A 72,089-nucleotide genomic window follows, 5' to 3' on the forward strand; every position below is an offset into this window, starting at 1 on the left:
CATTGCAAGCATCTATCACAAGTTTTTACACACATATACATATACATGTATATGCGCGTGGATATATGAAGTGCTAGACAGTGACATAAACCCAGCAATTTCAAAAGGTCTGAAATACTTTGGTGCAATCACACAAAATTAGTATACCCCAGGATGACAGAAAAATTCCTGACAGCAGACTGTGTCTCACTATTCAAATGTTAAGTCAAGTCACACAAGGCATACACAGGACTGTAACACCTCCTGGTTAATGTGTCAAGACTTGTGTCAACACATGCCATGATATTTCCAAAAGCAATGAATTTATTGAAGATAAAAAAGATACCACTATGCTGTGACAGGCTTGATCCTTTGCTAGTGCTCTTCCAGTGATCTCTGAATTACTGCAGCACTGAATTGTACTCATCATTGGAAATATCCCTTGTTCAGCTCTACTCAACAGCATTCTAAACATCAAAACACTTTTATTTTGAGGCACCAGATATCTCTGCAGCTGGTTGAAACGGGAAGTGGAGATTTTGGCATGAAGGAAGTTCTGAGAAATAATTTGTGATTTTGAAGTACAGATGGCAATTGGGATGTTTAGCAATGGTGACAGATGCAAACTCTAACACTACTGACATTGGCAAAGCTGAAAAAGAAACTTAAATATTTGAGACAAGCTAGAATTCTTCCTTTTAAGTCAAGTGTTACAAAATGCTGCTGTGCTGTCCACCCCTACCTTAAAAATGAGCAGCTGGATAGTTCTGCAAAATGGACCATAAGTAATTAGTGATGATCTTAATTTTTATAGCATGCAAATTCTGATTCTGTGTAACAGTCTGGCGCAACAGCCTCATGACTTTCTAAGTTTGTTCACATCTTTGCATTTAGTAACCAACCATAGCAACATTTTAACAAAAGAAAATGGAAGAGTATGCTGGCACTCTAATTAGACTTTGGAAATCCTTAAATCATTAGAAATATTCACTCCACAAAGCATGATTTTCTGTACTGCCTCTGAAAAATGATAGGGATAACAGTTTGTCAGTTTGTCCCATTTCTTTCTCTGCATTCATCTACATGGCTTTCCTAGCGTTAATCTGCTAAGAAAGCACAGGTTTATCCTTCTTTGCTCCAAGACAGTGTTTATCCTGTCATATATGCATACAGACAGCTTCAGGTGTTTTTTTCTTTAACATTGGACAGTGCCATATTCTAGTTGTCTTCATCTGCCTAAACGACTGATGCCTGTTGGTCTTGGAACAACCTATCCTCAAACCAATTTCATTCTCCTTCAGCTTGCCTTTAGGATCTATCATTTAACATGAAGCATCTTCTACACGTTATACCTCCAAGAATTCATGCTGCTTCCGCCAATACTGGTCTAAGACACATATCCATAACACAGATCATTTATTTTTCAGGCACAAACATATACAGGTTTTTCCCCTGCTACTCCTTAAAAGCCATTAATTATCCAAGCTGCCTGAACATTGGCTATGGTCTTTTCTGTTAATCACCTCGTTTCTCTCTGTAGGCCACAGTGAGGATTAGACTTTTCTTGAAGCCAATTAATCCAAACTGTCTTGAACACTTGTTTTAGACAAGGACAACTCTCCTCTTTGCCTCTTCATTGATTATATAGGTACTTAGTTGACTGGTTTAAACCAGGTTATACCTTTCAATTATCTTGAGTTCAGTGACAGGGATCTTGCCTTAATTAAGAAGAAAACCAGCGTAAGCTGTTAGAGAAGTTATCCTGGTATAGTCTGCCACATCAGTATATTCCCTGTCAGCAATTTTCTTAACAAAACAATTTATAGATTCCTTTTAAATTCTGATTCTTGGAAATAATCAGTCTTCTAAAACTATGAAGAATGTGTATATCTGTGATGCCACAGTTTTGTTTTCTTTTCTTTTCTTTTCTTTTCTTTTCTTTTCTTTTCTTTTCTTTTCTTTTCTTTTCTTTTCTTTTCTTTTCTTTTCTTTTCTTTTCTTTTCTTTTCTTTTCTTTTCTTTTCTTTTCTTTTCTTTTCTTTTCTTTTCTTTTCTTTTCTTTTTCTTCTCACAATGTATACTTAACAAATGGCCGCGTTACTGGTCACAGAAAGATACTTTACATAATCATATTTTTGTCACAGTAATCAGTCAACATATTGAAAAACATCTTGTCAGAATGTTTAAATTAACTGATTATTTAATGTGGGAGTGCTCTGAGTGGGAAAGTGCTTTGTGACTGCTCAGTCTCCCTTGTTTAGTCTTTAGCTGTAAGTGATCTCAGTGAAGTACCTTCCTGCAATTTAATGAGACAAAGGTAATCACATAAAGGGGGCTATTTTTGTTATTTTCTATTTACTTTCCTCAGTGAAAATGTCACCTTGTTTTTAATTACGTTTTCATTCCTTCCCAAGTTTTCTTCTTAAAAATTCATGATGGAAGAAATTAGATGCTCTCTTCAGTCCTGGAGATGACAAATTTTGCTTTTTTTAATTTTATTTTTTTGTTATTATTTATTTCCAAAGGGTTTTTTAAAGGTAAGATTAACACGTGCCCTTTCCCCATAGAAGCTGACTGTTGACATCTCCTGATGTTATGCCTGTGCCAGGCTCAAGGGGAATGGTGGGAGCAATGCTTGCACTAGTAGCTGAAAGAGTGGCAGAAGTGTTTGGCAGAAATTATACATAATAAAATACAGTATGATTTCTAGCATTTTCCCTCTTCTCATTTTTAATTAACCAAACAACAAAACCATCCTCATGATTAGATTGTCTTTTGCTCTGTTTCAATCTATTGTTCCTCATACAGACTCATGGCACACTCTGCTCCCAAGAAGCCATCTCCTGAAGGGGAGAGAGGAAGCAGCAAATGAGCCAGTAACAACAGCAGCTGGCTGGGTGATGATTGGGAGTTTCCTGCCTTTTATCAAAGGCATCGGCAGGCATTCATTCTGATACAGATTTCAAAAATGCTGTGAATAACACTCAGTAGCTTCCTACAGATGTCTGGAAACAACCTTTCACACATACACACGTGCGCGTGTACGCACATACACACACAGACACACAGAGTGTGTAATAACTACTTGGCCAATGATTCACTGTAACTGAGTTTGCATGGTTCTCTGTTTTCATGGAACACAAAATATAATTTACTAATTTCAGTGTAACAGGGATGTTTTGAGGAGCTCTCCTAACTCAAGGACAATCAGTCCCAGCTGTTTAAAGCCAGTATTCACCGCTGAAGGGTGACTGTTGCTTGTGTGGTAGCAGATAATTCCTCTCTTACTTATGAGAGTGCAAGGGTGAGCAGACCTCATGCTGCCCCACACGCTGACAGACATAGCTCGTCAAAGAAGCTCATGATTCACTGGTATTACTGAACAAAATAGCAAGAAGATGTGTTAAGTGGTACAATGGGAGAGGAATCACTTGGCATGGATTAAAACCCACATGGTTAGAGCTACTTTTGTTATTGGCTTCAAGTTGTTTTCCCTTTGCCAGAGATCATGGAGGAGATAAGCCAGATGATTTGGGAGATGCAGTTGAATTCTGATAGAAAAACAAAACTGCTTTTACAGCTAAATTGCAAGTGCAGCATTATCATCAAGAGAAGAGGAAAGGAGACTCATGCTTCCGCCACATGTTTTCCTCCCAGCAATATAAGGGCTTTAAAATATTGGCACTAACCATGAATTGTGAAGAGTGGCTTAAATTTTTTTTTGTCTAATTCTGGAATGTGTTTTTCACATTTAGTTGATGCATGTTATAATGACTCTAAATTCAAAAAGATCTTGTGATAAGGCTTCATGCTTTTCTATCCTATGAAATTAAACCATGAAGCCAGAGTTCCTAAATTATATCTATCTGTATTTGCAAATTTTCTTGCAAAAACCTGGGAAAAGATTATATTCCATTCATCTCTTGATAAGAAATCCATCCTCAGTTAACAAATTGGTTCATCCAAAACTCAGAGACCTGTGAATGAAGAATATTATATAAATCTCATGCGTTACTCTCATTATAGTTTTAGGTGCATGATTTAAATGGATGCAATGGCAATTTGTCTTAAAAAGAGACAGCCTCCACAAACTCACTGACTGGCTAGGATTCATTCATGAAACTTGTCAGTCTCACCATAACTCCTTGTGTTAGTGCATGTTTTTATAAATGAACAAAAGCTCAGTGTAAGTTCATGTTAAGTGTCATAAATAAGATTAATGGTAGTGCTAGTCAGCGTATTTATTACATTTCACTTGTATATGTTTTTACATCACCTATCTTTTAAAACAAATTTATTTAAAGGTTCCAAAATTAGCAGAGCATTACTACCTTTCCTCCATATGTGTGTAAAGTCTTTTCCTGCTATAGTTCTAGACTTTTCATTCTAAGGTGCACTTTGCTTTAATGTTAGGGCAATAAGTGTTTTAGATCTGCTTAGAGAGATTAGATTATTTAAGCAAGAGCTGAAAACATCTTTGATTCTCTTTCTCACCTTTATTCTTCACCAGCCTTTACTGCCTTTGAAAAACAAGTACCTGGGTGTCGTTTTAAAGTGGTTTTATTCCCTTCTCTTACAGATTTAATTGTTAAAGTAGGGAAAAAGAATACATTTTTTTTTTCTGCACAATTGAATGAAACCATGTAATATAAACAACCATGGTTCTCTGTTTTTTTTTTTTCATTGGTTAATTAGAAGATGTAAATGTATTCCTTCAGTGTTTCATTTTTTTTTGTAATGCTTCTATTCTTTGTGGCGCATGGCATACCTAGTCATCTACTACTCTCTTTCTTCAGAATTCCTTCAACTGGGTGATAAAAATCTGTTGCAAATGGAAAAAGACAGTCTATGAGTTTGCATATAGTGATAATCCATTCTCGCAGTTTTTTTTTTCAGTACATAGTTGTCATGGTTTAAGCTGGGATGGAGTTAACTTTCTTGTTAGTTAACTTTCTTGTTTTGGATTTGGGATGAGAAACAGTGATGACAGCACACTAATGTTTTTGGTTGTTGCTAGGCAGTCAAGGCCTTTTCTGCTCCTCATACCACCCCACCAGTAAGTAGGCTGGAAGGGCAGAAGAAGCTGGGAGATGATACAGCCAGGACAGCTGACCCCAGCTCCCCAAAGGAATATTCCATACCATGTGACATCATGCTCAGTCTATAAAGCTGGGGAAGAACGAAGGGGGGGACATTCGGAGTTATGGTATTTGTCTTCCCAATTAACCACTACACCTGACGGAGCCCTGCTTTCCTGGAGATGGTTGAACACCTGCCTGATGATGGGAAGCAGTTGCTTGTTTTGATTTGCTTGCGTGCACAGCTTTTTCTTTACCTATTAAACTGCCTTTATCTCAACCCACGAGTTTTCTCACTTTTACCCAATCCCAACCAGGGCAAGTGAGCGAACAGCTGTGTGGTCCTAGTTGCCAGCTGGGGCTAAACCACAACAATAATTAAATTAATTTGGACACATACCCATGCCTTAAATAAATGTGGTATACTGACTGCTTAATAAAACTCTTGCTATTTCATATTTATAAACAAGATAACTTCTAGACCAGAGCTTTGCTACTGGTTTCATTGTAATGAATGTTAAACTTTTGTTCCACACAAATTTTATGAATGTTGGTAAGTGGGCAACATCTGACCTACACATGATAGAAGTTTGGGGGTTTTTTTGCCAAAAGAGGAAAAATGTAATTTATTAACTTGAAAGTTTGCACAACTTACTAAAGTAATGCATTTCTGAGCATCGAAGGTACTTGTTTGGGAACTTTTCTAAAAGAGAATGGGAAATGAAAGGTATTTTTATTAAGAGACTGAGCTGACAACCAGACACACATGGAATAATCTTTTTCTTCTACTTAGCAGAGGTGAAAAGTTAATTCAGGACAGCTACATTTGCATGACTTTGCATTCATCCATAGTTTTGAATATTTTTTGGATGCTTTCCTTAGTATTTTTCTACATTTCCATTATATATATGAGAACAGATTATGATTGTAACTGTATTCATTAAAAGATTTCAGAATTGTGCTGTGGAGTGCATGAGTCATATGCTCACTTTATAGTTTGTGCATTGATTTGCAAAAGAAAGGAAAAGTTCTTAAAAAAAAATTAAAAAGAGACTTAGAGAGCAAGCTCTTTATCCTAGGGAGCAAGGATTCTGTCAAAGTTTTTGCTCTATGTTCAGATGGTTGATTCTGACCTTTGTGGCAGTGAAAACATGACTTCATACCAGGGATTCTTTTGAACTACACAGAAATGACTTCATAATAAGGCATGAGGACTTGCAGCCTCTGTCTACAGGTGTACTAGACAAGAAAGAACATAATTGTCAACCAAGCTAGCTGTTCATTTTCTTCCTAAACTGTATGAGCACTCCTTTATCCACTTCAGTCTAAACAGGCAACTACAAGAGATCTTCTGTTTAAGCTAAGCTAGTACAGACAAGCAACTGAGGATGCCTGGAGTTAATAATTTCTGCAATCACAATGTATATGTGCACATATGGACACACACACTTACGGAATAGACCATCTTTCTGAAACACTCATGAGCAAACCTCACTGGTGTTTACCAAAATTGATGTCCTAATTTTTTTCTTACTTTCCGTTCCAGCTAAAACATAGTTGTGTGTTCCCAAAGACTGGTTTTTTTGGGGGTTGGTTGGGTTTTTTTTGGAAAGGGAAAGGACTGCCTGTGAAATGGGTTAGAGAGAAAAAATACTTTTCTAAAAACAGGATAAGGAGTCTTTTCTGTTTATTTTAGAAAAGAATCTCCAGCGTGCCGATTCTGGCTGTACTTCCTGTCATTGGCAACTGCTGGAAGTGTCACATTGAAAGTGAGTTTTCCAAGTTTCAGGAGCGAATATAGTGGCATGCTAAGGTACTAGAAGATGACGACATAGGTGGTTTAAGATAAATCCAGATAATAAACAGTACTAGAAAGGCTATGGTCGTCTTTTACCCTGTTTGCTTGAGCTTTAAGATCCCGAGGAATCTAGGGTAAAAGTAGATGTGTATCATGGAGGTAGTCAATAGCTTGTTAATTTTTGCCTTGTCAGCTAGCAGTACCATTTCTGCTGTGAAGCGCTTGGGACACTAATGAAGAAAAATCAGAATCCCTACCCATCCAAATCAATGCCCTTCACATTTGTCAAACTGACACAGCTGGCCTAGATTCAAGCATACGTTTGTAAGAGTAACGTCAATAAGGTAATATTGCTTCAGTATGAATTGGCCATACTGAGGCAGCCACACTAATGTCTCAGAGTGGACAGTATGTTATCAAACAGCAGGCACTGCAGTACCTAGAGAAAACAATGTTGAGCTGCTGGGCAGCCAGCAGGTAAAGAAACAAGAGATTTTCATCAATAATACATTAATATGCATGCTGTTTTAAAGGAAACATATTGTAATTTGTTACAAAACTGAACATGGGCAAACCCAGGAATCATATTATGAAGCAGTAGAGTGTTCACTATCCTTTTGTTGCAACACTAAGTAGCAGTGACTTAAAAGGAAAATCTTACTGTAGAATTTATCTTTGACAGGACAGAGATGGCCAAAGGCATTCAGTATCTGTGTGACATGGGCCTCTTAAGAACTGACTTCTGTTTTTACGTGGGGAATTGCAGCAGAACTATATAGCAGAGCAGGATTTGGGCAGTATTGTCCCAGGGTTTCTATTTCCCACAGCAGGGAAGAAAAAAGCTGATTTATAGTCCCCAGATTGTGTATTTTGTAATAAAGCAGTCAGTATAGATGTTCTGTTCCTCATTCAAAAATTAATACTGAACATTGCATATTTATATTCTCAGGCAAAATATCGCACTGTTATTATCTAGCTGAAATGTACTATGTCCTCTTGGTTTCTAAATTTGTAAAAATGACGATTAAGACTATCACATTTTATAAATACTTCTTTATTTCCCTAGATATAACTATTTAATTTTGAGAACCTTCAATTTGAGATAAATGCACTGATTACAATTTAAATGTCAATTGTAAGGAGTCTTGGAGACATCATAAACCAGACATTTACACTATGTTTGACACAAGCATTAACAGCAGAATTGAACACTATCACAAATCAAATCAGTGACCTTCCTCAAATGCATAATAAAGAAATCAAAAGTGCTTTCAGCCTCAAATGGCCGAAAGAAAACCAACAAGCAATTACTGCAATCCCAGTAGTTGCATGACTCAGTCGTTCATTCAGATTCAGGCCAAGGAGACACACAACAAACCCCATCTGCTCCAAAATATCGTGTAGATCAAATTTAAATTACAGTTTTGCTTATATAGGAAGCAGTTTTCTCTGATGCTGTGTAGATGCCAGTATGAAATGATACTGATAGCCAAGAAAAAGAGATTAAGACATGGAACATTTAAGATAAGGAACTGCAACTTTTTAGTTACATAGCTTTGCAAGACCATATTGTAAAATGAGACTCAGTTAAAAAAAGGCAAGATGTGTTGTGAGAGTGGACTGTACCTTATTCAAAAGAGAGAAGCAGCAATACATTTTATTGAGGTAAAAATAATAATTTGACAGAGTTCAATAAATTCAATGGAATATAACAAAGTTTAACAGTAGTTTACCAAGGTTCAGTAAGTTTGATGACAAGGTTCACCTTATTAATTACTGCATGGAAGAAGCATGCAAAGCAAAATTGAGTTAGAATGATTCGCACAGAGACTAGAGATGCAAAAAGGTAAGGAAGAACCTCCCATCAAGTCATAAGGTTCAGAGTGGATCCCTTTGCTTTCTAAGTTCCTGATAGAGTTTAGGTGTGGCTATGTCTAATCTTAGTCTCAGACATGGACAATGGTTTATGTCTAATGAAATTATCTGTATAAATTTTATAATAGTTAATATTTAATAGGTACATGTATTAGTAATGTTTCATTAGTATTAATTCAGCATGCTTTCAGTCACATACCAGAGATCTGCCATTGAGAGGTGTCGCAGCTTAAGGGGAGATCACCACCAAGCAACCAGGATGACTAGCGGGGAGAGCTCAAAAAAGGTTCACTTCGGCTGTCATATTCATGGAATAAAGTGATTGTCTCATAGTTAAATTACATGTGATGGGAAAGGTATGCATGAGGCTCCTTGTACCCACAACTTTCTTTGTTCCTTGATAAAGGAGTCCTGGAAAAGCCACCTTCTGTTCATGCAAGAGCATTGTTCCAAGCTCATATGCATCGATGCGCACTGTGTCACTCTGCTCCTTTGTGGGTTTTCAGTGAACAGATTGAAACTAGAGGAGTTCTTGGTCTGGTTATGGCTCAGTCCCTTACCTCCTTTGAAACCTGCACTGAAATACTCCTACTTTGGTTAAGGGGTTGAGTGCATCTATCATAACATGAAAGGGAAATTGATAATTATTTTTGAAGGTGACAGAAAATGAAATTAAATGACTGCATTGAGGACTGGAGTGGCAAATAGAATTGAGAAAGTTCAATTGTGAGTTGCATCATGTGTGTTCATCCTGTAAGTCTAACATAGTCAGAAATACTAGGAAACAAATAAAAGATGTAATAATATTGTGCTGAGGGCTTGAGAAAAAAAAAATTACATTATTATAAAGATTACATTATTGATTAATTTGAAATGTATCCAGTCCTGCTGTGGTCATTATTTCATTCAATTACTCTAAGACTGACAACATATCAAAATAAATAATATCTAATATAAAAGTAGTGTATTTTGCAGCAGAATAGAACTATACTCATCTCCAAATCACCTTCCTATGGTGTGCAGAGCTTATGTTTTTTCCATGACAAAAGTCTGTCAATGTTCAATTAGAGACTCTTGATACTATTTACTGTAGATTTTTTTGCTGTTGAGAGTCCAGGTAGCAAGCACTGCTTTGCACAACCACATTTCTGGACAATTCTTGTCTCAGTGAATGTAATTTTGAAATTCCTATATTAATTCCTGCATAGTCTGTGATTACATATCCCTCAGGTTTGCTTTCTAAGGTTTAGAAAGTGATGCATCATGAAATTACTGTGTTAAAACCTTCCCTTTTGGGCAAAGTGGACCTGACAACAGCCCCTGAAAGTCACCAGCAGATTGGTAATGCTTGTGATTAGTGTCATAGGGCGTACAACTTGAGCTGCTGCATGCTGATTGTCAACTTGTTGTCTCCCTTAAGGGGAAAAAGTTGAAACTAAGACCCTGTGATCTGAAGTGAAGAAAATATTCAAGGTGATTGCTATAAGTAGTGATGCATCCTGCAGGCTGAAGTGCAGTGCCAGGAGAAAGCAGAGTCTTTTAAAGTGCAATACAACGAACTGAAGTATATTAAGTTCCTCAGCAGCTGCCAAGCAAATTCTTCATGTTTGGAAGAGCTAGACTATTTCTTCCAAGCAGTTCAATCCAGGATCTCTCTCCTCTTAATTCTGGCAGCAGAGAGCTATGGTGTGGCTGCCTGCCTTTATACAGTGTATTTTTGAAGCTGGAATGAAATTACATATACCTGAGATGTTTGAGATACCCTGAAGGGGTATCTGAGAGGGCATACCAGATGGCTTTGTTGTTACTGAATATATGTGTGGTCCTATGTACATACACATTAATATAAACACATTATTTATATGCACTTACAAATAAATTATGCATATGTATATGTATATGTATATGATATGATAAGATATGACATGATATGATATGATACGATACGATACGATATGATATGATATACGTCTATGTATCAGTTAGGAAATCGGAGATTACTGTTATGGAGTGTTTGAAAGATTAATGAATCAGATCACTTTCAACAGATCAGAATTTGATTGACAGTCATTAATGACATACTGCTAATGGTTAGCTCTTAATCACTTTCAATTGTTATCAATACATATTCAAAGCAGTCAGTCCTTAACACTTATAACCTGAATAAGTAGTTCAGGTTATAAATTCAGCCCTTAGTTCAGGGCTACAAAGGTGATTAGGGGACTAGAACATCTCTCTTACAAAGAAACGCTGAGGGACTTGCGTCATTTTAGTCTGGAAAAAAGAAGACTGAGGGGAGATCTTATCAATGCTTATAAATACTGAAAAGGTGGGTGTCAGGGGGATGGGGTCAGGCTTTTTTCAGTGGTGCCCAGTGACAGGACAAGAGGTAATGGGCACAAACTTGAACATAGGAAGTTTCATCTAAACATGAGGAGGAACTTCTTTCCTTTGAGGGTGGCAGAGCACTGGAACAGGCTGCCCAGAGAGGTGGTGGAGTCTCTGTCTCTGGAGATATTCAAAACCCGCCTGGACATGTTCCTGTGCAACCTGCTGTAGGTGACCCTGCTTTGGCAGGGGGGTTGGACTAGACGATCTCTAGAAGTCCCTTCCAACCCCAAGATTCTGTGGTTCTTTGATTCTGTGATTCCGTGAATTGTATATTCACCTAAATCTGTGAATATACAATACCAGGGAGCTGACACTGAGGTTAATGTTGATGGTCATTGTTGCCTTGGCCAAGGCAATCAGGTTTGAGAGCTCCATGTTTAGAGAAGACAGAAATGAAACAGGTTGTCACCCTTCTTCCTCCTCTTTCTTGTCTCATTGCTGGTGCTTTATGCTCCTTGTCCTCTTCCCAGAAGAAAAGGGAAGGATCTCATCTGCCCTTGACATAGTGCATCTTATTTTTGGGACCAGGGCTTGCTCTTGTTTTGCCAGATATCTTTCATGCTTACTCTGCAAGACCATTCTGGTTCCATGAGACATCTCTCCTGATCTTTCTGGAGGATTATTTTGTGTTTCATCACACATATTTCTTGCCTGCTGTAAATCTTTAGCTATTACCTTGCAGGTTTTACTGCAAGCATATTTTCCTGCACCCCAGTTGTGCAATTATACCATAAATCTTTTTTACCTCTTTGTGGCTATGTATTGTTTATAAATTTATGCTGAGCTGTGTTACAAAATTCTTTTAGCACTCTTACAATGTTACAGAATGCTTATACATAGTCACAGATTGCCCTGATTTAGTGTCCTTATGTCTGGGTTCAAGACAAATATGCTTACTATACCTTGTTTGGTTTCAAACTCTATGGGTGCCACAGGGTTCTACTTTGGTTACATTTTCCTATGAGAAATTCTGCTTTATACGAAATGTGGGGTTCTATCTTAGAGATGTAATGAGGCCTGCAGGGTTTGGCTGGACAAGTTTTTTGTTTGTAACTGGTTTTAAATGTCAACGAACCAGGCTTTGTTTGTTTTGTCTTAATTTAACGTTTACTTTGCAGTATTGTACATAATGGTATTGTATTAGCAGACAGGAACCATAAATGAAACCAGTCACACGTGAGTGATATTTACTTCTGTAGCTTCAGGGTGTCTGAATACAGAGCAAGATACAGACAGTGTAAGTTCTGATAAGTAAATTCAGTTCAAGGGCTTGCAAATAAATATGTACAGTAAAATTTACTGCACATGCAAAGAAACAGAAAAAAACTACTTCCTGGCAACTTAATTTAAAAAAAAAATAGTTAAAGAAAATTGTATTTCATTTTGGAAGTGGATACCTGAAGTGTGTGCTGGATTTGGGGAGCACTGAGTTTGATTACTGAATTTGATTCACTGAATTTGAGCTATTAGGTATTACTCCTTGGTGTATGGATTTGTACTTAACACAACGCAATCAAAATTAAGCATATATGCCCCAAAATCAAATTCCCAGGTATAGATTAGGTTCTTCCACTTTATATAGAGTGAGAAAAGAAGGCCACTTGCCCAAGAAAGTGATTGAACTTAACAACGTAGATGGCAAGAGCCAAGAAACTAGCAAGGGAGAGAAAAGTGATGCTGCCTGGCCTTAAGCACCTAATTGGAGACATGGCATGGCTTGTCTGAGAAACTGGTGTTCAGAGCCTGCTTCCCAAGTTGAGGTCCCTAAGGAAAGAGTGGTGTGGCTAGCCCCAGCCTTTTGCCAAGAAGCCTTGACTGGAGAACTCAGCCAAAACCAGAGAGAAAAAAAACAACAGATTCTTGGCTCTGCTTTGCTCCACAGTTCTCTAGGACAATGGTTTAAACAGGATGTAATGACTGAGTTGGTGAAAAGGGGAATAAAATGATGAATGGAAACTCTTCCTATGCTGTGGTCAAAGGTAGCCAGTTATGCTGGGATCCAGACCAAGGAGCTAGATAATGAATGAAGTAAAGAGCTGTTTGTCTCTTCAGTCCAGTACTTAAACTACTTAAGGTTTAGAGGCAAGACCTAGGATCTGTTTTCCTGGGTTGCTAGTTTATAGAATTACTTTTGGTATTTATCTAATGAATGTAATACATATAATACATAAATAATTCAGGGAAACCAGGACTCCTAAAATTCAGTGGAGAGGTGCCCTACTTGGTAGCATAGCAAGACTGAATAACAGTCTAATGATCTGCAATTTCTAAAGCTGAAAAGTTTATGGTAAAAACAAACCAACCAAATAAATAGAAGTAATTCAGCAAGAGTGGTGCTTTTATGTAAGTGCGTTTTAGCCTCAGATGAGATATCACCATATAGCCATTTGAATAGCCCACCTTTGAGTGCTGAAGAGGGCATATAGCATGTTATAGCACTGCTATGATTAACCTAACAGGCTCTGATGTGAGGTGGCATATTTGAAATTGACCACAATTACCCATGAGTGTTGCTTCAGGGTTTCCAGAGTGATGTTGGCTCCCCTTCAATGGTTGAGGAACAGAGATTACAGACATGACAACCTCTGCTGTCTCTTCGACCAACACAAAAACATTATCATACCTGCTTCAGCTTGTTCCCATTCATATGCCAGTATACACTTCTACCATGATAGAAACTCACTTGGGTTTTGTGTGGATGAATTAAAATATTCTTTGTTATCAACTCTTGCTGTGAAACTCTCCAGGTTTCAGTGCTGGGGCAGGTATGAAGAGCAACATAAGCCCTAAGAGCTCTGATTTTCTTCCACAAACTCTGAATGGAATCTGGGGAGGGAATGATTGGAAAGATTAACTGTAGTATCATTAGTAAATCATTAGTAAAAGAAAAACTATGCGGAGACAGCTTTTTGACCTAAAACAAGAATTATGTCACCATACTTAGCCCAGAGTGTTTTCCACAAAAGGAATATAATATTTAAATACCAAAGAAAAATTCATTATCTTTTTCCTGATGTGACTTTGCCTTCATTCAGATTCTGCACTGAGAAAATTTGCTTGTGGTTTTCAGAGCCTCACAGTTTAACTAAAGGCTCAAGAGAGAAAGTTCAGCAACACTGTTCTGCTCAGATAAGCACTGTAGAGCCTAACTTCCTACGTAAACCTGATTATGACGCTTTGGGCATTTGGAAATCCACTCCATGCCTTTGGCACATCATGTTTCTTTGTTCTTCCTGACACCTGAGCAAGCTTCTGGCACAATGCAGCCCTCCCTCTGTCCTTTCCCTTGACCATTCATTGCACACAATCCCGGCAATCTGCAGTTTTTCCCTGCCCATCAGAGACTGTTCTCCAAATAACTTTTATCTGTAGAAAAGTTTTAGGGTGTCATTGTCTATAACAACTTCAGCAGTAGTCTTAGATGTTTACTTTCAGATTTTCTTAATGACTGAAAATTCTTCTAACTTGAGTGCATTAAACTTCAGTGCTTAACCCTGCATGGAAGATTCCCATTCTCAGCCATATGTGATTCCTTTGAGATTACAGTTCATGCACTATCTCTCAAAGTCAGAAAATAGGTTAAAATTAGTCTTTCTATAGTCTGTCACAATGCTAGTGTTTCTTTTGGATATGGTTTGTGGATATTGATTAATTCGTCAGTTAAGAGGTCATATTCGAATGTTTCATAATTTTATCTGTTTAGTGTTTAACATACATCATATGACTAAAAAGTGTTTCCATCTGCCTCCTTATCCCATATTGCAGTTCATTGATTGATTTAGTGAATAAAACTGAGTCCTTCTAGGACCAACTGGACTACTAGCTTCTGTCCACTGTTGGTTGATCTGTTTCTTACCTTATTGAAGACATACATGGATGGGTGACCTGTAAGAATGAGTGATATCAACTTGGTCCTTTAGCAAGCATCTCAACTTTCCAATATCCTTCAATAGAATAACTCACATGCTACAACATGACAGGAGCACTGTGTGTCAGGGTACACAACAGTGTTGCGTACACGCACTATATTGTCTGATGACTGTGAGTTTCATAACACAAAAGCTAGGGTGAAGCACTGCAGCTTTGTTTTTTCATCTAGAGGAGCTTCTTTCAGTGCAGAGCCCTGCTAAGATGATTCCTCCTCACATGTCGCAACACAACATGCTTAGTCTCTCTCTCTCCCCCCTCGCCTCCTTCTCTTTCTCTCTCTCTCAATTTGAGACCTCTTATGCACAATAAAAATTCCAACTGTTTCTGGCATGTGGGGTCATATATCAAGAGAAGCTGTGCTGCCAAAACACAATATACATATACACACACCATGGGGAGAAAGGAGACATAAGATGCATTCAGGAAAATGAATCAGTCTCAGATTTTCTGTGGACATCTTACTGCTACTAACTAATGACCCTTAATTCTAATGTATAAGAAATTGTCTTAATTGCAGCCAGAATAATATGCTTAGGACAAAAACAACAAAAAAGGAAAAATACCTATGAAATTAAGGCCAGTTTTGTATTGGATTTTAAATAAACAAAGACCTAACAGAATCAGAATCTGGGTTGCATATTTGAAGGCAGTAATGAGTGCCAAAATTAGTCCTTTGCAGTGGTTCATGGGCCAAATACAGGGATAAATACTAGACTCTGCTAGTTATGAATTCAAAAACCAGACTCTTGTATATCAAAGAGGTAGCAGTGTACGAAAAATGTACCTGTCAAATCTGTTATTATATGTAGATTTGACATGTCTTGCATAAAAGATTTTTTTGATTGATAGTGCTACTTAGAAATACAGTAAAAAGGAATGCAATGTTCAGTATCTATTAATTGTCATGCACTTGTCAGCCTGTTTATATCTTTTACTTTATATTTCTTTTATTTGTAGATTTCAAAAAATGATAGAACTAGAATGAAGTTATTAAAATGACAATACCTTCAAAGGACTCAATTTTTCTATTTTTATCCATAACAATTAGTAACTTATCCTGTGGTTATTCCATTTACTTTAGATAGTGGTTATCAAGAACTTCAATGTTACACAGGAAGTATAGTCAGGAAAAAGAAGATACAGATTTCAAGGGATCTTTTCAAATGATCAGTCTTATTTCCATAGCTAGCAAAATGCAAATATAAGCATATGTCTATGCAAAACCTTGTCTTTTTTTCCCACTGCATAATCAAAATTTAACACTTCATTGATTGTGATTGCACATTATTTTTTGGCAGTTTTCACAGAATGACTTCTGTTTCTGCTGGAATGGCAATATTCCTTTTGACTACAGCAGGGTTTGGATCAAGTGCCCTTACCCAATTTACACTTAATGATTTTACTTCTGTTGTGTAAATATGACCCTGGTCAAAATTGTTCTGCCATCTTAACATTAAAAGAGAGAAGATGCTGAGAATGGAGATTTCTAGATAAATAGAGATATCAGTAATACTGGTAGTCTTGGGAGTGAGTCTGTTTTTTCAGACTTGTAAAAAAGTAAATAAATGAGTTACAACATAAAAGCACTAGAAGAAAGTGGTTTGGAATGAAAGTTAAGGATTCTCTCAATTTTGAGATAAATTAAGTTTTTCTATGCAAGACGGGTAATCTTATAGAATCATAGAATCGTAGAACAGTTAGGGTTGGAAGGGACCTTAAAGACCATCTAGTTCCAATCCCCCTGCCATGCGCAGGGACACCTCCCACTAGAACAGGTTGCTCAGAGCCCCATCCAGCCTGGCCTTAAAAACGTCCAGGGATGGGGTTTCCACCACCTCTCTGGGCAACCTGTTCCAGTGTCTCACCACCCTCATGGTGAAGAACTTCTTCCTAACGTCCAATCTGAATCGTCCCATCTCTAGTTTTAATCCATTCCCTCTAGTCCTACCATTACCCGACATCCTAAGAAGCCCCTCACCAGCTTTCTTGTAGGCCCCCTTAAGATACTGGTAGGCCACTATAGGATCTCCTCGGAGCCGCCTTTTCTCCAGACTGAACAACCCCAACTCTCTCAGCCTGTCCTCATAGGAGAGGTCCTCCAGCCCTCTGATCATCCTCGTGACCCTTCTCTGCACACGTTCCAGCACGTCCATATCTTTCTTGTAGCAGGGGCTCCAGAGCTGGACGCAGTACTCCAGGTGGGGTCTCACGAGAGTGGAGTAGAGGGGGAGAATCACCTCCCTTGACCTGCTGGCCACACTTCTCCTGATGCAGCCCAGGATACGACTGGCTTTCTGGGCTGCTAGTGCACACTGAAGGCTCATGTTGAGCCTCTCATCCACCAGCATCATCAAGTCCTTTTCTTCGGGGCTGCTCTCAAGCCAGTCACTGCCCAGCCTATATCGGTGCTTGGGATTGCCCCAACCCAGATGGAGAACCTTGTACTTGATCTTGTTGAACTTCATGAGGTTGGCATGGGCCCACCTCTCCAGCCTGTCAAGGTCCCTCTGGATGGCACCCCTTCCCTCCACTGTGTCAGCTGCCCCACAAAGCTTGGTGTCATTGGCAAACTTGCTGAGGGTGCGCTCTATGCCACTGCCCATGTTGCTGACAAAGATGTTAAACAAGACCAGTCCCAGTACTGATCCTTGAAGGACTCCACTTGTCACTGGCCTTCACTTGGACATGGACCCATTGACAGCCACTCTTTGGGTGCGGCCATCAAGCTAGTTCTTTATCCACTGAATTGTCAGTCCATCAAACCCATATTTTATCAGCTTGGAGACCAGGATGTCATGTGGGACAGTGTCAAAGGCTTTGCTCAGGTCCAGGTAAATGACGTCAGTTGCTCTTCCCTTGTCTACTGATGTTGTGACCTTTTCATAGAAGGCCACCAGGTTTGCCCTTGGTGAAGCCATGTTGATTGTACCCAATCACCTCTTTGTTATTCTTCTGCCTCAGCAGTGCCTCCAGGAGGATCTGGATCATAATCTTACCAGGCACGGAAGTGAGACTGACTGGCCTATAGTTCCCGGTATAGTATCTTATAGTTCTTATAGTACCTTACAGTTCCCAGTACAGTATCTTACAATTACTCTGGAGAAATTGAGCTGGTTGCTAACCTTGATTGTAGAAATCTTAAGATGTACAGATACAAAATGTACTTCCTCTTTCTTTTTAAGAGTGTAGTTTTGGTTTTAATAGTGTAATTTTTAACTGAATCTGTGTGATTTTTATTTTGCAGCATGTGTGTGTTACTTGCATGAATGTAAGAGGAATAAATGATGCTGGCTACTGTTTTGTTTTTTTTTTTTCCACAGGAAAAAAAAATTCCTTAAACAAAAAACTCCCACTCACCTTTCTTAAACAGGTAAGGTTCCTTGGGAAAAAAGTGAAAAAAAAAACCTATTAAAATCAAGCAGCTGGTGAGCCACACTATGCAAATACAGAGTTTATTTGATTTTGTGTTCTTTATCACAAAGTTTTCAAAGTATTTAACTGGAGATGTGAACAGGGGCCTAAGGTATTTATAAGACAGATGATTCCTCAAAATATCTTTAATATGGTCTTTGCAATTCTTAATTCTCTCCTGAAAAGCAATGTGAAGTTCCTATGCCCCCCCCCCCCAAAAAAAACCACGTTAATTTCCCTTTTGCACTATATTTATACAATGGTGTATTCTTCTTTTACATCTAACGCTCTGAGAGGGTGAGATAAAGTACAGCTATTTCAATAATTTCAGGTAAAGATATTTTCATATTTTACCTGACTTTAAAGCCTTTAAAATATTATTAAATAACAGCAAATAACTTGGCAGTGATCTGCAACTCTTGCTGCTAGGTTTTGCCTAATACAGACCTTGTTAATGTTACTTTGAAGACATGTATATATCAGTAGTTATGAAACCAATCCTACTTAATCATTTAAACATCATATCTGGCAGAAGCCACACAAGAGACACTGACAAGTAATAGGTTATTTGAATGATTCTTTGCATTTTCTTTGTGACAGATCCTAAAAGCCCATGGTTTTCATCCTGTTAAACTAGGGGATGTTGGGAATTATTTCTTCAAGGGATAAACAATTGAAATATATTTATAAGATGTGTCAGTTGTTTCAGGAAGTCTATGTTGGTTTTGGATAGTGAGGAATAATTACTAAATTGGCCAAAGAATACAAAAGTATAGCATTGTTCACACATTAAGGAAAGTCATAAAATCAAGAGGCTTCTGAGGTAGAATACAGCCGCAGCTGGCACGCGAAGAATGCAACATCTGTGATCCCCTGTACAAGGCGAAACTGCACGAGGGATGGAACGGAACACACTTGTTCCGTGGCCTTCCCTTGTGATGTATAGCAGGTATGGGAACGAGATGGAACTAAGTGGCCTACATGCTACTCGGAGCCAACATTTTGTCAAATTTTGATGAAATGCTGTCCTTTGTGCGAACTTTGCTCATTATAATGTCATTATAATACCAAAACACACCTCCATCCCAAAGGCTACCCGCCTCCAAGGTGCAACCACTCCTCCTTGAGCCTGCAGCCTGAATTTCTTGTAAACTATACCTTTAATTGTGAAGCGAGAAAAATTTACACCAATCATGATAAAAGTATGTATGACTAAAGTCACTCAAACTCCACCTTGAAGATAACAAATAGTATAAAAATAGCCCCAGAGAGGGGGGATACCCAGGGAAGATACCATCGCAAAGAATTACGTCACTGACTTCTGGGATCAGTCGATGGGCTGAGCCTCTCTTCCCCCTCATAGGGACGCCTTTGGGTAAGACTTCGGTATGAGTGCTTTCTCGGGAAACTTAGAAATTTCTCTAGAGACTCTCTTTTCTACATTTATAGCCAGGCTGTATTTTTATAACTTTGTCTCACGTTTTGTATATGTAACAATACTTTCATTTGCACGTGCTTTGCAGACAGTATATTTATCATGGGCAATCCTAAGACAATCACTTCTAGCTTAAGAATACAAAACTGCCATAGATAAGAAACAAATAAAGGGAACTGACTTGCCTGGAGTACTGAAGAAGACGAAAAATGGGCTCCTTTCCCAATGTACTATCTGACAACTGCTTTCCTGATGGGTAAGAATTTCTCCATGGAAAGGCAGTGAAATGACTGCAAGGAAAGGAGGGAAAATTTTTGCTCACTCTGAATACATCATGTAGACATTCAAATTAAAAAGCTAGTTTTCCTACATTTTTTTTCATACACAGTATATTCTGTGTTTCAGGGAACCTAATTTAAAGTGGGAGACTAACCTTTTCATTGTTATCTGATTAATTTGGTCTCTAAAGCTGATGAAAGGGCTCTTGGTACTGGCTTGGAGACAGGGACTTAATCTCCAGCCCGCTGAAATCAATGAGTATGAGATAACATGTACCACGCTTACATTTTGTTCATGAATTCTATAGCCTCTTTTGAGTAAGATGTGTCACTATCATCACCATGGTTGTTACTGAGAGTCAGTTAAAGATCTGTGGAGACCTTCCCACTATTCTGGACAGGAACTCCTCTCACATGATATCAATGGGTTACTACATGGGGGCAGGAATACTGTCCCTTGTTTACTCATTTTTAGCTACTACAGATTTGAAAGATCCCTAGACAATCTAAGAACAAAGACATCTCTTCTGGGGTTTGGACTTCTTGAGCTGAAGCAGTGAGAGGAATCTAAAACACAAACACATTTACACATTTTGTAAGTTTTCAAGCAGAGCAACAAAAATGCATTTCCAGCTAAAATGAACCAGTTGGTCAGGTGGAAAAAGCTTTTGCGTAGAAATTGAAAGAAATGACAGAAACCTGATAGTGTATTTGCCTACTAACTCTTCCCTTATGAGCTGATAACGTACAAATAAAAGAAGAAGTAGTGAAGTCCCAGGGATGGTGATTTTAGTTTTTGTCTGATGGTATGCTGGCTGCTTAGGGGGGAATAATTTTATTTAAAACAGTTCAGATTATTTTCTCCTAAAAAAGGAGAAGAGAGACAATATCGGAGAAATTAGAAAGACAAGCAGAAGCAGGCATCAGATTTCTTCACAAAGTGACATTTAGCACCTCGTTGCTTTGTAGGAACAGTACAACTTTGGACATGCAGGCTCCAGTTGCACTTCAGAGTGGCTGGAATTCACCAAGACCAGCAAAGTGGGGCACCAAGACACTGAGAATCAAAGTCTATTTGCTGCCCCTTAAAGGTATAGTATGCAGTATCCAGAATAGGTGCATAGCTGTCATCAGAATTTAGAACTATATCAGGTTGCAAGCCTACTCAATCAAAAAATAGAGTAGAATACCTCACTATATGACTGTCCTGGTTTGAGGTAAAACAGAACCAATTTTATTTTCAGTAATTTTACCTTTTAGCTAAGCCTCTTCTGACTCTCTGAAATTAACAGCATATTCTTCAGACAGTGTCTGCTTCCAGCAGATCCGGTTTGATATTTATAGTGAATACCAAGAGATGGTATGCACAGAGGCTCTTGCTTACACTTATTGCTGTAACAACCAAGGTCAACTAACTTTGTTGTGTGTCCCGTTGGAGGGTCAGAAACAGAAAAGTGTATTCCCAACAGGGTATTCCATCCCATCTGCATCATGCTCAGTTTAAAAGCTGAGGGATCAAAGGGGTCAGCCCCTTTCTTCAGTGACTGGCATTCAAGGAAGACTCTGTGTGTTCATCTGCCTTTGATCCTGATCCATGCATTCCTGAATCCAGATCTGTAATCCAGTTCCCGTCCATCTCTGAGTCCAGTCTGGGACTTTCCCAGTGCCTGCCAGTGATGTCATCCTGGGAGTTTGATACAGTTATGTATATATTGTACAGATTTCATAATTTTCTTCTTATTATATTTTTTTATTATTTTATTAATAATATTCCATTAAAGCAGATGATTAGTTTCTTTTCAACTCATAAGTCTCTCTCTCTTTTTCTCTCCTCTCTGAGGGGAGAGAGAACAAAGAGAGCATCTGGTGTTCATTCAGTGGCCGGTCCAGCCCAAAACATGACAATGACCTAAGCTGTAACATATGCCATGAAGAGGGCATATGTTTAAAGTCTTACAGACTTGTTTCTGTGAGTCAATTTGTTGCTAGTTCCTCTAATAAGTAAAAACAAACAAACTACAGCTTACCTAATATGCAACTGTAATATTTTGTAACCATGCTTCACCAAAGGCAAATCATGCCTGAAAAGTTTGGTGACCTCCTATGACATTGCCACAGCATTGGTAGGTAAGGGGAGAGCAACTGATGTCATCTACCTGGACTTATGCAAAGTCTTTGGCACTGTCCCGCATGACATCTTGGTCTCTAAATTGGAAAAGCATGGATTTGATGGATGGACCGCTCAGTGGATAAGGAGCGGGCTAGATGGCTGCACTTAAAGGGTTGCAGTCGATGGCTCAATGTCCACATGGAAATCAGTGACGAGTGGCATTCCTCAGGGGTCAGTACTGGGACCGGCGCAGTTTAACATCTTTGTCGGTGACGTGGGCAGTGGGATTGAGTGCACCCTCCACAAGTTTGGTGATGACACCAAGCTGTGTGTCACGGTGGACACACTGGAGGGAAGGGATGCCATCCAGAGGGACCTGGACAGGCTTGAGAGGTGGGCCTGTGCAAAACTGGTGAAGTTCAACCAGGCTGAGTGCAAGGTCCTGCACCTGGGTCACGGCAATCCCAGCCACAAATACAGGTTGAGTGGAGAATGGCTTCAAAGCAGCCCTGAGGAGAAGGACTTGGGGATGCTGGTGGATGAGAAGCTCAACATGAGCCAGCAACGTGCACTCGCAGCCCAGAGAGCCAACTGCATCCTGGGCTGCATCAAAAGAAGTGTGGCCAGCAGGTCGAGGGAGGTGGTTCTGCCTCTCTACTCTGCTCTGGTGAGACCCCACCTGGAGTACTGCATCCAGCTCTGGAGCCCCAAACATAAGAAGGACATGGACCTGGTGGAATGGGTCCAGAGGAGGGCCACGAAGATGATCAGAGGGCTGGAGCTCCTCTGCTATGAGGACAGGCTGAGAGAGTTGGGGTTGTTCATCCTGGAGAAGAGAAGGCTCCAGGGAGATCTTATAGCAGCCTTCCAGTACCTGAAGGGGGCCTACAGGAAGGATGGGGAGGGACTCTTTATCAGGGAGTGTAATGATAGACACAGGGTAATGGTTTTAAACTGAAAGAGGGTAGATTTAGATCAGATATTAGGAAAAATTCTTTACTGTGAGGGTGGTGAGGCACTGGAACAGGCTGCCCAGAGAGGTTGTGGCTGCCCCATCCCTGGAGGTGTTCAAGGCCAGGCTGGATGGGGCTTTGAGCAGCCTGGTCTAGTGGGAGGTGTCCCTGCCTATGGCAGGGGGTTGGAACTAGATGATCTTACAGGTCCCTTCCAACCCGAACCATTCTGTGATCTGTGTGATTCCGAAGATGTCTGTCAGCTCTCAGACTTACTGATCTATTTATCTGTATTCTTTCAAGTAAAATTCTTATTTTGACAAAAAGTAAAAAATATTAATCTCTAAGAACACCTGGTATCACGTAAGATCTAAAATTTAAAGTGCTTTACAATCACAGTTCAAGTCAGGATACAACATAGTAATCACTTTTATACAATAAAATAAAACCTCTGATATTCATGGACACAGACAAATTGTAATCATAATCTGCATACTTTGTCTCAATGGATCTGAAAGTATCACTGCTTTTCCTATGTAAATCAGTAGATGTTTTACAGACCAGTATCTCCACTCATTTTCCTGTAGTGTAACTCAAAGAGATTGATGATGAATATTTTCTCTCACAAACACTAGGGACTTGAAGAGATAAAGAATATGCCTGTTTCTTTTCAATACCTTGTTGAAAAGTATGTTTCTAAATTTCATTCACTGTTTCATCTGCTATTACTGCTAGTAAAGTATGGCATTCTTCAAATGCCAACAGGCATTGAAGAACTGTATGTGAAGTAGTCATCAGCTTCCAAAGAAGATTTTAGTTCTATTCAGGAGCATGCACAGAACCCTAGGATCTCTTTTGACTCCCTTTTCCTCCTTTTTATTAGTAAAAACACTGGTGACTTCTTGAGCCTTTCCTAGGATGTTAATGCTTTCCAGATATGTCTTATTTTGATTACTAAATTATTGGTTATTAAGATAATTCTGAATACAAAGTGGAAGTTCTGCTTTGCACAGAATGAAGTTACATGACGTCCCAAGAGGCTGTAAGCACAGTTGTGAGAAGGTTAAATCATCCATTGACATCCAGCCAGCTGTTGAGATGAATTCAGGGAAGCAAGAACTGATCTGCAACTGCAAAAACCAGTGAGGGACTGATTAATGGCAGCCTTTTTTGTGAGGAGTGGAAAGTTTGAGTGGTATCTTGTACATGTACTTAAAATAGCACAACATGCTGCTCATGTCTGTGCTAAAAAAAGGGGGGAAAAAAGTGTATATGTATTCCTATTAAAAGAAATTCCAGATGGTGTATTCCAAAGATATGGGAAACCCTCTTTGCAGTCCTGATTGAAATTTAGAGGTTCTAGTTCCAATCCAATTTTTAAAATACAGTATTTAAGAGTTGCCTCTTTTAGTATTTCTTCTGCCTTTTACTGGCTATCTATGTAGCATGTTGGAAATGTTGTATGCAATGTCAAGATGAGTGTTTTTTCCACATACTCCATAATGATGGCTAAGTGTGACCAAGAATCTGCGAGGATGTACTTCAAAGTTAGCTGGCTAAAAGTTGTATGCTGCAGTGCTTAGGTATTTTCACAGGTGTACCTTGAGGTTTAAGGCACAGAGTAGCATAAAATTCTGAGATCTATTCTCGACCAAGGTTATAATCCACTGCCTGGGTTGGGAGAGCATGTCATTTTACTTTATAGGTTTTTAGAGATATTTCCTGGATTTGTTTTGTTCAATTTTGGCTTTTACTATTGTTCAGCAGAACTCTGATCTTTATTAGACTATTCTGTTAAATTGTCTTTCTGAATTCCCTAGCTCTTAACAAACAACTGCCCTTCTTAAAATATTTTTCCAGTGTTGTGAATATTGCATCTTCTCCCTGCTGTGTTGTATTGAATTGCTTTTTTGATTTACTAATGGTCTACATTAATTCAAAAACTCCCTTTGGTGTTAGTGACTGGAATGAAGCAGCACACCAGCTGAGATATATCATTGTATGTATACATACATATATATTTGTTTGAAATCCAGACTTTAAATCAATAAGGAGGCAGTAGAACTAAAGATGATGGTTATATAACAGTACTGCACCATGAGAAAAATAATAGTCTTACAAACATTTATTCCAGTGCCAGTCTATGACCCGAAGATGACTGTTTATTACTAACAGTACCTGATTACTCACTGTGAAGAAAGTACCACAACAGACGGAGCTTACTAGTATGAACAAGACAAATTTTCTCAAAATGGGAAGTTCAGCCTGTAATTATCCCTAATTCACTTCTGCAAATAACTCTAGTGTAAATGTCCTAGAAAGTGGAAGAGCTGGAGAACACGACTTCCCCCTTCTCCTCCCTGTTCCAAGTTAAAAACAAAATTCTGTTTGGCCATGCAGACCTGACTCATTTACTGTACAGATTAGTGCCATGGAAATCTCACAGTAGGTTTGCATTTGGGGCTCCTTTTCCAGGTATGTGCATAGGTACAGCATCTTCCTTCATGGAGTGCCTCCCCAGGGCACAGGAATAGTCTGCTCTGATGGGCAGAGGCTGGCCCTGGCATTAGGCTGCATAGGCCTGCATAGGCCTGGCAAAAACCTGCCTCGACTTACCATGAACCTCCTGACTCTGCTCAAACACAAAAAGAAATTATAGAAAAGGTGTAAGGCAGGAGAAGCTATCCAGAAAGAACACAGACATATTGCCTGGGCATGCAGTCGTAGGACTGTGAAAACCACAGTTCAGCTGGGCACAATACTGGTGAAAGAATAGCATGGCAGCAAAAGTTTTCTTGGGTACGTTGGCACCAAACGTGTGGCTGTACTGAAGAATGAGGACAAGTAAAAGCTGAAGGTGTCTACAGTTGAAGAGACTACAAAGGGACCTTGCTGCTGCCTTAGCTACCTAATGGGTTCTGGGTTGTTTTACAGCAACGATGAAGCTGGATACCTCCCAGAGGTTCACAGAGGTACATAAGAGCTGAGAGGCACAAGCTGAACATGGGAAAATTCCAGGTACGAATGAGGAAACATTTTTTCACTGTTAGGAACAGGGTGCACAGAGATGCTGTGAGGTCTCTGTCACTGAATATTCAGAACTCAGCTCAACAAGATGACCTAGAGCAATCTGCTCTTAGTTTGCAGTTGACCCTGCTTTGGGGAGCAAGCAGGAGCAGATGGTGTTCAGAGGTCCTTTCCAACCTAAATTACTTAAAGATTTTAAGCCATCATCTTTTATGCTCACTCCTAGTGAATGATCCTTCTGAAGATGCTTTCTCCTTTTATGAAAATCTGGCAAATACAACATAGAATCGTAGAATGTGTTGGGTTGGAAGGGACCTTTAAAGGTCATCTAGTCCAACCCCCCTGCAGTAAGCAGGGACATCTTTAAGTAGATCAGATTGCGCAGAGCCTCATCAAGCCTGGCCTTGAATGTCTCCAGGGATGGATCTCCACCACCTTTCTGGGCAACCTGTTCCGGTGTCTCACCACCCTCATTGTAAGAACTTCTTCATAATGTCTAATCTAAACCTACCCTGCTCTAGTTTAAAATCATTGCCCCTCGTCCTATTGCTACTTGCCCTTGCAAACAACCCGTCCCCAGGGGAGAGACATAGGAGACATATATAGGAGACATAATTAAATAGGATTTATGGACTGAAGGGTTTCAGGCACAGGATTTTCACTATGTAGGCAAGAATCCTGGTGTCCGGCTGATCTGAAGCAATATTTCATCATTTTTGAAAGCGAGTAAGTTTGCGGGCAAGAATTAAAGCTTTATTGGCCTATAGATGGGATCAAAATCATTTATAAGCAGACATGAGACCCACTTCTTTGTCAAGAGGTGCTTTTGCTTCTTAAATTAGCACTCATTTAATAAAAAACATCTTTAAGCAAAAACTTTTCTGAGACAAGGGCTAGAAAAACTTTCAAGAGTCTAAAGTAATAGCCTTAAGTAGTGCACAAATGTGCTCTTTTGTTGTCTTGTTAGACATATCTCTTTCTTCACTCTTTCCTTTTGTTAGTTCTAGATCTCTACTTGTTCTTCGTTTTGGTTTCTCTCTATTCCATTTCAAAGAGCCCAACTCTACCCAAACCTTACACTGATGGGAATAGCTTAACCCCAAGCTCTGGATCTGCTGCAGGAGCCAGGCTCCTCAAAAATCTAAAATAACCCACAAGTCTACATAATCCTTAGTCTTTTAACATCTTAGAGGTAATTTTTGAATATAACTGTTAAACTTTAATTCAAACTTCAAAGAATGAATGAGTTATATAATTTATTACATTTGAAGTTACTTGTTTGGTTTTTTTTCTCCCAAAGGTGGTTCATCATAGAGGCCCAATCATTACTTTATAAAAATTTTAAAAAATCAGTCAAATTAATATTCTTTTTTTGGTGCAGTTTTAAAGTATTTTTGATGCATTTCTGTTCATTCTACACAACCACAGCTGAGAATGTAAAATATGAGTAAAAAGGTCAACTCATATTTTTAATTATGAAAATAGAGAAATCTGCTCCTCATGCAGGTTAGAAGCTGCTCTATCAACCTATATTTTAGTCAACTATCTGTTGACTGAATAAGATGACTTATTCAAATAAAAATACTCTTTTGCTATGGATGTGATGCACCATGGTCCTGAAAACTATTTCAACATGCTTTAACCTTGAAGATGGTTACCTTTCACAGAGATGTTTTTGCTAGGAAAACACTGAGCAAATTTAACCTTGCTATTGCAACAGAGTATTGGGTGTACACTGTGTGAATTAGCACATTCTGGTATACTGTAAGAAATGGACACAACTTTATAGCAAAATTGTTTTATTAAAAGAACTGATTGCATAATGGTACAGTACATCATAATAGACTTTTTTGCCTTTATGCTTGAATAAATACAAATTAGATGATAACACTTTATTTTAATGATATGCTGATTAAAACTGAATTACAATAAAACCTCTATGAAAGTGCATATGACATTTCCATTAATAGCAATTTAATTTGTTATTATTACTGTTATTATAATGAACAGCAAATCAAATTTCTAGTGATAGAACACTTAAATTATATTGCTGCTGCTTCAGGAAAAATATAATTTTAGCTCTCAACACTTGCCCTATTCCCACCCCAGGAACCATTGTTGTATGAATTATTGTGCATAAATAACCAGAAATATTAAAAACAGAATGTTGTATGACCCTGATATCTTTTAATCCTTAATTTTATGAAGTCACGTAATTTTATCAACACAATTTTATCTTAATAATTGGTGAATGCAGAGAATTATAATAAAGTCTATAAAACATGTTAGTAAAATGTAACTTCTAAGTGGTGAGATGTTTGACAAGTAACAAAATCTGTTTCAAAGACTTTTGTAGTCATACATCTAACTTTGATTATTGCAAATGACCACCAAACTATGAGATACAGTAGAAAAGTTTGCTCTGCTCAGAATTCAAACTCAACTAAACACTTTATAAATATCTAATATTAAAAATTTCTTTGAGCTATCTATGTAGTGTACATTTCCGGTAATGAATTCTTTAGTATTCCTTGTTGGTACTGTGAATGTCCTTCTCATGATTCATATCAGAACTTTGCTCATTAGTCTTTTCATTTCATTTTCACTGGTAGTGGTAAGAGATTATTTTCATATTCCAATCCAGATTTAACTCAAGTAGTTGTAAGATATTTAGGACAAGTTTTCATCCCATCCCATAAGTCCATATGCAAAGTAGAAATAAGTAGGTTCTCTTTCAAATGTGTTTTGTAGGAAGGAAACTTAACTGTATAATGTTGTTGCCACACTTCAACATATGTGTGCGACAATGCATTTTCTAAATTATTGGGTACATAAACATCTGGGCTGTTGTAGTCACTCTAAGAAAACAGGAGGCAGCTTTGTACTAAAGCTTAGGTTCTGAAATTTGGTATGACAGACACACTGCATAAACTATAAACTGCAAATGGGGACTCATGCCCCAAATCTTTTAAAATTAAGCTTTATATACATCTCCTTGAGTCTTAGATCAAGGTGCTATTAAAAGAGCCACGATTTGAAAGATTTTACATGCTTAGTGGCTCTTTGTCCTAGTTTGAGGTAAAACAGAACCAACTTTCTGTTCAGTAATTTTACTTCTTAGCTAGACCTCTTCTAACTCCCTGAAATTAACAGCATATTGTTCCAAAACCAGTTTGTTCTCAGAGCGATAAGACCAATGTTTACAGTTTGTGACAAGGAATGGTATGCAGAGAGGCTCTTGCTTCTGCTTACTGCTATAACAACCAAGGTCAGCTAATTTTGTTATTTGTCCCATTGGAGGGTAGGAAGCAGAAAAGCGTAGAGAGGTCCCACCTGCAGGGAGGAGCAGACAGGACAGGTGACTGAAAATTGACATACAGGGTATTGCATCCCATCTGTCCCATGCTCAGTATAAAAGCTGAGGGATCAAAGGGTCAGCTCTCTTTTCTTCATTGGTTGACGTCCGAGGAGGACCCTGTCTTTTCATCTGCCTTTTATCCCGACCCATGGGTTCCTGACTCCAGCTCTGTAATCCAGTTCCCATCGATAGCCAAGTCCAATCTGGGACTTCCCCAGTGCCTGCCAGTGACGTCATCCTGGGAGCTTAATACGGTTTTGTATATACTGTATCTATGTCATTATTTTCCTTTTTATTTTATTATTAATATTTCATTAAAGTAGTTTAGTTTCTTCTAAACTCGTTGATCTCTTTATCTTTCTTCCTCCCCTACGTGTACGAGAGGTTGGGGGGAGCATCTGTCGCCGGCCATTGGCCAATTTGGCCAAAACCATGACACACTTCAAGAGCACTTTTTGAAGCATTTTATTCACATGGCATTTATCCACTTCTCTGAATATGAAACTCAGACTAAACAAACAGGTGAATGACTGTCATTCATTTCAACTGCGAAAGAATTTCAAAAGCCTATATCAAGGATTAACCAGTGGGGAACGCACAGCAGTTTGTCCCTTCCCTGAAATGGAATGCTTCTTTTATAAGTCACCTGGTAGGCACAAGTTTTGATTTTAAAATACTGTCTAAAAAAGACCCTGCAGACATTACTGGCACTAACTGCAATCATTTCAGACTCTGTGAAACAGTGGGGAAATGTGTTCATCTTACTACCGTACAATCTGCAGAGATTTCATTTGGAAGGAGTCCTGTTGAGGTGGTGTTGTTTTCTTTATTAATAGCTGCACGAGGCAGAGAAAAGTGAGGTCTGTTCAGCACTGACCCATCAGGAGAAGGCAAGTCTGATTTGACGGGTCAGAATTCTCAAAGGAAACTGGAGCTGAATTGATCATATCTGTAGTTAAACTTCCTACCATTCATTTTTGGCTTGAGTTTTGACTGATTTTTTGGCTTTAGTTTACTTAGAGAACGCATTTTTTTTTCACTTTGCTATACATACAAATGATTTGTGCTTGTTATTGGGAAGCTAAATTGAAAACCATTACAGAGGAACTAAAATACAGAGTTCTCAAATAAACTTTTAGAACAAACAACTGAAAATACGCCCATACATTCCTAAATCAAATAATAAGAGCACACCATATTCATTTGCAGAAAAAAACAACAACATACTGTTTATCCTTGGTCCTTCAGAGAGATGACTCTTGCATATTTATAGCATACTTCCAGATTACAATTAGCACTTGCTCAGTGACTGAACGTGAGCTTGCAAGATTATGAAGTGATCCAAATTGAAGTGAAATGCATATGGGAAAATCATTTCTTATAAACATACAGTTCAAAAGGATACTTTAAGGAATTATATACTTGCCTTGCTGCTGATCTCTTTTTCTCCTTGGGCCAGCCTCTTCACTGTTTTCCTACTTATGCAAGAAGAATGATGGTTTTGAACGCCTTTCTACCAACTGATCCAGTTTAACAGTGAAAGAGGTTTAATAAGTCTTGGGAACTGTTTTGTGCTATTGATGATAGTTGTGAAGAACACCTCAGACCTGTTCCAGTCATGGATGATTTTGCTATATACCTCTTTTTTTTTTTTTGTTTATATTGAAAGTTTTTTTCTGAATTAATTTTTTTGGGGTTTTTTCTTCTGTTGTTTGCTCTTCCCAGATGAAGACAAGATACCCTGACTGAATTTAATTGCCAAGAAGGAAGTTCTTTGAAAGAAATATTCATAGAATAAAAGTGTGTAGAAAAAAAAATCCTAATATGAACAGACTACTTTTATGTTATAAACAAAGTTCATGGCAATAAAGAATTTCATTTTTAGGTGTTATCAATCTACTGATATTATTGACAATAAAGAACTTTTAGCAAATCTGGTACAGTTTGTGTTTTCAGCAATAAAAAAATTTCTATGCGTGAGTAGTGACATTTTCTCTTTACTGATAATCATCATGACAAAAACATGCCAAGATAAAGCTCAGATGAAAATGTAGGCTTTAAGAACATGTAAAGAAGTTCAAAATTCTGAAATACCTCTGGATGAACATCTTCTGATTCTTTATTAAATTTATTCATTGAATGAATACTTGCCAGCAATAACACAGACATCTTTTTTTTTGTTGTTGTTTTTTTTCCCCCTAATGAAGGAAGTATTTCCTGGGCTTCCATAAAAAAGTCTTTTTTAACAGTGGATATATTTTCTTTTACAAGAGTTTGAGTTACCTGCAGAACAGGTGACAGAATTCTACAGCTGAAGAAAAAATCTGCATGTGGAAAACTGACACTGAAAGTTGAGGTTTATTAAACAGTATGAGGCCAAATCTGAGTGGTTATTGTCACTATATACATCTGAAGTTCATGACTATTTCAATCAGTATTTTTCTGCTTTATTATTCACCAACTGTAACCAATGAATCAAAGTCACTAAGACAAGACACTACAATACTTGGAGGTATATATTCAAAATATAATATAGTCACTTTCAGACTTCTCTAATGTATACCCTGAAAACACAATTTCAACAAGCCATATATGTATGTCATAGGGTAGCACATATAATTTTAGGGTTTTTTACCCCTTTTCATAAAATCCTTAAAAATATTGTCTTAACTCTATAGCTCTTAAATAAAAGGGACAATTATCTGTGAAAAATACTACCAGGTATATCATAAAGAATTCTCCAGGTAAACCACCAAAACAAATGATAAGGGAAACATGCCCTTGGATTAGCAGAAAGCGAGCATAGAAATAAATTGAGATTCTTTTGCAAGGCTCATAACAGAAATTAAAGAAAGTACATCAACATAAGAAATTGCCTACTATTGCAAAGCAAGACCAACTATAGTTCTATCATTCCTGACAGTTACTTGTTCAGTTTCCAATAGGGGAGTTTCTGTAATTTCCACCAAAATACATTCCTGTGCTTCAGTACTGTAGAAAGCTTGCACTGATAAAGTAAGCCAAACAGCTCTAGATGTGATGCCCACACAGGTTGTTCTACCCAAAAGTTTACAAAGGGAAGATTTTCTTTCCACTGTGTTTTTATGACATTTTTATTATACATTTAACTATCATTGTATGTTCTCTTTGCCTCCCCATTAACCTGCCTTCCTAAGTAAGCTTTTCACAAGTCTAATAATTTTCATTATTCTTCTCTGAACCCTGGCCACCTGGGTTGCGTCCTTCTTTAACTGTGGCAAATTCTGCTTGGCAGAGTTCATGCCAGTGCTGAACAGAATAAAACAGTGCGTCACATGCCTCATGGACAATAATCCCGTTTACATATTCCAGAATGTGTTTCCCTTTATGGTAATTATGTGATACTGTTTATTCATGTTCAGTTTGTGATCCATTAATGCTTGGGTTCTTTTCAACAGTGATGATGTCTAATCATTTGTTTCTCATCTTGTATTTATGGCAGTTGATTATTTCTGCTGAGAGCATAGCTTGTGATTTGTCCTTATTGAAGTGCATTTTTGCTCTCCAAATTGTTTCTCCAATTGGCTGTGGTCATGTCAAATTCTAAGCCTGGCCTCTATCATGCTTGTAAATACTCACAGCCTGGTATCAATTGCAAATTTGCCTTCTCACTCTTAATTTTTTAACAAAATTATAAAAAATAAAAATAAAAAAATGTTTAAAACCAGACTTAGTATAATACTGCATTCACACAGATTTTCATTTGACAGGGAAAAAATAATCTTTAATTATCATTTTCAAATCAGTTAGGCATTTAGCAAACATTCTGTCTTGACCATGTTTCCTTAGAGCGATACCTGAGACAACATTAGAACATTTAGTAATTTAGTATTTACAAATTCTCTGCAAACCCTGAGGCCAGTTTCCTTGTTGCAGAAGCAATTAGATTATCTTCATGAGCTGAGATCATGATAAATCCATACTGGTCTGTATTGATCTTCTTGTTATCTTCTAGGTGGTTATAAAGCACTTGCTTTGTTCCAACATTTTTCTGGGAATAGAAGTGAAGCTGACTGGACAATAATTTCCTTTTTCTTCCTTCTTCCCCTCTTCTTGCCCTCCTACTTTGATAGTGGGCACTATCTTTACACTTCTTTAGTCCTCTGGATTTCACCATTTTCTATAGGCTCTCAAAGACAAGTGCAAATGGTTCTGGGATTACTCCAGCCAATTCTCAGACTGTGATATAGTGAATTTCATCACACCCAGCCAACTTGAAAACATCTGTCTTACCTACTCTTTAATACATTCTATTTCTATTGAAAGAAAATTCTTAGTCTTTCTCCTTGCAATATATTAAGTGTGTGATGACAATGAGCCTAGAAGTAAAAAAGGCTTTAATCAGTTCTGTCTTGTTGGGATCAACAACTTTCATCACTGAGCAGGGGATGAATTCTCATCTTCCTTTTGTAAGCCTTTCTTTTGTTAGTTAAGTAATTACAGACAACGGTTTTAATAACACCTAATTTATGGTATTCATAGATACTTAAAACATAAATGTTTAATCAATAGATTTGGGTCTTTTGGACTCCCTCTGCAGCTAGAAGAAAAGGATAATTATCTCTTCATAAGAAAGGTGAGCAGAGTTGTTTTCTAGAGGTGTTCCTTAGCCATCTCTCAAATTTAGGTAAGACGGAACCCCACATGGTGTTTCACATTTCTTTCCCCTTGTATCATTCTTTGTGCTTTGAGTATACTGATTTTTGTCCCTATAGGTTTATGCTGATATTCTGCATCATAAACCTAGTATTCTAATTTTGTATGTGTCTGTCTTGGTTTTGAGGGAATTCAAGTACTCATGACTAAGTTTACATAATTTCTTATCATGATTTATATTACAGTGGCCTTATCATGATGATGTTTTCTTATCTTCCTTGGTTTTGGTTTTTTTTTATTTTTATTTTTGCATTGAAATAATCTGCACTTCTGCCACTACAATTTTCTGACTTCCATTTTTGTAGTGTACTTATCAATTCTCTGAGCTCATTAATGCCTTTTTAAAAAAATGTTGCCTCCATTTCTCTCCTTCCTTCCTCTCTCCCTTCTTTCTTTCCTTTCTTCCTTTCTTTTCTTCTCTCCTTACTTCCTTACTTCCTTCTTCCCTCTCTCCCTCCCACCTTTCCCTTCCTACTCCTTCACTTTCTTCCATTCTTCCTTGTATTTTTTCTTGGTTTTCTTTCATAGCTAAACTGTCCCAAGTTCCTTTCCACCATCATATTCCCAAACATTTCCTGCTGACACTTGAAACTTGCAGCACCTCCCCATCTAATTGCCTTTGTAACAACTCTGTCCCCAGTACTGTCCTAGGATGTGTTCACCTTTTTTTTGTTCCTGGAAAAAATTTCTTTCGCATTAGTTGACAGGATCACAGTCATGCTGTGTTTAGTATCTCACAAGTGACCAGAGTTGCTTCAGTCAATATTACTATGACTTGAGAACCTTCTCACAGTGTTGAAGATTTTATTTCTGTGGGTTTGGGTTTGATTTTCACTTAAAGAAAGTCACCCACTGAGCTAAATGTTAAATACTACTATCTTCAAACTGGTGATTGTACTTGTCTCCTGCAATTGGATGACTAGTAGACTGTTACTATTGTATCTGTTTTGGAGTCGTCTTCATTTCCTAAATCTCTATTTTCTTCTACTTGATATGACAACCCAAGTAAAAAGAAAAAAAATACACACACAAAAAACCCCAAAACAAAGCAACAAACTTTTCCAAACCAAATACATTTGTAGAAAAAAAAATTATCATAGAGCAGGAGCTGTGGAAGCTCTTCAAGAATTTTAATGGCACAGAAGGCTAGTCAAACTGTAATTAGCTATAATTGATTCCCACATACGTTGTGACATCATTGCCTAGAGCTAAGTGGCACTAAATATATGTTTCCCCACTCCTGCAGTCTTTCAAAACAGAGTCAAAGAAATTGATTCTGAACTGATATTTACACGTTGAAATTACACAAAGGACAACCCAATGAACGTATTGACTGAGGAGCAAATGTTTTCCTGCTGGTTTAATAGGAATTTTGGAACACAATTTGTATATATTTAATTCAATGGTAGCTATAAGTATACCTCACAGAATCCTGTAAGCCCCCAGCAATGACTGTGTTAGAGAATGAGCTCCCATTTATTGCAGAGCTCTTCATGAAGAGTTAATGGCTGTAAAAAGAAGCATTTATCAAAAGCCATCAGAGGAATCCTTTCCACAGTGTTTTAACAGCCTTTCATGAGCCTGTAAAACATCTTAAAAACATATTTTGAAACTAGATTGCTGAATAATTACCGAAGACGTTTGTTTAAAAAAAAAAATTGTATATTATTCTATCAGCTTCTTTACTGTAGAAACACATGCACCACAAACTGCATTTTTTTAAAAAAAAATGTTTCTACAGTTAATTTACTACTATATTATTCATATTCCTAAATAATGCTTTAATCTTAGCTAACTAAATAGTAACTTTTTTTTTATTTAGAAAGGAAAAACCCTTAAACACCCATTTTGTTTCAGACCACAAATATCCTTTTGCTCCTTTCCAAAACACTGTGTGAATCTAAAGTTTGAAGAAGACAGAAACAATCAAATTAAAAAGTCAAGCAAAATGTTATGACTTTTACCAATTTTAGAATAAAATTGAAATAAATATCTAAGCTAAGCATTTTTAAATAAAATCATAACTAAAAAATCCAAACTTCTCAAATATTTTTCTTTCTTTATCAAGTATTTTTGAAGGTTTTTCCCCTTGAAGTGCTCTAAGATGTCAAAATTAATGCACATTTCTGCAGATTTTTGTTTATGGTGATATGCATTTTTCACTAAACCAAACTTCACAATAAAACTTCGTGCCTCATGAAGTTCTCACATCAGTTGTTATAAGCAGCTCTTGTCTCCTGTCTCCTGCCTGACCTTGCAGTGCTTGGTCCAGTAGATAAGCTTGTTGAAACCCCAGCCCTAGATAAAACAGAAATTGTCCAGTACAGTTATTTATGCCTCACTCCTGGGTAGAAAACTCCACTAATTCAGTTTCTTCTTTGATTCAGATCAAAGGCTTCATTTGTGCTCTTCCCTGGCTAAGCAGAACACCTTAACCTCTTGGATGTCAGGCATCCTGAGATACAGAGTGCTCAGTCATGTCTGCTGAAGTGTTCTTGTTTGTACCCATAAACAAAAAGACTGATATGGCATTGCTGTGATATTGTACTTATCTGTGGTGAAAAAGAAGTGTCCGGTCTGAATTTAGTAGAAGATTGCATTTCTTATACCTGTACTATAGTGTTGGATAAAGGGAAAGGAAAATTTATAATTTTACTGGTTTGGTTTTGTTTGTTCTTTTTTTTTTCCTTCTTGTTTTTTTCTTTCTTTCTTTTCTTTCCTGAGAAATGCTGACTTGACTGACATATATTGTTTGGTCCATTACTGGCTTTCTGACTGTGATGCTGACTGGTGATATGTATTTCCCTTGATCTCTAAGTGCCTGAGGGCAAGGAGACAGGGAGATCTGGTTTAAGGTGCACCTTTGAAAAAGCAACATTTTGCTCACTGAGATCAAAACTTGTGGTAATTCTGTTTGACGGGGCTACTGCTCCCTATGACAGTGGCTGGAGGGTGAAAGGGGAACGCAGGGACGGCAAGTTTCAGCAGTGCCAGGATGGGAAAAACCTAGTTACTACATCGTTAATTCCTTCCTTGACCATTCTGTCCAGCTTCAGGCATTTCTATTTGACACAATTAAACCTGTATGTGTACTTATGTGCATGTGTTTTCTCAAGCAAACTGTTCAGCAACTTTTTCAGTGAGGTTTTTTTTTGTATTTTTTTAATTTTGTTTGGTTTTTTTGTCAATAGCAATACTGTAAAAATTTTTAAAATAGCTGTTTTTACAGTTACATTATCATTGGCCATCAGAAACTCACAGATAGTTCTTCTGGGCCAAAAAGGGCTTCATAGATAATTGTTAAGCAATCAGATATCCTGCAGGCAGCAGTGACAAAAAATAATTTTTTCCGCTTTACATGCTTATAAAAATGTGCAGTGTCAATCTCACTCACGGTCAGGGAAAGGCTTTCTTAAGGGTTCTTTACTTTTATTACCACAGTAGTTACCATCCTTTTGTTTCAAGATGGTTTTTGAACTAACTCTTTCAGGATGCTTTCAAAAATTTTCTTGACCCCTAGCTGGATGTCTCTGAACCATGAAAAAAGTTTACCATCAAAAAAGTTGTCATACCTGAGAAGTATGATTGTACTGGAGGGATGAAAGCAGAAAGAAAAAGAATGAGACCAAATGGAATTTAGGTACTGAACATTATTGTACAATACCCTTTAGTCAAACACAGCTATTTCGGATTAATGATGTTCTTAAAATTTCCTGTAAAACACTGTCAGTCTCTGTTTAACATTGCTGACCTGTAAAACAGCTATTTCACAAAATCCATTTGCTTCTGACAACTTCATTCCTCTCTGTCCTGTTTTTTTTTTCTTTTTAAGAAGAGAAGAGAGAAGGAATAGATGATGGGAGGGAAAATATGAAAATAGTAGAGGCAAAAGGCAGAAATAAAAGAATGGAGATATAATGAGGAAGGAAGCAGATGGAAGAGGAAAATTGCTAGTTTTTTACAAAATGTTGCATGCAGTCATTACATGCTTCTTTGGGTAAAAAATGTAAGAGCAATAAGACACAGAAAGAAATTTTCTTGGGTAACTTTTAATGATGAGAATGATGTTTTGGGAATGGTTTTTAAAGTTTAATCACCTACCCTTTCAGAAAGTGATATGGTCAACATAAATATCAACAATATTTATCAAACTAGTGTGAAAAAGCTGCTTCCACTTAATGCCAGTTGTAAGAAAAAGGAAAGGATAGCAGGCAAACATAGCAGTCAACAGTGTAAACACAAGCAGATAAGCTCTATGGTTTTCAAGGATAAATTTTATGTGAACTGTATCTCATTTTTTCTAGATAAAAATTCAAACTTTATGGTTTATTGGTAAAGAAAGTGGTTCCTTATTAAGGCACCAAAAAAGAAGACAGCAAATAGAGGCTGACAGCTGATTCAAATGTAAAATTAAAAAAAAATAATAATTTGATCTTCAGTCACCTTTTTTTTGTGTTGATTGGATGTCCTTTTGGATAGTGGTCATACAGTGGGTATAGAAAAAAAATAATAGATTCTATACTGGCATTGAAGGCAGGCTCACAAACAGGGAAATATGCTGGATACACAGAAAAAAAAAATGTTTTAAATATTGTTTCACCAACAATTTAATACATGAAACAGTAGTTTGGAGGTAAACATGGAAGATACATATGTGGCACGTAAACATACAGTTTACACTAGAGCAAAGAGCATGTGCTGCTTGAGACTTGAGATCTCATTTTCACTGTGCTGGTTCTTTGGTTATTGAATCCTTTTAACCTTCCCAACACATTATTCTTTTCTTTAATTACTGCTTACATATGATATACATGTGATATACGTATGATACACATATGATACATATATAAGATATTTTTGAAAAGATTTTTTACAGTCCTTGAGTAGTTCTTACAGTACCACAAGGTGACGTATCCATATGGGGATACTGCCAGAATACAGTTGTTATGCAGAATTTGTTCCTTTTCTTTCATTCTTTTAGTATCACCTCTAGTGATGACACTGACTTCCTTCAGTGGAAATGATTTTCAACCAAAATGAAAGAGATTTTTTAGGAAATGGAGTGTCAAGCTGTGCTTTAAAAAACATAAGCCAAATCTGCTGCTGGGTCAGCTTCAGGTTTTGTATATGATGAAGGAATCTGGGGCTGAAACTGAAGTGATTGCAAATATGCTTTAGAAGCAGAAGTAGAAGAGAAAGGACAGAAAGCAGCAAAAGATAGAATCAGAGAGTTAGTAGTGACAAAAAAAAAAACAACCTGAAAACAACACAGAGAAAAAGATATGAAACTAGGTACTTCAAACCCTGGCAGGCAATTCCATTGTAACATGCTTTTTTTTTTTTTTTTTTTTCATTTCTAATGTCTGAGTTTATGATGTCAGAAAGGGTTTAATTTTTAATAAAATTTCCTCCCCAGTCAGAAACTAGCTTTTAAATTCATGTTTTCTGTATGCTAAAAACCTTCTACAAAGTTGAAACTGAAATGTCTTGCTGCTAGAGACTGAATATATTCTCTTCCATACACACTTATGCCTCACTCCTCTTAATTTCCACGTTTTCTTTCTTTTGCTTGCTTAGATATTGGGTAGTAAGGAAATATACTGTTTATTCTACTAATATAAAGCCAGAAAAAGGGGATAGAATACCCATTCTGTCTGCAAAGTATCAGAAAATATTCAGTGCCTTGCTCCAATCCCTTCTTACTCCTTTTATCTATAAACTTGTAATAGTCCAACAACCTCATGTCTGTCATGAAGAAGGAAAAGATGAACACTACTCTCTGGGGTGAAGCTGTGTGTTGGGTAGTGATGGAAAACCAAGGGAAGATCATGAAGCATAGACCTTTTCCTTTTAAAAACAAGCCAGGGAAAGTGAATCAAGAGCTCTCCAGGATTCAATTCTCTCACCTGAGTGAACAGACAGCTGCTGCCACACCATGCTGAACTGGCAAGTGCTTCTTTAATTACTCAGCCCTTCCAGAAGGCAACACTTCAGCGGTGATGAAGAGGCACAATTTCCAGAGTTCCAGAGGGAATTGTTTTCAGCTCCTCAGAAGATTTATAGGAAGTGTTCTACCAACATTACACTATATATAAGAAACATTTTCCTGTCTGAATGCATGTTGAACCATTAAAAAGTCAGCTTTCTCACTTTTATCTCACTGTTGCTACAAATATGTCCTCTGAGAAGTGTATGGAATGTATGGAATATATGGAATAATGTATACTGTCGGTCCTCTTGCAGATTTTTGTGTGACAAACTTTAATCCTACAAACAATATGTTGATTTGTCTTTACTACTTTGCATAGAAGATGCCTGAAGGCTTTAAGCTGCTTGAAGGTCACAGGACGGGGGGAAAAGAATCTCCATTGTTTAAATAAGCAATCTGAAAGGATGTTTTAATGCAGATTTGGACAGTTTTGTGTGCAGACGTAAGTAATTCTTTGATACAATTAAGCAAACCTCTTAATGTACAACTTTAATGGAAGTATAAGAAGACATCCTCTCTTCCCCTTACTCTCAGCAGATATCAACAATAAAATCTCAGTTTCCAACTTTGTCTGCCCTGAGGAAGTTTGAGAATCTGTTTCAAATATTTCCAGTGCTCAGCCCCTCAGCATTTAGGTATCGGTACTTAGAGAGGTTTTTTTTCATCTGATGGGTGTAAAGCTTTTTACAAATACTAGCAAAAAGAAAACCCAAAACTTTTGGAGTAAGGAGAACAACTTATTTTCCTTTTTTTTTTTGATTGCTGTGAAAGAACAAGTGCTGGAATAAGTGCCTTTCTTAAAGACATACATTTCTTATCCACAATACTGTGACTTAATATATGCCAATTTGGTATCCAAGCACTGTTAATTTTATCTCTCCAACTCATTGAAAAAAAGCAAGTCTTCCTTTGTAGAAATGGGTATCTTTAAATTCTTCCTGTAAAATGAATTTCCTAAAACTTAGTTTTCCTAAAGAGGAAAACAATTGGGAAAACATCTACATTTCCTAAAATTCAGTGAACAGGGTTTGTTTGGTTTGGTTTTTTTTTTTTGTTTTTTTTTTTTAACTTATTTCATTATAGGGAGAAGCATGGTCTAGTCAACTTGGAAGGTAATTTCCATAATATTCATTTTTTTTCTTTTGCTTATTTTTATAATTGATTTCTATTAATCAATTATATAAGTGAAATATGAATATATCAATTCATCTTTCAAGTATTTTTTTTCTAAAAAATTCAGCAACGATTTTCATTCTTTCGTTTCCTTCATTATTATACTCCAATAGTAAATTTTACTTTTCAATTGGCCTAGTGGTGAGGTCATGAACTGCTCGTTACTTCTGACTATGTTTTTAACATTTGGAATGGAAGGAAGCCACTGTCCAAAGGCTCCTGTGACTTGTATATTAATTTCACATATGAAAAAATTCCTATCAAATTGTGTATAATTTAGTGTTGCCTCTACAGTAAGAGAAATGCAGGAATATCAACTCATTCCTTAACTTGTGAAATAAAGTAAATCCTGCAGAAACTGAGTTACATAAATTGAATTCTGTTGCCTCTCTTTATTAATAAGAAATTGCCTGCTAAGACTGAGTGAAACATTTTTGTGAGTCTTACATTACCCTGTATGAGGATTTAACTATTGCTGAAATAAATAACCTCATCACTTTTGAAAACTGGGGATAAAGGTGGTTATGAAAGGAATAGACACATGTAGGCTGAGTTTGCAGAAGCAAGAATTAAAATATTTCACCAATGTCTATAAAATAAATTACTTAACCAAGAAAAAAAAAGGCTGATTAGTAGCCTAATTCACTCTACATGACTTTTAGTTTTTAGGGTCAGTAGCATTCTTGTTTCACAGTTTTTCTTCACTTTGTTCTGTTCTTTCAGTTGTGTGGATATTGCTTAGTAGATACAAATGCGTTTATAGTAAAATCATACCTATCCTCATCTTCTCCTCTGTTCTCTTACACGGAGAAATTGCTCAAATCTTTTCATGCTCTGCCTGAAGACTATGTATCCCACTTATACGCTCCAAAAGTGAATCCCACTCAGTCTCTTCGTTTATTTTCATTGCTTTACTTAATTCATTCTGTCTGTGGTCTTGATATATGTTATATTACATTTTTATGCTACATCAACACCGGTAAATCAATGGTTCTTTTTTTTTATTCTGAAGATTTCCTCTTCTCTATCACAAGAGAGATAAGCTAATGTAACTGCTTGTCAGCTAAATACCTTAGAATAACATCAGTTTCTAGCAAATGAACAAAATATGTTACTGTTTTGTTTTTCCTTTAATGTACTGTTTAAATTTGGAATACCAATTAGTGCAGTCCATTTTACAATACAGTACAGTAAATCACTGCTGGTTTTTTTTCGCCTTTTTTATTTTTATATATATAAGAACTTACTTTTAGCATCTTCCATGAAATTTAAACTGGAAAAGCGAGTGCAAGAGTAATTATATAGTATTCATCTGTCATCAAACCAACTAACTAGTTCTTAATATTCTTCCGTACATATAAACAGTGTACATACTTCTACTGATGAATTTCTATTATCATCGTTAGGAAGTGCAAGGTAATCAATACAAAAGCAAACACTTATGATTCAGTGAGTTGTAAATACCACAGATTTTCTAAACAATAAAAACAACAAAAAACCCAACCCAACAACACCTTTTAATGCTTCAATTGAAAATGGCTAATGATTTTATAGTGTGGAGAAATTTTAATAGAAACAGAATCCATTTATAAAATTATGTAATATTTATTCTATCTTCTTGTTGAAATAGTGTTGCAGATCATGTTTTGCTGAAAAAAAATTCCTGAGTTGGGTATAAGGTGAAATGTAAAGGCATCTGTTTTATTATTTGTAGAATATAAGAAATGGTTTGGATTTTTAGTTATGTTGTTTCCACAAAAATGTATTTGTACCATCTTTTTAGTTTGTGGTCCTCAAATTCATCTTATATTCTCTTGCAAAAAGGTGCCTGAATCTCAAAAAAATAATAATATACATAGGAAAGTGAACACAATTAAAAGAGATAATTATTTGACTGTGGTTGGAGGTTTAGATATGGCAGCTGCAGTTTGCAGTGAGGATGGGAAGCAAACCCAGGAATATATTGTGATTGAGTTTTATGCAGTGGAAGTCACACTTGAACCTGATACACCCGCACATGACCTGGGTAGATATGATGTAGCTGTAGTTTTGATGCCATGTAACAAGTCAGCATGATACTGAGCTCGATGCTCTACTAGCAGGGCTATACAGCTAAATACAGTTATCTGTTTTTTTACAGTGCAGGCAAAGGGGCACAGAAGAAACTGCAGCAAGGTGTAAAGACCTGGCCTAAACTTACAGTCCCCAATGGATAGACTGTGAGTAACTTAATGAAGTAGAAAAAAGAAAGTTTGAAACATCTAAATGCTTAGGAAAATAGCTACTTGATAGCTTAGTTGATGTCTCATTGTCCACCTCTATCAAAAAGTCAAACAATCTGTAATAGCTGATGACTTCAGTGACGGGAGCAAGATGTATGTTTCAATAAACGCAATGTGTAAACCTAACTATTGCCACAGCGTAGAGGTACTTTCTGGTTAAACCAACTAATAATAGATTTGCTGAGATGATTGAAGAAATTCTACAAAATCACCTGTATCACCAGCCTTGTTTGGTTGTGGAATGTTCCTATAGAAAAAAAAAAAGAAAACAACAAAAAAACCCCAAAACTCTTAAATGTTATGTATAATGAAACGAACAGATGAAGTATTGTCAAAGTGAAGAATTTGATGCATCAAGTGATTGGTTGTTATGTAACACATAAAATTAACTAACTCAAAAGTAGTTCGTGGCTTAGGCTGATTCTTAGACTGCTTTGGATTAGGCACATACGCTGTACATTGTCTTTTCTGTGGATGCTGCAACTAAAATTGCCAAAGAATCACAACAGCATGGTGAAATCTTTTCAATCAATTTCAAGTTCAAGAAGCAACAACGTGCAGAGCACTTAAAATGAGGCTTTTTACTGCAATGAAAAGCCTTCATAATTTCCTTCATTGGTTACTCAAGGACAAGTGTTGGATGAAGGGAAATAGGTGTATCAGAAAAGATTTTAGCATGATAATTATCATTATAAAAAAGAAAATAATGCAAAACTTCTGACACAGTTTGCATATAAAGCCTTAGAGTAAATGAATAATATTAGAATCTCTACCTATATTGTTTAACTTCAAAGAAGAAAAAATTAATTTATTATTTGAGTTTTTCTTCAGAGGCCAAAATGACTTCAAAAGGAATTTAATGTAGGGCCTTTTGCTTTTAGTAATTACAAGTAACATTATCACTTAAAAGGTTAAAACTGCAGAAAAACTCAGTGAAGTACTGATTTCCCAGGGCTTATTATCACAAACATAATACATAATGCAAAGACAGAGCCAAAAAACCCCACTGTGTATCACATGTGATTCACAATTATTAATGACCTGGTATTGCAACTGGAGCTGTATCTCTTGCCTAAACGTAGAAAATATTTGCCTAATTAACATCTTTCCATAAGCTTAAGCTAAGTCTGTCCTTAGCTTAAGGCCAGCTGTTTGCTAGAAGGCATTATATAGGCAGTAAAGTGAATTCCTGATATTCACTTTCTGTTGAATAATGTAGTCATGAGAGCTGGCAACAAAGAAAACCATGAGCAAATCCTAAAAGTCTTTTGTAGAGTACTCGCAAGTTCCCAGTAGAACACTTACTTAGAACAAAAAAGGAAATATTAGTGTGTATGTTCATCAAGGGTGATGGATGATTGACTTACCTGTTTGCTTCCTATGATCCTTCTTGTAGGTAGACTGGCACATTATGGTCCAGACAGGTGGATGAGATGGATGAGAACCAAGTTGGATGGTCAGTCTCAAAGGACATTCTTCCTCTGGCTTAAGGCCGGTTACAGGTGGAGTTTCTTTAGGATATGCATTGGGACCTATCCTATTTAACATCTTTATCAATGGACTAGAGGAGGAGGTGGAGTACACTCTCATTAGGTTTATGGATGACACCAGCGAATCCAGGGCAGGGCTGCCTTTGAGAGGGACCTGACAGGACAGCCTGAACAGCCTGAACAGCCTGACAGGAATCTCTTGAACCTCTTGAAAATTCCCACACCTGTCATGAACTAGCCTCTGTGACAATATAGGCTGGAGTCTGAATGGGTGAGGGCCAGCTGTGCTGTAAAAGACCAGGGGGTCTCTGGGCTGGCACCAAGCTAAATGTGAGCTAACAGTGGGTCCTGGCAGCAAAAGATGGTCAACAATGTTCTGGGCCGTATGAACAGGGACACAGCTGGTGGATCAAACAAAATGATTTTTCTTCCTTACATGGCACTTTTCAGACCACATATGAATTACTGTATACAGTTCAGGTGGCCCCAGTATAGGAGACAATTACAGACTGGAGCAAGTTCAGTGGAGGACCACCAAGCTGGTCAGGGGCTGAAGAACATTCACTACAAGAAGAGACTCACGGAGATGGGCTTGTTCAGCCTGGATGAGACAGCTTCAGGGGGACCTAACAGCTGCCTGTGGGGAGGTCATTGAGAAGACAGAGCCAGGCTCTTCATTGAGGAATGTGTCATGTGGATCAGAGACAGTGGACATGAATTGAGAAAAAGACATTCATTCTGGATACAACAAAAATCTTTTTCCCTTTGAACACAGTCAAGCACAGGAGAAGGTTTCCAGAGAGGTTGTGCAGTCTCCATTGTCGGAAGTTTTCAAAGCCCTGAATGACCTGGTCTGATCCCAGACCTTGCCCTAATTTGGGCAGGAGGTTGGGCAAGATTACCTCTTCAGATTCCTTCCAACCTGAATTATTCAATGATTATACATTAACAAAGACTATTGTGCCGGGTTGATCTTGGCCAGCAGCTAACCACCTGCACAGCTGCTAGTTTGCTTTCCCCGCTCAGCAGGATGGAAGGGAGAGAATAGGAAGAGTGAGAAAATGGGAAGGCATGAAAACTCATGGACTGAGATAAAGACAGATTAATAGGTGACGTTAAACTGTGCATGCAAGCAAAGCAAGGAAGGAATTAATTCACTGCTTCCCATCAGTAGGCAGGTGTTTAACTACTTCCTGGAAAGCAGGGCCTCAGCACGCCTAATGGTTACTTGGGAAAACAAACACCGTAATGACAAATGTACTCCCTTCCTCCTCCTTTCCTTGAGCTGTATTGCTGAGCATGTTGTGTATGGTATGGAATATCCTTTTGTTCAGTTTGGGTCAGCTGTTCTGGCTGTGTCTCTTCCCAAATTCTTGCATACCTCCAGCCTACTTGCCGAGGGGCAGAGTGGGAAAAATGATGGGCCTATAGGCTGTGCAATGAAGGCCTAGCAACAGTCAAAAGACCACTGTGTTACCAACACTGGTTTAGTTACAAGTCTAAAACGCAGCACCATATAGGCTGCTGTGATGAAAATTGTCATTATCCCAGCCAGACCCAGTACAAATATCTGCAAAAAATCATAGCAAAGTGCTGAGGCGACCCATAATCTCAGTGTGTACCACAATTACAAACACCCCTGGGAACTGTGAGTTATTAGTGTCTTGTCCAACATATCACTATGACTTCCACTGAATAAACTCTTATGCAATGTCTAGGTGTCCTGGAAGTAACCATGAAAACTTTTCTCACATAGGAGAATTCTAAAGTCTGCAAGGTATCTTCTGCCTACAAAGTAAGTTTTTGAAGTGAATCATATGGAGTAAGAGCAGTAATTTTACAGCTTAAGAATTACTGCCTTTGCTTTCTAGATTTCTTACTTCAGCAAAATGTCAGTATGCCTAAATTGATAGAAACCTCTGAGTTCTACCTCAGAATCATTAATATCTCAATGGAAAGCAATTTACAACTATTGGCTTCAAATATTACCCTAAAGAAAGATGTAGTGGCATTGACTGTATAAGAGTGGATGATTTCCTTAGTGTCTTATCCATTATGTTGTCTGGTTAAAAAGAATCACCAGACGTGCAAATCAAGGTTTCTCATGAAACCTGCCAATAAAACCAACAAGTAAGTGTACTGAAGTAGAACTAATAAAGCAGGAAAATCTTGCACAGATCAAGTTGCTATAGGCAAATGTTTAATAACAAACATAATATCCTGGAGACTGAGTGAAATATATGTTACTGCAATGGGTAGACCGAATTCTTGCCCCAAAATGTTTCAGTTTTGCAAAGAAAGCACAAGAATAGATTAAGGACTTGTATTATAGAGAAGGAGAGTTTTTATTGGTTATTCTCATAAATGTGAAGTTCAATGATATCAAGACCTTAAGAAGTAGATGAAGATCATTTAAGTTCTGTAAAACTAAAAGTCATAATTAGAAATGTACTTTTGACTGAAATAGATCGATGGTCATTTAATGCATGAATAATAGCCTGTACAGAAAGATCTAATATACTTCCTTTATGGTTAACTGATATTATACCTTTAATTGTTTCACCTTATCTTTCTGAAATAGTTTGAGATGTCTATTTTGTCTACTGTTCTATCTTACAGAATCAAAACGTTAATATAAAGTCAATAGCAGTTCACATGCAAATAGGATGATGATGAACTGTGGGGTTTGCTTTGTTTGTTTGTTTGTTTTCTTATCAATTCCATAATAAAAAATCCTGTTATAATGTAGAATCAGCTGCAGTGGACAGAAAGCAAATACTTCATAGCAAGGATAAAAACCTATGTATTATAATTTATTGAAGCAGCAAAGTTTACATTTGCAAACGTATTTGAAACACTGCTCTGTATGATTGTTTTAATGGTCACTTACACGTGACACAACAGTTTCTCACTCTTTGTAAAATTAAAAAAATAAATAAAATCACACATCAAATTTTTCATATGAGCATTTTTTTAACATAGGGAAAAAACAGTTTAGCTTTAAAACAGGGACAGAACTCAGATACGATCTGTAAGTATGAGATCCAGCTGGCTTTTGAAAATCAAGTGTCTCAAATACATCCTCTGAAGAACTGAGAAGGAAATAGCATGATAATTGGGGGACTTAGAAGGTAACTTTCTCTTAGTATCTTTTTTTTTTAAGTTTCTGTTTGGGTTTTTTCGGTTTCTGGGTTTGGGGTGTTTTTGTTAAGTTTCTTTTATGTAATATTTTTAAGGAAAATACACCTGGTTTATGACAGCTGTTTTTTCTGGTTTCCCTTTCCTGTGTACTCAGCAATAAAACTCTCAATCTGCACAGCGTGGTTTGCATGTTGTCAGAGTCTTACTGATGAAGGATTACAGCATTATGAGCATGAACATATAGGTGCAATACTGTGCTGTTCTCTTATTTGGAACTCAAACCTAAAACTTCTTTCCACGCTCTCCCTTATATTGAGACCATTGGATCTCACCATACAGAGGGCTAGCCTGACCTTCGATATAAACAAGAGGTTCTTGGTTCTGCAGTGAGTATTTCTGACAATTCAGAGCTTTTCAGACTGTCTACTCTGCCTTTCTTCATAGTTAATAGAAAATGTAACCTGCTTTTAGAGAAAAACCCTTAGCAGACACTAAGTTGACCATCTAACCGCTGTGCTACTGTTTCTTACAGCATAAAAGAGAGGTATAGGTCATAATCCTCAATTCATTTTATCTTGCAATGAGAAATTGAAAGCTAGTTATGTTTAATTTCACCTCATGGGAACAATTACTATTTGAGAATCTGGCTCTTAACTTCCTGAATAAAATTCCACCAAATTATGGACACATCCAGCTGTTTGTACATGATAGCAATACAAAATAAGTAGTGAAAAAGTGAGATAATATGATAGTTAGATTGAAGGCTGGAAGCTTCACACAGTTGTTCGTGTCACTTTTTATCTAACTCAAATGGTTCAGTTAATCTCTGACCCTGCAAAGTGGTCCGTCTGGCTGGAAGGCACTATGCCCTTGCAGAGCCCTGCTGAAGTCAATGGGGTTCACATGCCGGGAGTAGCTTGCAGGGCAGGGCTAATTCTATAAATTAATAACTGGGTTCCATTACACAAGCATCTGTGTCAGGTTTCCCTTAGGTAGTCCAACCCAGCTCCATTATTGTTTTATAATTAAATGATCTTTTTCCAGCTGTAACAATTCGCACAAATTTCAGAGTAGCACTTTCTGCACAGATCTGCAGAACGCAACACTAAGAGCTTCTCCAAAATGCTTGACATATGCATAAAGCATATGGCACAGTTCTATAATTGTGTTATGTAGCAGGAACCTTGCAAATTTTCAAAGATCAAGAACTAGGGGAGGGAATAACTTAAACATTGCAAACCCTTTAACAGATAAGTGCCAGAAAACAAACAGTAACATTAATAGAAATTAATGTCAATGTAATGTAAGAGGGAAGGTGAAGTAATCTTGGGCAACTAATTTTGAGACTACTGTTATTCCTGATTTAAATAAATGCAATCTATAGCATTTTATTTGCATCTCGATTTCACAGCACAGTGCTTTATGTTATGGTTTCCAGCTGAAGAAAATTACAATCTATAGAAAATTCCTATATTTAAGTGTACTTTTAAGAATGAACATTATTTGTGTTACTGAAAATACTTAACAGACCCAAGAGAATTTGGAATAATATTTGCTCATATTTAGAAAGAATGCATGGGATGGGGTTCAGCTGCACTAATGCTAGTAGATCCTTCTTGTGACCTGTGATTCTGACCGTGGAGCCACCCAACAGCCTCAGGCTGGATCAGCCTAGACAGATAGAGGCTAGATCTCTGGGCCTTCACCTCAAGTAACTCTTTTACCTCATATTCACCTGTATGTTCATGAGATAACACACTTCAGTCTCTTCCCACTTTTCCCCCCACCCCGTCTTTGGAGGACAGTCACTCTATCAGTATGACTGCAACTGTTATTTTTTTGAATAAAAACCACGTACACTCATACTTTTTCATTGTAAGGAACCTCTAGGACTGTGGTATCAGAGGAAAGGAACAGGTTCCTTTCAACAAATGCAAACACGAGAGGCATAGCTTTTTGTCTCATGACAGTAAAGCTACGGTACTCAGAAAACCAATTAAACTGGCATCTTTGTCCCATGCTAAACACTGCAGAGCTTCTCCACGTGCTCCATATGAGGCATAAAGAGTTCCAAGCAGTTTGCTATCACTGGCAATAAGGCGGTGGAGAAGAAAAGAGAGAAAACCACCAAAGAATAGAGCTTTTTTTGTCACCATGATAACAGACACAGAGCTCTTTTTACGCTCAAGTTATCAACTCTTGCTAAAAGCACAGTATTTTCTGAAAGTACTATGGTATCAACCTGATAAAACAAAGACCATGTATGAAGGTAGAACTTACAATAAATAGTGATTAGTTAATAAAATGATAATATTTAATACAGAAAAATGTAGTGCTGCACACAGGGTTTTTTTTGGGAAAAAAAGTTCCTGATTTTAAATATGTTTTGTAATGTCTACTACCATTAAGGAAAGATACTTTGCAATCACACTAGGTAATTCCATGAAAATGCTGGCTCTGCAGAAGTTAGGAAAGCAAATCAAATGGTAAAGTTGTTACAAATGTGACAGGTAATGTCACTATGCCACTGAAGAGATCTAGGATGTACTTGAATTGCTTGTGAATTGCAAAGGTCTTGAATTGCTGTGAAAAGTTTTGCTCTTCGTGTCCCCAGAAAGTGTGTGGTGACACCCTGTGTAGCAAACTATGTCAGACCTGGCCTAAAGCATCATCCCTTGTAGCTGTAATTACCACAGCAGGTACTGCCTAAAGGGGAACAGACACTTTATTGGAGGCTACAGGAACATACAGTATAGCCATAATCTGCTCTACTCATTGGTAGAAAATCTTTATGACTGTAATGAGGGACAAAGCACTTCACTCAGAGCTTTTATGGATATTTTAATCATTATATTATATTGCCAAAAAAGTTGTCCAGGCCTTAAATGGAACATCATGAGTATAAGAATCCATGAATGGAGAATCTCATCTGATTTCAGATCCACGGGCACATTCTTAATCACACATTATCTAACAACAGCAATTTTTATTTCTGTTTATTAACATATAAGAATTAGTTGCTGTTTACATCTAGAAGGCATTTTAAGATGAGTATTTTCTAGTATAATTTAAACTAACTCACCTCATTAAATGATTTTCATAAGGTTCTTTTTTGAGATTATCAGGACTGCTAGCACTGTTGGACATTGACTAAAAGCAATTTACTGCTACTTAGACATAAATTGTAAATTATAGTTGTTTGAATGGTCAAGAAACTCCTTTCTTAAGTCACCAAAATCTTACAGACAAGATATATAATCATATTTAAATTAAAAAAAAATAATTTCAAATTCAGTTCTAAATATGTTTTTCAGTATACTCTCAGTTTCTTGACTGAAAAAAAGTAATGATCGAAACCTCTAACTTCTCAGCTTGTTTACTCTCACAGAAGTTCTTTCAGATGCAGAGGGTAGTATTCAATAGTAGTAATCTTGACTCCATGTAACTGCAATCAGCAGAAGTGGTTATGGCACTGCAATTTGAAATATTCTGTTTTAAACTTTTTTTCTGAAAAGTCCCGCCTTATTACCTCCTGCGCTTTACATTCCACAATTCTGTTCTGTTGCTTTTGAAAGTTGGAAATTGTATGTTTTAGTAGTTTCCACAAGATCTCATTCTAATCCTATCTTGTTCTATTCAAGCACTCTTTTGATTAAAAAGGTTTCAATGGATTTAAACTGTACTGCTGACATTATTTGAACTTCACAAAAGGCTGGACTGTCTTCACAGTTGTTTCCACTAAAAGAATTTTAAAACATGAGGTAGTTTCAAGTCAGAATTGCACACAAAAAGGGAATTTAAGGTTACTAAAACTTTGAAAGAAAATTATGTATAATACGTAATATCTCAGAAACAGAAATAGTGGTTTGTATGCCCAATCTTAAGAAAAAAAGGTATTCAATATAATATACTGAGACCCTGAGGAGAAATAAGGAAGCTGCAGTAAATGACACTGTAGAATCAACTAATGACATGTTTCTTGAGTCAATATTGTCTTAGTATACTAGCACAGAGTTAGAAGAATTGTGCTGCTGGAGTAGCAGAGAAATAAGGGTGAAATTATTTACTAATCTGAACAAAGTAAATTACAAAATGCAGACAAACTTTATTAGAGGCAAGATTTCAGCCAAAAACTAAAGACTCAATGTGTCTCCTGTAATTAATATATTGTATGTTTTAGCACCTTTCTGTCATTGCAAAACCTAGTTTGCACAGTTAGATTCTGCCTGTCTCTACCCAAAATTTCAGTAGTAACATGGGGACACGTTCTAAAGCAAGCCCACCATGTTTTATATCACAGATAGCTCCATTAACTGTGGAGAAATTACTGTAGCTATGCCTCAGCTAAAGAAAGGAGGCATCTTTTCTTTTACAGCAAGTATCACGTAATATATTTCCCTCTCTCTCTTTTTCCTATTTCTTGCACAAGCGCAGGTGCGTACACACACACACACACATTTTATATGTCTGAGAACAGAGACATGAATAACTGTAGGAACTGTTTATGTGTTAATATAATTATATTAATAGTTTAAATACCTGTGACTTTTCTGTGTAAAAATATGAATATGAATAGCTATACCTGCCATACACCAAAGAGAAAGAAAGTTTGTAAAAATGTTATTTCTAATCACATTTTGATAAAATAAACAAATGGATATTTCATCTATTCACAAAATACAACATAAATTTAATTTTCTTTCTTCCAAGTTAAAGTATATATTCTGTGATGCAATTATGGCACAACTCCTGCCTGGAAAGGACCGATATAAATTCAGCATTCAATATTCTCTTTCTGATAGAGTCAGCTATTATGTGATGAATCCATACACTAGGTTCTCAACATTAGCAGTAATAATGAATGCTCCAAAAATGTCATTATATTCATTTATAACAAACTTCTGCAGCTGATGTCTGCCATAATTAATGAAAGCATTTTCAGTTCCAATACATTTCTCAGTGTTTAATACTGTATATGGAAAGTCATTGTTTACAGTAGAAGATGCTTGTACACCATGCAAGAGGAGGGAAATGTTTTTTCTTCATCTCTTGGTACAAGTAGAAAGAGAACAATTTGATTATTGACAAAAATGCCAAAACAGTTATAATTACGTTATAAACATATTGCTAGATTGACATTATCATAGAATAGGTTAGGTTGGAAGGGAGGGACTTTAAAGATCACCTAGTTCCAACCCTGCTGCCGTGGTCAGGGACACCTTCCACTATACCAGGTTGTTCAAAGCCCCATCCAGCCTGGCCTTGAACACCTCCAGGGATGGGGCAGCCACAGCTTCTCTGGGTAACCTGTTCCAGTGCCTCACCACACCCACAGTAAAGAATTTCTTCCTAATACTTAATCTAAATCTACCCTCTTTCAGTTTAAAACCCCTCATTCTATCACTACACTCCCTGATAAAGAGTCCCTCACCATCTTTCCTGTAGGCCCCCTTTAGGTACTGGAGGGCTGCTATAAGGTCTCCCCGGAGCCTTCTCTTCTCCAGGCTGAACAACCCCAAGTCTCTCAGCCTTTCTTCACAGGAGAGGTATTCCGTGCTTCTGATCATTTTTGTGACCCTCCTCTGGACCCGCTGTAACAGGTCCATGTCCTTTTTGTGCTGGGGGCCCTGTATCTGAATGCAGTACTCCAGGTGGCGTCTCACAAGAGTAAGTACTGCTCATTACAGCCTCGAGGCCCTCATAAAGGCATTTTGAAGGCTTAATACCTTGACCAGCTTGATGAGAGGCCATGTCACTGTCTGAAAGCAATTCAGAGGTCTAAAATGAACTCCACCCCTCTAAGTAACATCCCTGTCCATACAATGCCAAATGGAATGAATTCTCCCTCCAGATTTCATGGCATCAACATTTCATCTCATGAAATGATCAAAAGAAAACATATATGGCCTGACTGTGCTTTCATTTTGGCACTGTTTATTTCAAGAGACTCCTTCAAAGATTGTTTATGTGCAAAACTTATTAATTTTGTGATGTTATGTACAAAGTAGACATATCAGCAAAACTTAGGTTACATTCTTAAACTTCCCCTAACAGGAAATACTATAAAAAAAGTCAAGAATTACCTATTAAAGATTCTTTGCATTAGGCATATCAAAGAATCTGTACTGCAACATAAACAGCTGAACTTGTTTTCTGTTTTAACATGCTGCCATATGATAATATTTTCATAGCTACTAGTAGATGGGGGTAAGTTGCTGTTCCCACTTTAAATGTTTCCATTATAAATCCTATTTTACAAGTGAATTAACTATGGCAGGCCACTTTAATAAGCATCAGACTGAAGCTATGGGCCCTACTCATTTCAGTTACACAGCATGTAACTCATGTTCCCATTTGCTTTGAATAATAAAGCTACATAATCCAACTATCCGTTAGAGTACACAAGCGTGGTAGTCTCCCATCCAGATAATTATGTGCAACTCAAATTACATTCCATTAACATGTTGGCTAGCTGATCACAGAGAATGGGGTGTATTCAGCCAGAAAGGGTAGCAGCAGTCCAAATGAACAACTTTAATATATTCAAAGACAAAGCAGAGCCAAGGCACTGAGGCTGGCATATTAAAGTGAGTAACTTACAGTGCGAAACCACAGCTTTTCTCCTGAAGTAATTTAATTCACTTCCCTACTACCTTTAGGGGTAGATGTAACAGAAGTTCAAAGAAATTGTGACAAAATTCAAACCTGTCAGACGGTTACAGACTCCTGCTAGTGGCAACACAGACAGGACAGAATTCTTGGATTTACTTTGGTCTCAAACTTGTATACAAGATCTTGGATAATGATGCCTAGTCCAATAAGGGCTTAAGGGCTCAATGACAGTGAAATATTTCTTTTCCTCTATGCAACCTTTTAAAAAATAAATTCCAGAATGCTGAGGTGGGGGGATGGGGGGAAGGGGGGAGGAGAAGAAAGAATGGTACCCTTCAATTAATGTCACACTCCATACTTGGAAATTACTTTATAAATTACAGAAAACTCAGATAAAATGTATTAAATTCTAGAAATGCAGAAGAGCTTCTTTATAAAATGTAGAAAAGATAAGTTGAAATCTTAACTAAAATGTACATAAAAAGTCAGAAGATTTTTCATTTGAAATCACAGTTTTGTTAAAATCAGCATGTTTCAAAGGAATGTGTCAATTTGACAATGTGTTGGAGAAAAAGCCAAAGCAAACTGTTTCAGATTTATCATTTCACCTTTATAAACGAAAAGTACGATCTCTTTTTTTTACAATATTACTATATTCATTTTGTTCTGAACATTAAAGCACTATTTTCTTCTTTTTATGTCAATGAATGAAGGCTCATTAGGAACAAGGTACGTATTGCCAGTCCTCCAAATCCTGGCAGAATGTAAAGGAGGAAAGAGCCTTTTGCCCTCACTCAGTGCTCCCTTGTAGCTTGCCTTTCTTATTCAGGATCAGATTAATCTCATTTCATTTTAGCCACCTAAAGTAAGGTGTTCAGCCTGTGCTCATCTTCTATAGTCAATGGGCTTTCCAACAATAATAATTTTAGTTATTTTAAGACAGGTTAAAGTATAGTGATCTCTCTGAGGAGCTCGTGCTGTGGAGCTATGCCTACCCTACAATTTACCTTCTTAGATCAATACAAAACCCCTATGCCGCAATCCCAAACAGTAAGCTACGTTGTTTGGACATATTGTCTTAAAATTAGTTACATGAATTCTAGCTTTCTAGGTAGCCCCTCAGTGAAAAGACAAGTAAAATAATTTAACAAAATAATTCCTTTTGTACACAATAGTTCATTTTAATAATAAAAATATTGAAGAATTACTTATTTAGGCAACACAATGTATTAAAAACTTCTGAACATTATGCTTCTAGTTTGTTCTTTCATTGTCTGTGAATCTCTGATTTGATGCTTAAAGGCATTTAATCTTCTTTTCATGTGGGTTTTAATTTTTTTTTCCTCTTATTTAAGCAGTATTTCCCTTTTAAAATTTATTCTCTGAGCTAGTTTCAGTATGTGGGATCTAATAAATTCCATCCAAATAGGATGAACACCTGAAAAGAGGAGACCAATATTTCATAGAGAGGGAAGAGACATTCCATACTGAAGACTAACAGTCACTGTATCTATAAGGTACTACTGTGAAAGGATCGTTGGATTGTTTCACAGTAACAACTTAGGAAACTGGGGTAATAGAGAGTAATATAGGGTAATAGGGTAATAAACCCTATACTTTCCTCTTTACAACCCTATCAATAAAGAACCAGTTTTCATCCGGGCTATTACATGTGACAAAAATATACAGTGGTTTAAAGCTTTAAAAGCAAAATTCAGTGTGGAAGAAATAGAATTACCCTGACCTACAATAAGAAACATTCTAGATGATACAACAGCAATAAAAACTGACAACTTGGCTTCACATTTGGCAGATCTCATCCAGTTTCTGACCATGTCTAAGAAGTAAAGAGACTTGTTTTCCATGTATAACTTAGACAGAGATACTTCAGAGGCTTTAGATTCCTTTAATACTTATAAAACAGTTTTGTTACAGTATTGAAGGTGGTAACATTTCTGCATAGCTTCCCAAACTGGCACTTTATATTTTGTGTCAAAGATGTAAGGAAGCTATAGGATGTCAGTTAAAATGAAGCTTTCTAGAAGTTTGAGGTTCTATAAAGTCATCAGCTTCCCAAAGGAAGAAGTTCTTCTTCAGAGGGTTCAATAGATGAGCATTATTTTGAATCAACTTGTAAAATTTCTAAAGATTGTATGTCTGATCTGTTCTGACTCAACCTTTTTGCTGTGTGTAAGTCAAATATTGAATGTACTTCTAATCTGAGAAACTGAGGTAACCTGGGAGAATTCATTACTGTCTAGATATCTGGAAACTCTAAATCTTCCAATTTCAGTGATAAATTAGGTTGCAGAGGGACTAAAGCATCCATTTATCAAAAATCCTATTCACGTAGTAATCCCCAAACAGATACAAGTGGATCTATATTCAATAAAATACTACACTTAAAGCAATGGTGGAACAGAGGTCAAATGTAATAGAAAATGCTTCTTTTTTAAAGGCTTGGTCTATATGTTTGTTTATACCCCAAAATCCTCTAGAGAAGGTTTTGTTTGAAAGTTTAAAATGCTAAGTATAGACAAGCATATCTCTGTGCAGTTGCATGAGTATGCTACAGATTTCTTGCTGGAGACAGAAAGAAAAGAACATAAAAGCAAAATGAATTCACAGTACATTTTTATTATCCACCAACATCAGGAAATAACAAAGTTAATCTATTACAGTAAACTCTGAAATGTCTGTACTATATTTTCTGTATGGGTTAAGGATCTCTTGGAGTTAGGTACAGTGATTTAGCTATCTATTCAAATAAGACTACAAATGGGACAATCTAGAGGAAATGAAAGAAAGTCAGTCTTTCATAATGTAGCTATTCAAACCAGCAAAGACAATAATGCCTCCATCATCAGCGGGCATAAACCTTAGTTGTCTGGTTTCATTCAGGTTAGAATGGGATAAAAAGAGATCTAAAAATTCTCTCACCTCTGGCTAGAGAAGAGGTTTGAAGGAGCAGGAAGAGCCTGCACAGTTTGCGCCTGTACAAAACTGTTGAACAGGCACATATACACAGAGGGAGGAAGATAAAAGGGCAGCAAGGGGTTCTGCAATTTTTTCTTTGACTGATTTGTTTCTTTTCTCTGTCAGATAGATGAAGCTAGCATGAAGGATTTCGAGAGGTGCAGCTAATACCCTGCATCTACACTTTTCATGTTTTTAACCCGTATTCCTAAATACTTTGTGCCTTTGAGCACAGAATAAATAATACTTTGTTTTGAAATGCTGTTTTAATGACAGTAAAGAGCAAATTTTCACTCCCCTACACCAGAGGAAATGTGGGATACGAGGTAACTTTCATTCAGATGGAATTTCCATATGAAATACCTATTGAGTCATTCCAAATTAGCTAAAACCCAATTTAGAGTAATTGCAGATGGTTTTACGTTGATTTTCCATGTACGTTTTCTCTAGTATAGTTGCAAAGATAGAGTGAGTCTATTTGATGGGATTCCAGTTCAGCAGAGCAATCAAAATAAACTTGCATTTGAATTCCTTTTAAGTCGTTATGCTTTGCCGAATCAATATTTTTTTGCTTTGTTAGGACCAGTTACTAACCAGTCTTAAGCCCCAAGGCCTTATCACAAACTTTTGCTTCAATTTATGCTTGAATTATGAAAAAAAAAAGAGTCACAGAACCAGTTTTACTTTGCTTCTGATCTGCAAACTGGATCATAACAACTTCCCTTTCAGGCATTTCAGTGACCCTTGGACCATTCAGCTGTCTGGGGATTCAGCCGCTTCCCTCTGTTACCCCACCTCACCTCCTCAGAGCAGAAGGACGACTTCTTACATGGCCTCTTTTTCTGCTGGCTGTATCAGGTGTGTTAGCTATATCTGAATTTCCCTCGGGTCTTCCTGTGGAAGGCAGAAGGTTCAACCCCAGGACCCAGAGGGATACTGGAAGGGTAGTCAGAATATCAGAGAAAAGGAGTAGAGGCTGGTACGTTTAAATGTATAATGATTTTAAGGATATTGGTAGCAAGGATTTTCTGTATTAATTTGAATTATAAGTGTTAATATTATTGTAAATTGGATAATAGTTTCATTGTTAGACTGTAACAAGATTCATTGGACTAGAACAAACTCATGGCTTCAAATATATGGTTTGTTCTCTTTCTGAAACAGCATTAGTTTTAGTATTCAGAGCACAGCAGGGTCATCTGTTTTCTTATATCAATTCTTCAGACACTACTGAGTCTGCAGCATTTACTATTACAAATTCAATCTTGCAAATTCTTTTGTGAAAAACCTCCACTATTTAATGTTTGGATGAAAGTTAACTTTTCTTATTCTTTTGGTTCTTTTGTTGTTGTTATCAAATAATAGGCTGAAGAACTGTGATGGGGAGAGGCCAGGTCCAGAGCAGGGACAGGTGTCAAACGCTTGTCGATGTAAAACAAATTATCAGACAAGGGTTTGGAGTAACACTCAGAAACTTCAACTGCTGACTAACCAAAGTTTGGAGATGCTGCCAATGTATCCCAGTGACAAATGTAACCAGACCCATGACCATCCTGGAAAGGCCCACTTACCCTTCATCTGCTAATAAAACGGTTTTGTTCCCTTCAGGAAAATTCAGCAATCCCAACAGTGTTGATCTGTGCTTCTCTACCAAACAGCTCCCATAGTAATTAACTTCTAAATGGTGACAATGTGTATCAGCCAACAGCTGAACACCCACACAGTTGCTCACTTACTCCCATCTGCTGCAAGATGGGAAAAAATGGAAAGAAGAAAAGGGGACCTGTGGGTCAAGATAAAGAAAGTTTAATAAATGAAGCAAAAGCCACACGTGCAAGCAAAGCAAAAAGAGGAATTAATTTGCTCCTTCCCATCGGTAGGCAATGTCCAGCCACTTCCTGGAAATGGACAGGATTATGGACAAATACCATAAACAAGAACTTCCCCCCTTCCTTTTCCTTTCCTTAGCTGTGCACAATGTCAAATGGTATGGGAAAGTTCTTTGTTCCCTTTGCGTTAGCCATCCCGGCTGCGTGCCCTCCCATCCTCTCCCAATCTCTTGCCCACCCCCAGCTGACTCTCTGTAGTTGCAGAGTGGGAAAAAGAGAAAGCCTTGATGCTATGCAAGCACTGCTCAGCAACAGCCAAAACGTTAGTGAGTTAGCAAGACTGATTTAGCTACAAATACAAAACACAGCACCATACGGGATGCTATGAAGAAAGTTAACTCAAATCCAGCCAGGCCCAGTATACAATGTCATGTTTTAAAAGAAAAGGGATGGTGCATTGTTTAAGTCTGCCCATGACACTGCTGAATTTTTGAAAGCCTGAGCGCGCCAATGCATTTTCTGATTCAGGTCACTGATTTTTCACTCCAAGTAATCTCCCGGTACTGTGTATATTTGTGGTAGCATCAAATGTTAACTTTAAAGTTTTCACTGCTTTTCTGTAATAAGGCGAGCATTTATGCTACTTGGACACACTGTAAGAATTTTAACTAGGAAACTTGCTTGGAAAAGCTTGTATCTTCCTCAGTTCTGTTATGAGGATACCAGCTTTAGAGTGATCATGAGTTCTGGTAATGCAATTTCTCCAAATGCTTGAAAGTGTTTTGAAAGTTAAGCTTATTAACTTTTATATTAGCTTTATTTTGATGTTTAATTTTACTGCAACCTTACCAATGGAATATATGGCATTTAGGTATGCTGCAGGCTGGTGTTCTGTTCTTTACAACATCTAAGAAACTGATTTTATATCCCTGAAACATTCAAATAACAGATAAGAATGTACGTAATGTGTACATCAAGAAATATGGATGGATTTCAGGAATGGCCTTCAAGCAAATACAAGTCTGTCTAAAAGTTTCATACTGCAATTACACTTATTTATCTACAAACAGCCTAACAGAACTAGAGGTTTTTTTGTAGTTATGCTTTCTCACACGCACAACAACTTTCACTGAAGTGGAAAGTACTCTTAAGTGACTTGTGAGATGGACAGACTATGTATGCCTTCAAGCTGTGTAAACTAGTATAACACTAAACTTTGGAAGCGGTGTGTGTTTATCTGAAAAATTCACTGTCTCTCATCCCTAGACACTTCATCAACACTCCACTGCTCATGCCCTATAGGCACAGGAGAATAACCACAAAACTTTTCTATTATTTTTTTTTGTTTTATCAAAAGGCCATAGGTTTTATTACAATACAATTTTTAAAAGCTCCTAAACTCAACATACAATCAATATTTCTATACACCTAATTGTTCAGACAAACCAATCATCTTGAATAAAACTGAAATAGCTTTTCCTCAGTCACCAATCCCAGCTGCTTAGACAAGACACCAAAATACTTTCAATTGCATCATAAACTAAATAACCACATAAGTACTTCCCTTAAGAATGGTTATGAGCATATGGATTTAAAAGATCTGAGAGATATATTGGGCTGCGTCCAGTGCAGAATGTCTTTAAATTAGAGCATCAAATCTTAAAAATAATGCTGGCTTTTATAGAGAGCAAGGGTAAAGACTATTAAAACAGGGAAGCAGTGCTTCTGAACATTTGAGAATGTGTGAGAATGGATGCACTTGTATTGCGTATAAACTATATGTTGAGGATGTTACAATTAGATACTGCCACAGGTAAGAAGAGAAAAAAATTAAGCCATAAACCAATAGAGAGCTATATGTGCTAACTGCAGGTCATTCTGGTTACTTAATACCATCTATTAAAAACAAAACAAAAACAAACAAACAAAGAAACAAGAAAGAAAAAAAAACAACAAAGAAACCCTTACCTTCATCAATCAAACATATAGTCAATGGACAAGAAAACTATTCAAAAAGCTGTGGAAAGTTCCATGCCACAATAAAAGGAAGAGCATCCAGGCAGGGATTCTACAGCTTAGAAACCTCTGTGTTTTATTAGGCATTTCTATGTTGGCATTAGTTGACTGTGTAATTGAATAAATACTTACAGAGAGAAACCAATTACCCTTAATGCTTCATCTTTCTGCTCTCCCCATGAAGTTTAAAACAGAACATATTGATCCACTTGGTGGAAAGGCTTCCAGCACAAACTCTTGCTGTCAGTACGCGGCTGAACAAGTGGTGGTACGACATTCATTTTCCGCTGAATCCTGGAAAGCAATGCCGGAGAGCTTAAGGATGCCCATAGCAAATGAACAAACCCATATGCATAGGAAATATACTCTATATATCAAATGCAAAATCAGGATTCTCACCACCATTGCAGAGTATGTAGATGGAAAGGCTAATATAGATTTTGAGTTGGATTTTGAGAAATCAGAAGCTGAAAGTCTTAACAACTGTATTATCTGTAGTATTCTATGCAATTATTGTATCATGGATAATGCAAATGGTGGTATCATCACTTGAAAAAAGTTTTGATATATATGGAAACATATTTGTATATTGCAGCAAGATTACTTGTGAATAATAATTAAAAAAATGATACCTGACAACACAACCCCAGAGCATTTCAAAATGCACTTTATTAAGAGGCTAGTGGTGATAATGAGATGAAGCAGGTTCAGGAGTGTACAGTTTGATTGACTTGACTCATAACATGGCAGTAATGTGAACAGGTTATTGTGAAAGAGGGGATTGCTCTGAAGCAACTTTGATAGTGTAACAATGATAATGTCATAACTAAATGATATTAATACAAATAAATGATTATATATGCATCTTGTAATGGATCAATATTTTGTTCAATTCAATATTTTGTTCAGTGCTCCAGGATCCTACAACACAAGTATGGACCTTACTAGGTTGTTCTAATAAAATGTTTGTTAACAGGTTTGTTAATCTGTCAACAGGTTTGAAGGTTGTTGAATGAGAGCAATTTTAACTGGCACCTCCAAAAGTACAGGTGCAAGAAGATAACTGGGGTCTTGAAAGTTTAAGTACTGAGTGATACCAGTGGTCTCAAGGTTATAAACACAAATCACTAAAAGTTTATTGATCTTTAAAGCTCAGTACTGATCACTGTGGGAATGTAACCTGGGCGGCTTGGTAGAACCAATTTTAGAGTATTAATTTAACATACACAGAGTTGTGTGTGATAGCATGGGTAGAGAAGTCTCTAGATTATATACACAACCACAATGAAAATAAGGAGCTGCTCAGACAACATACTTAAGATCTGGGCATGTGGGACTGATCACTGTTCAGACCTGTAGATATCCTGAACTATATATATGTGTATAGGTTATTGTTATTAATGTGTAACATTACATATGTGTATATGTATTGTTATTAAAGGGAGATATCCTTCCATTGTTTGTGTTTGGCCGAGTGCTCATTGCATTTGGTCTGATATACCACCCTTAAGGCTTGGTTATAATTTAGATGCATAACATATACATACACATATAAATGCATATATACTTAAACCATTATAATATATCAAATAATTTATTATATATAATATATATATTTCTTTCACATTTATACACATATCCATGCATATATATATATATATCCTAGATGCCACAGATTTCAATACTAGGGTAGAGGGGAAAGGAAGGCAGGAGAATTACAGGAGAGCAATTGGTTTAATGGGCTATATCCAATTGCGTGCATGAGGCTCCAGTGAAATTTTTTATTGCCTTTTTCTCCATTCTTTCTTCTTTCCCAGATCTGTTTTTCCCTCTTTCTGGCCTGAAATTTCTCTCATTTTCCAAGAGCTGTAAGAAGGACGTAGTGTCTGTTAAATCAGTGTGAATGGCCTGAACAAGGTTCAAGCTTAGGCTGTAGCACATCTTATACTTGTAATTTTCTCCAGCTGACTCAGGAAAGTCTGACTTTTCTTCCTTATTCCAAAAAGTCTGTTGCTGCTGCACCATCCTCACAGGTGTGATTCTTCACTTTTTCCCATCAGAGTCCAGATTTGTCCCTCGGACTAGGGTGTCCATGGGGCCATTTGAAGAGGAGGATGTGCAGCACAGCCTGTGAACACGAAGGTGGGGACTGAGATTGCAAGGGGGATGGTTCTGGTGGCATGTGAAGTGCTGAGGTGTCAGAAGGATGTTGTCTTAAGATGAAACACATCAGTTTAGCAATAAGAAGCACTCTTTTTGGGGAAAAGGATTAGATGGAACAGCAGAAAGACTGTTATTCATGAATGTTTACTGCAGGGAGTCTTACAAGGGATTAGATGAAACAGCTATTACAGTCAAGAAAGCTGATAACTGGGCCATCCAGACACTACCAGCAGACATACTTAAGAAGACAGGAAAGGTGACTGTCTCAAAATAGTGCTGAAAGAAGCAGTAGACAAGGAATATAAAACATCTGGCACACTAGTTTAGTAAAGACATATGCTTAGTCTTTGAGTTTTGTAACTGTGGAAGCATACTACTGCAAAAGCTGTGTCTAAAATAAAGTGTCAAGAAGGATAATGCTTGTGGAGATAATATACCTATACCCCTTGTGGTGGTGCAACTCCTCCCCTCTTCAGGCCATGCAGTACTTCCTGTGATTTCCTCTCAATCTGGCCCACATAATAATACAATGGATCAGAACATAACATAACGGTCTAATATGAAAGAAAGAAAAGGTGGAAAGCAACAGACCAGGACACAATAGTGTGCCTGGTCCCCATGGCTCCTACCGTTTGAAGATAATAACTATAATCAATCACTCCTTACAACATACAGATTGTGGCCACAGAGAAGGGGGATTCCAGGACACCAAAATCTAGGAAATTCTGGGTTTGCACAACAGGTGGAAAGTACCAGAATATTCCATTGTCCGAGCTGGGCAGGAGTGGAAAAGTACCTGACAAAAGTCAGTTATCTCAGATCCTCTAAGTAGCAATTCTAGTAAAGCCCTTTGAGCTCTTCTGGATCACAGTGGGCTGTGGCCAGTATCTCCCCTGAGTTGGGATGCCATTCAGTCTGACACCTTGAGGACTAGAAGTCCAGGGCTCCCTCTCGAGCCTCAACTACCACCCATTGAGGAACACTGATGCATTGTGAGTATTAAACCCTAAACTCAAGAAAGGGGAATTTTGACTATAGGCTACCCTTTCTTCCATCCACCTCTCACCTATATGTTTGTGATATACACATTAGCTTTATGGATGTGGATATTTTTCCATTTGCCTGTGCACACGTAAGAGGTAAAAGTGGTTCCTGTTGGCTTGTTAGAGTTGCCTGCTATTAAGAAATTCCTGATTCCAGGAATCAGAGACCTGTATATGTGTGTGTGTGCCCGCTTATATGCTTTGTTTATGTGTATATGTATTAATTTGAGATCTATGCTTTTGCCCATATGTATATGTATTGATTTGGAATACCTTATAGTAAGTTAGTGTGAATCTTGCCATCTTCAAATCTGTAATTATGTTGCTGTTCAATTATTTTGTTATATCACTTTGTAAACTTCTAAACTGGTTAATGATTAAGCGCTGCTAAAATTCAACCTCTTGATCTACCTTAAATCACTAATAAATTTTGAATCAATTTTAAATCATAACCATGTCAAATATTTCCATCCGCAACACCCCTGAAATGCAGGACTTGGCCCTGTGTACATTAGCAAGAAATCCACAAAGAAATTCAGATGCAACTGCCCTGTAGACCCTGTACTCAGAAAAGTATGCAAAGGAAGAAACACAAATGCTAACAATAGGGTGTGAGTCTTGCTCAGCAAGTTCCTAGAACCAATTAGCAAGATTTCCATTATATTTGGATGCAGTTTAATTAAATTATGCAACAAGAACAACCAGCTGTCTCCACGAATTAATAGATCATTTTCACTCATTCTTCTGAATGTATCCAGTGTTATCATCAGACGCATATGTAGCTATTGCAATGCAGTCTGAGTTACACAGCACTGTGTGAATATTACCTTTTCATGCATAGCTCACAAATCACATGAAACTACTGATAGCTCCACCTACAGTACTTAATGTTTTGCACTGGAAGTTAATTAAAGCAGTCCATTCAAAATGTTTAACTGTTTAAATATAAATTACATTTTGTGCCCTATAACCATTGTAAGTCTTTTACTCCATCTGTTCTTTCCTCTTAGTTTTTACATAATATAAGAAATATGCTGACATACCACTTTTCACATAGCATCTGCCTTAACCACCCTACTGAAATGGTCCTCAAATATTCGCTGAGCTAACTGTAGCTTGACAAAAGCACAGATACATCAGAATTGAAAGCTTTTACTGCATTTTATGTGCCAGACTGGGACACAGAATATCATTTGTTGGTTTGACAAAGACCTTTTTTTTCCCTAACTTCAGTAAATCATAATTTCCCAGGGCATCGATTCCTCCCTTTTAGAATGAAAATAATATATTACTTTCTCTTCCCTGTTTGCTGTAATAAAAGTATTAGAAAAAACATATCTTACTGCTCTCATACAAATTCAGTACATACTGGCTTTTCTCAGACCTCTTAGTGTTATTGCATTCAAAAAACAGCATGACCTACTATATGAATGTCAAAGTTAATGTAATTCAATATTTCTTTTTATGTAGCAAAGTGGTATATAAAATGTTTTGCAATCAAGTTAAATTAAAATTCAATACAAGAAGAGACAAAATTAGAGATTATTTTTAACATTTTTAGTCATATTTTGACATTCACAACTAAAGCTGTAGTGTGGAGAAGTCTAATTTAATTGGCATGTTGTATCCCATTTGAGTTTGGAGAGGAAAGCAAAAGAGGGAAGATATTTCCAAGTGAGGAAGGGTGAGTTCGTTTGTATGTTTTAAAGAAAATGCTCTATTTGGAAAACATAAACCAAACCACAATGTATTTATTTTCTGGGGATTTTTAAAAATATATAACTAAGGATTTTAACCTTTCCTTTTGAAATTACAGCTTTGTGTCAAAAATTAGTTCTAGAGTGATTCCAGAAATGAATTAAAAAAATAACTATTTACAGAGCACCATCACTCACAAGCTAAAAAAAACACATTCCAAGAAATTCCTGCAGAATCCAGGACCTTAATGATAGTTCTCAGTTGTTAATAATTGTGTGTACTAATTCTGACATCTAGAATTGTATAATGGCCACAAGTTCATTCAAAATTGAGTGGGGAGAATATTTTTTAAAATTTTCCTCCTTCTGGGATTTGTACAGCAAATTAACCTTTGAGTGGTGTCTGCTTCAGAAGATAAAAGATTCAGTTTGAGGCTCATGTATTTCACATTACACTAACGTCAACGTTTTGAGTCTTTTTGCTGTAAATTTATTTATTGGTATACAGATGTGTTCTGCTCGGTTGGAATTTTCAAAAGTACTCAGCATTGGCTCTTATCATTTCTAGAATGTCTCTTCCATTAGTGCACATGGTCTAATTTCAACGTAAGCTGTGGCTTTTTGCCATTCCCTGTTCACTTCAACGCCAATGGCAAGTTCCACTTGCTATAGGTAATTATCTTTATTAAAGCAAACAAACTATATTGAAAAGATTAAAATATCTGAGGGTGGGTTTTTTTGTTTGTTTTTTGTTTAAATGTATGTTTTATTATACCAGTAAAGTTTCTAGTAAAATACCAGACATTGATCAACGTGAAGCGTTCACCATATGCAGATGTTTAGTTCCAGCTGGGCACTTCATTATTCCGATTCAACAAATTTCCAAAACACATGACAGGGAATACCTTGTCAAAGAATATCTATCAAAGTCCCATGGACAGCACAATGCTAGACTGCCCTACAGTCAGTTTTGAATTTTTAACTGTTTATCCAATTCCTCTGTATACTCTCTGGAAATGCTTTGAAGAGCCTGTTGGCATAAGCTTCTTTAAAGAGCTGCTTTGCTTTACTAGCCTTATTTGAAATATTCACCACTAGCTTAATTGAAATATATATGCATGTATAAATCGAGAATATTAGTTTCAGAATTTTTTTTACAGAAAGATCATGCAAATGAATAATAATAGAATGTAGAAGTTCAGCCTCTCCATCTCTCATTCAGTTTTTGTTGAAGACAGTAATTTAAATGACTAATTCAGGTGTTGAAGACTAAATTAGGAGAGTAAAGGAAGATGTATCTGAAGACATGTAAAAACTATGCATACATACATAAGGCAGAGAAATTTAGAGTTGGAGAGAGATGGGGGTTGTCATCCTGCTTCCTAACCATACCAAAATATTTTGATGAAATTTTATTAGAATTTCAAAGCATATCTTTTTAAGGAAAAAAGATAAAAACAAAGTTTAATTTTCCAAAAATGCAACTCCACATCAGCACTGCTACTCAGCCTGAGCCACGGGATGACCCACAGCAGCAGAGAGCTGCTTTGATTTCAGTGACCTGTCTTAGTTCTGGCAAGGGGGTGACTGTTTTGTAGTCCAGCTGCAAAGTGCACTAATGAAGCAAGAGGCAAGGGTGGTTAAGCTTTAAGCTCAGAATCACTAGTGGAAATTTTGTGCCAGTCTGCAGAGGTTATAGAGTGGATTTTTAGATACAGACAGTGCTTTATTATAGGTCTAACATCACAAGACAGAGTTATCTTGTTGCTCTTTCCAAACTGACCTTCCAGACATACAGAATGTGATTTTCATCAATCTTTCAGGGCTCGCCTTAACCTTTCTAAAAAGCTCTTTTCCCGCTGCCTGATAATATGAATTAGCAACATATCCACCTGCACAAAGCTGGAGCATGGCCTGAAGACATTATAAATTTAATAATCGGCTTCCTTCAAATCATCCGATCACCTCTACTTGACGTGAACCCAAAAGTCATCTCTTTCAATTCCCCGATCTCCCTCCATAGGCACACTCATTCATGTCAATATACAGAAAGAGGCAGTAAGCAGCAGCTTATTCTAAATGTAGAATTAGAGGTACACTCTGGCAGAGATGGATGATTAGAATTGCCACCTGATATGAAGAAGAAACAGAGGGGGTTTTTTTGGCTGGTATCAGCCTGAGTAACGTGATTAAATGACTGTCATGGAGCACCAATGAGTTTTGATTAGACATTGGGCTAGGGTTAAGGTTGGGTTTTTTTTTGATCAGGAGCCAATGTGCTAGGTTTACACCTGATGCTTAGGAGTTCACAGTTTAGCATTTGAGCCCTGCCAAACTGTTGATTAATTGCTATCGCATTATCAAATCCAGCACTAGAAGTTAGAATTCATAACACTTCCAAGGTGAGAGCTAATTGTGAATGCTCACACAGCTTCCCAGGCTGTCTCTACAGGGTGGTGCTTGGAAAGCACTGTCACTCTTGGTATATAGTATATGTCAACAAAGGCTAAGGAGATAGGCAGCAAAAAGTAGTTTGAAAACATGCAAGAAAAACTCGATTAAGATTTTTGGACAGATTTAGTTACAGCTAACATTTTCAAGGGGAGGTACCTTTGAAAACATTCTGAAGTGCTTTGGTTAAAAACTCAACTTTGAAAACATTCTGGTGTAAATTGGATTAGAGATCAGATTGCCAGCCTTGTCCTTATTATAAGTACCAGAATTACACCTCAGTTCATTATTTTAACGAGACCATCTACAATTTCTGCTTGAAAACCTTTTGAATAATTCAGAAACAAACCAAAAAAATATGTAAAAACTTCTCTGTGGCTATACACATACTTACCCCTGCACAATAATGCTGTGTCGGGCACATTTTTTCATATAAATAAAAATCCACAGAAAGCCTGAAAACCTGAGTCTTTTGAAGTGTTTGATATACCATTCCAGTCTGGGTAACTGACTAGCAACAAAGATGCAGGAAAATAAGTTACAAGTTGACAGGAAAGCACACCAGTAGAAAAAAGAAAAATGCTGTTTTGGAACCTGATTAATGGGAATCTTCCCAGTATCTCCTCTGTAATTCAGAGAGCAATGTTGCATTACACCCTGAGTGCCCCTTTGGCTGCTCTGCATGAGAGTCTAATAGCAAAACATGAGTCGGTTCACAAAAGAGTACCAATCAGCGTTGGCACATTTCTTCCTGTATTTATCATTTCAAAACACAAAAGAGTAATAGAGATGAAGCAATCTGTTCTCAACAATCTGATGCTACGGAGACAAAGATTCCATATTCACCACAGTAATTCCCAAAGTGAAATTTTTTAGAACCTCATATCTTTAACCAATTGAAGGGTAATCCATACTTTCTGAATTAAGATATTACTGAGCTTTTAACAAGCAAAACATGAGTTATGAAACAGCAGTAATCTAAAAGTTTGCTGCATATTTGTTACAGCACGGAACAAGGATCATTGGGATGTACAGCTGATGATAAAAAGAATTTGTTGTCTGGGTTATGGAGAGGTAGATATATTTTAAAGAGATTTAGTTTTTAAATCAATAACTTCTACAGTCAAACACTGGAAGAAGCTGATTCAAGTTATGAGGAGTTAAATGTAAAACTAAGCAAAGTTTAGTATTTTTTTTGAAATAGCAGTGGACTTCCCTAGTTCTTTCCCCTAATTTGACTAAATGTTTATGAACTGTTTTTTTTTAAAAAAATAGCTTTAGATTAAAAGTACATTTGCTGCTGTGAGATCACAAGCATTTTCACCATTTTAAATATTTTTTATCCAGACAGTTCTAAGTAACTTCTCTTTCTGCCTGTTATAATAAGGGAACATTTTTCATCTTTCCTTATTTTCAGTAGTTGGAAATACTGCACTGCAGTTTTAGTGCTGTCATTTCAATAGGATAGCTAATACCTTGTATACTACAAGGACTCATTCTATCAGAATATATTTGGGACAAAACCAGTGAAAACAAATGAAATCTAATGAAAACAAAACAGAAAGTCCAATTTTCATTTTGTAAATGTTACCATTCCTAAGAAATATTCTGGACTTGCCAAAACTACTGTGACAGAAAAACAAAGTTTGAGAGATTGCTTCAGAAATTTCCACCTTTGAGTCCAACATTCCAGATGCTAAAACACTAGTTTATGTCAGGGAAAGAGGGATTTTCTTCAGGTGGGCAAAGATTTCATTGGAGTTTTAGCTGGATAAATAAGAATTTCTTGATCAAAAATTCATTCAAGAAGCAGTATTTTCTCAGCTCATTGTTGCTATTAAAAATGAAAAAATTTTTTTTTTTTTGTTATGATATTTAGTACCAACATCTAACAAGCCTAATAATATAGACATGACATTTTACCTCTACAATCAATCTCTATCAATCTGGTACACAAACTTAACCTGATAGAAAATGTAGAACTTCAAAAATAGAGATGTCTTGCACAGTATTTCTTGTATAGTATGGAAAAACCAGCCCACTGAACTCTGTGACAAGAGAAGGTCAGGCGAATTCTTCATTCGTCAGCTTAAATTATGCAATACAAATTCAACACCTTAAACAAAAAAAACCCTTTATTTTACATACGGTGGAACAGAACTGCAATGGGTAGATGTCAGAAAACTAATAGGCCAGAGTATTAAGGCATTAGGCTGCTTAATAAGGGTTGTCTTTCCCAATCCTCCTTTTGCTATTAGCAACAGTCATTGCCAAAATGGGATTCACTTTCAGATGTTTCTGGTTATGTTCAGCATTATGTTCCCTGTTAACTCACACTGCTCTGATGTGAAACGATGTTCTCTGCAGGAGTTCTCGTTTTTTCCAAACCACAGCTCTGTAGTATTTTTCTGTCTTTTTAGTACTGTAATTTTGCTTTATTTTTAAATGAATGCTATATGTACTGATCTTGGATAGGGAGTCAAGGACTGCTTCATTCAAAAAGCATTTTGCTTACATCAAGCCACACAGAACTGATTTCTTTTGCAATTCAAGATTTGTCTACGTGATGAGAATGTTTTGCTAAGTAGATATGGAATAAAATAGACACAATAGAGTTTCATTTGCACTGGAAACAGTGTAATAAATTTCACTTTAAAGAGCTCCCTTCCACTATACGAAGGCTTTCTCGAAGATGTGCAATAAGCTGCACATAAAGAATATGACCTGAGGTGCCTCCTTTCCACTCCTTTACCCATGAGGGGCAGAGAGGGTGAAATCACAGCGTGTGTACTTTTCACAGTTTTCAAAGTAATGGAGTTCCACCTCTTCTATATCTTCCTCTTGACTGAGAAATGAAGCGTTATCAGTCTCTGTCCATAACATCAGGACTTGTGGCTTGAACAACCTGT

This window comes from Chroicocephalus ridibundus, chromosome 1 (assembly GCF_963924245.1).
Source record: "Chroicocephalus ridibundus chromosome 1, bChrRid1.1, whole genome shotgun sequence".
Taxonomy (NCBI): Eukaryota; Metazoa; Chordata; class Aves; order Charadriiformes; family Laridae; genus Chroicocephalus; species Chroicocephalus ridibundus.